Below are 56,791 nucleotides of genomic sequence, written 5' to 3'. Positions count from 1 at the left end.
AATACATACAAATCGACAAAATGATGAAAATACCCCCGATATACTTAGAGACTATGTTATGCTAAGTACACACAACTTTTTAATATAAAAATCATCAATCCAAGATAAAAATGAGTTTTTCACCAATATTCGCACAAGTCAACAAAATTACCATTGAAAATTCAAAACAAAATTAGAAATCATTCTTCGCTCAGGGGAACCTCGACTCTTAATCACACGAAATAACCAAATTGAAACCTTAACACAATAATTAATTTAATCCAAAAATAATAATAATCTAACCAATCAATGAATTCAACTTGTAAAATTATCCAATTAAACAAAATAAATTGAAGATTAAAAATCTTAACCAATTAAAAGTCTTAACAAAATAATTGAACTAAAAAATCAAAAATTAAAAACAAAAAGAGATATTTACCAGGCAAACCCATTGATTGCAATTTTATTACAAAAGTTCCCTTATCAAGTTTGTTTCAAAGCAAACGTTATGGATCGAGCTAACATGACTTAGTAAGATTTCCAATCTTACTAAAAATCATTGGGACCATTTTTTTTATGCCGCAAATTGGTGAGCTTAGCACCCACTCTAAGGTATGTTAAACAACTGAATAGCCTCAGCCCTTTGAGTTTTATGACGAGAATCCCCAGTACAAAGTTTCTTGGGAAACAAACTTGATAAAGTAAGGTTAGTGACTAACAAAATTATTGTTCCGTTGAAATAAAAATGTTGCAGTTTGAAACCCTCCGACCCACATTGAATAATACAAAGGAAAGAGAGGTAAAAATTAGAAACCCTCCAACCCACATTGAATAATACAAATAATAATAAATCAAAATTAGGAAACAAATAAATCTTGCACGACCCATCAAAGGGTAGAAGAAAATGAAATAAAAATGTCAAATTAAGGGCATTTTGAAAATTGGAGAATCAAAAGAATTGATAGAAAAAGAATAATAATGCTGGACTAAGAGCATTATCCGGCATTATTGGGATCTTAAGTCTTATATCATCTCTTTCATAATCTTGTCCTAAGCCTACTTACAAAAGTACTCTTATATACCATGTGAGATGGTCAAAGGAAGGTATCACTAAGAGGAGTTTGAGCTATCACCAAGAGAAGTCTTTTAGAAAAGAAAATGAAAGGTCCGTCAAGTTGAAAATTCGAAAGGGTGGCTTAGGCAAAATAGAGGATAGACAAAAGTTAAGGCATGTTGCAAAGTTGAAAACCTGAAAGGATAGTCTAGGAAAAAGTTAAGACATTTAAAAGTCAACAACAAAATCAGTGTTATCTCCAAAGCAATACACTCACTCCTAGAGGAAGAATATCCTTGTAATGGATGGTGTCAGAACCCAATCTAGTAGAAACTCAGAAGTTATACGAACTCGTTTGAGGATAATCAAGTCATGCTTATCAATGACCAAATGAACTTAAAAGGGAAAGGATTGAATCCATAACAAATTTCAAAAAGGGAAGTTTTTCAATTTTAATGTTTATCATAGTCAAGGCGAGCATGATTCAAGTTTTTCAAAATAAAAATGTTAACCCAATGAGCAAAGGGTGATCATAAGATGTTGATAATATGCTTTCATGTCGACTCTCAAAGTTTCTTCAAATTTGTTTTCTCCCATTATTTGCACTTAGCTTCGTGGTCAGTCCATTTTTAAGCACCACCGCTTTACACTAGGGGAATTTTGGTAAAAGACTTCTATCTTTCGTTCATCAGCTGACTCTTCGATTCTCATTAAAAATCAATTCAAGAAATTAAAAAGAACAAAGTTTCTGTCAAAAAACACATTTTTCGTAAAAAAAAAAAAAAAAAAAAAAAAGTTTATCTCAAACTCAATGTGGGGAGAATAAACCAAAAAGAAAAACACATTTTTTGTCAAAAAAAAATTTCTAATGGCTACACCGTCAACAACTCGTAGGTTGCGTGAAAATTTGATCCATTATCCGACTCATGATTTGATTGTTACAATATTATGGTCTTAGTGTGAATTTGAAACAAATGAAAAGAATTTTACATTTTAAATCAACATTACAATTTCGATCAAAGTCCTAGATGCAAATTTCAAAATCTACAATTACCAATAGGAATTGAGAGTCTCCTACCAAAGATCGAGATTGTAGGAGCTGATTAGCAAGTACAAAAGTCGAGATTTGATAGCATGAAACTCAAGGTTGGAATCACTTGGGTGCAAAACGAACGAATTGGTTGCGAATTCTCGATGACAGTGTTTCCTCCCTTTTACAATGAAGAACCGCCTTTCTTTAAGCTAGATGAAACTTCGAGTGGGATGTGTCAAAACCCATTTGCTGATTTTTTTATGAGCGACAGTGAGAAAAGAAGAGAAACGAAGATCAAAAGTGGGGAGGTTGTAAAGTTTGTCGTTGCCGACGATTTTTTCTTCTTCATTGATGATAAACTTGGACTCGTTCGCGAGGGATCCTGATGAGAAGGAGATGGGAAATCCTTGGGTTTCAATCAACTGTCTTTAGATCGTTTGGAGAGAAGAGAAATGAAATAAAAGAATAGGTTTATTCTTTTATAAAAAAACTTGAGGGGAATACTTGGTATTTTTAATTTGTTTCTATCATTGGTGGTATTTCGACTTTTTGAACTCGAAAATCGACGAATGAGTAGTCCATTCTATATAATTTTTCATTATAGATCTAATCGTGTAATCGGATTTTACTAATTCCCACTATGACAAAAATTCATCCTCTAAGGTCCCACTCGACACAAAATTCGAGGATTTTATAATTTTTTCGTCCGAACTCAAATTTGAGAGTGCTTACAGGCTAAAGTATGTTTTTCAGCCATTTTGAATCCAATGGCAAAGTCAATTTTTATAAAAAAAATGAATATAATCAAATTCGAGTGTTTTACCCTAAGTCTCTCTTTCAGAATTTTGTTCAAAATTTTACTATTTAATTTTCTCGTGATACGAGTTAAAAACTTGAGGTATTACAATATTGTTCTTTTTCTTACACATTGTTACTGTTCACTTATAGAGAGAATAGTACATGACACTATAGGAAACATTGGCTACCAAGGATCCAGTCGCATTCATGGAACATATCGTCTGTAATACTTTTTGTCTTAGCCTTATATAGTGCGATTGCATGGTTGTGAAGTAGCTACATCAATAAAATGGTAAAATCCCATCATTTGACTTTGGAAGAATAGTGACCAACAATTGTAAAAGCCTTGGATCTGGTTAAAAAAATATTAATTTTTATTTTTATTCTTTTAAAATCAAATCTAGGCCATTAACATTAGAGCTTTGAATTGTACTTTTTTTAAATATTGTCAACTTTTTCCTGTGGAGAAAGTGCCACATAAAGCTCCAGGAAGCATGAGCTACAGAGGCCCCGCTCCCATTTAGGGAATGGATCCTCTATAACATTTTTTTGTAACCCTATGTAACTCGATTTCATGGTAGTGAATCTTCCACATCAATAAGATGGTAAAAATCCATTATTTTTCTTTGGAAGGAAAGTGACCGTCAAATTTAAAACCATTGGATATGGTTAAAAATTAAAAAAAAATTATTTTTAATTTTTGAAAATCAAATCTAAACAATCAACATTAGAGTTATGTATTGTACTTTTTCTTAAACATTGTCCTCTCTTTCCTATGGAGAGAATGTTACACGAAGTTATAGGAAACATGAGCTAGAAATGATCCACTCTAATTCAAGGAAAGAATCCTCTATAATGCTTTTTTGTCTGTAGCCCTATGTAGCGTGATTGCACGGCCATGAAATTGTCACGTCAATAAGATGGTAAAATCCCATCGTTTGAATTTGGAAAATTAGTGACCATCCATTTTAAATATTTTGATATTCTTAAAAAAAAATTATTTTCATTATTATTATTTTTAAATTAAATCTAGTACATCAACATTAGAGGTATGTATATCTTTTCTTAAACATTGTCTTCTTTTTACTATGGAGGGAGTGTTACATGAAGTCACAGGAAATATAGGCTACAAAAGATCCACTCCCATTCAGGGAACAAATCCTATATAGCACCTTTTGTCTATAGCCTTATGTTGCGCGATTGCACAACCATGAAGTCGTAACGTCAATAAGATAATAAAATCCTACCGTTTGATTTTGGAAGAACTGTGATCATCCATTTAAAAAGTCTTGGATCTTGTTAAAAAATTATAAATTTTTATTTTTATTTTTTTAAAATAAAATCGAGGCTATCAACATTAGAGGTCTGTATTGTAGTTTTTCTTAAAAATTTTACACATTCTCCTTTGAAGAAAGTGCTATACGAAACTACAAGAAATATTGGATATAGAGGATCCACTCCCATTCAGGGAATGGATCCTCTATAACAATTTTTGTCTGTAGCTTTACGTAGGGCCATTGCATGTCCATGAAATTGTCTCGTCAATAAGATTGTAAAATCCTAATATTTTACTTCAGAAGAATACTGACCTTGCATTTTAAAAGTCTTGGATCTTGTTAAAAACTTATAAATTTTCATTTTATTTTTTTAAAATCAAATCGAGGCTACCAACATTAGAGGTTTGTATTGTACCCTTAAACATTGTACACTTTCTCCATTGGAGAAACTGTTACATGAAAATACAGGAAATATTGCATATAGAGGACCCATTCCTATTCAAGGAACAGATCCTAAATAGTGAGTTTTGCCTTTTTCCCTATATAGTGCGATTTCACGGCTGTGAAACCATCACGTCAATAAGATGGCAAAATCCTACCATTTGACTTCGGAAGAATAGTGACCATCTATTTTAAATGTCTTCGATCTTGTTAAAAATTATAAATTTTCATTTTTATTTTTTTTAAAATCAGATTGAGGATATCAACATTAGAGGTCTATATTGTATTTTTTTTTACACATTGTACACTTTCTCCTATGGAGAAAATGTTAAGTATTTTCAAAATAAAATAAGTATTTTGTGAATTTTTTGGTTTGTTTTTCCTTAAGTTAGATTTTGAGGTTTTTTGTGTATTTAAGGTTTAGTCTCACATCGCTCACAAGTAAGAAAGTGGTGTACCTTATAAGTAATAACCAACCTACTTAGTTGTATTTGTGTCACACCTTTAGGCTTTCATCCAGTACTTTGAGGTGGTGCAAAACACCACCCGCGCACGCGCATGTGCGACTTGCGAAAGGGCGATTGGGCGTTTAGGGCGCATTGGGCACTTTGAGGCACACTTTGCACTTCACACTTACGCATCGTCGCGAGGATCTAGGGAGCCTTAAAGTTTTTGGGATACGAAACCATCCAACGGTTGTGGTTGATCCGTCAAGTATGATGAATTGGGTGCGATCAGCACCGCACGATCAAGTTAGTATCCGATCGGATACGATGGATCGAAATAATACTGGATCGAGAACAATCCGATGCGTTGGATTAAAGTAGTACCTGATCAGAATGATCAGATGCGATGGATCGATATATTACCTGATTAGAAACGGCTGTGGTTGATCCGTCAAGTGTAATGAATCGGGTGCGATCAGCACCGCACGATCAAGTTAGTATCCGATCGGATACGATGGATCAAAATAATACCGGATTGAGAACGATCTGATGTGTTGGATTAAGGTAGTACCTGATCAGAATGATCAGGTGCGATGGATCGATATAGTACCTGATTAGAAACAATCAGATGAGTTGATTCATGATTGTACCTGATCAGAAACGATCAGATACGTTGATTCATGATTGTACTTAATCAGAATCGATCAGGTGTATTGGTTCATGGTTGGTATCTGATCAGGAACGATCAGATCCGTTAGATTAAATGGCAACTGATCGGACACAATCAGAGCCACTAGATCAAACAGATTCAACTAAAAGGTATTCGTTAAAGGACATGAGACATACCTTCGATAGGGTGCAATCTGGATCGTTAGATCTCAGATAAGGCACAATCTAACAACTATTAGACCAAAAGACATTAAATCAAGACTATTGGTCAACAGACACAGGAGTGGCTATAAAAAGCCAACCAGAATTCAGATTTCTTCACTGAAAAATTCTGTATTCTTCTCTCTCTAAGCTTAAGATCTAGGCATCATCAGTTTTTTATTTTTTCGAGTGTTCTAGGCTAAATCAAATCGTACATAATCTGATTTAGTATATTGAGTGTAAGACTTCTTTGTATCTTGAAGGCATTTGTTCGTTGATCCCTTGTGTACTTTAGCTCAACCAGTAGGGGAGAATATTTGTCTAAAAGAGATCGAATCTTTTCGAGCCTAGAAGTTAATTTTCTTTTTCCATCGTAAATTTCTAACAGTTTTAGACAAATATCCTTTTATTCGATGGAGGCTTCGACATTTCATTCTCATCTTGACCGATTTGATGGACAACACTTTACTAGATGGCAACATAAAGTGTTGTTCTTCCTAACTACACTAAACATAACCTCCGTTCTAGATGATAATCTAGAACTCATTCCTGAGGCTACTCCAGAAGACAGTACGAAATTGAAAGAAAGGCGTAAGAAACAAAAGACGGATGATTTTCTGTGCAAAATCTACATTCTTAATGCTCTCTCCAATTCGATTAACGATATCTACCGTACGATCAACTCGGCCAAAGATTTCTGGAAAGCCTTGGAGAACAAATACAAAATAGAAGAAGCAAGTAATCAAAAATTTCTTATTAGTAATTATTTTGAGTTTGACAAACCACTTCTGTCCCAAGTACATGAACTTCAATTAATCGTTGGGGATCTTAAGATTGTCGGAATCAATCTTCCAGAAGATTTTCAAATGGGAGCTATCATATCAAAGCTTCCTCAATCCTGGAAAAGTTACAAGAAGAAGATGAAGCATGAGGAGAAGAAGTATACTTTGGAATCTCTACAACGTCACCTTCGTATAGAAGAAGATGTTCGTAATAGAAAACATAAAATGAAGAAATAGAGAAAACCAAAGTTAACTTGATTGAGGGTGATAAGCCCAAGAAAGTTGATTTTAGGTTAAAATCTAAGAGAACTTCCTCCTTCAAGAAGAAATCTGATAAGAAAAGAAGAAAAACAGCAAGTACTTTTATTGTAATAAGCCTGGTCATTATGCATGAGAATGCCGACATCAAAAGAAGGAATTCAAGAAAGAAGCAAATACAGTAGTGATAAAGGAACCAATGATTGCAATAGTTTCCCATACTCGTTCACTTGCACATGTTGTGTCAAACAAAAGTGGTTGGTGGGTTGACACCAGAGCAACAGATCACTTCTGTAATGATAAAATTCTCTACACAAGATATGAACCTTGTGGTGAAGGTACAAAAGTGAAAATGGCAAACGGTTCACTTTCCAACATTCTCGGAGTTGGGACTGTGGCTCTTAGATTCATTTTTAGGAAAACTGTACTTCTTTTCAATATTTTTCATGTTCCAGAACTCTCTAAGAATCTCGTGTCAGGAGACCTGCTTAATAAATCAGGTTTCAAGCTTGTGTATGAATCAAATCGATTTACCTTGTCCAAGAACAATGAAGTTGTGGGACATGGTTATTCTTGTAATGACATGATACGCCTAAATCTAGATAATGAAATTTCTTCTGTTTTGTATATTGTTGATTCATTATGTTTGTGGCATGGTAAATTAGGACACGTTAATTATGGTTCAATTAAACGTATAATTAATCTAGGACTTATTCCTAAGTGTAACTTAGAGAATATTTCTAAATGCCAAACCTGTGTTCAATCTAAGATAACTAGAAAATCCTTTAAATCTGTTGAAAGAACATCTACTATTTTAGAGCTTATTCATAGTGATGTATGCGATCTTAATAGTAAAACACGTGGATGCAATAGATATTTTGTTACCTTCATTGATGATTACTCAAAGTATTCATATATTTATTTAATGAAAACTAAAAATGAAGTTTTTGAGAAATTTTGAATCTTTAAGGCAGAAGTTAAAAATTAACTTAACCATAAAATTAAGATTCTACGTTTTGATAGGGGTGGTGAATACTATCCAAATGAGTTCATTAAGTTTTGTGAAACTCATGACATTATCCATCAAGTTACGGCTCCTTACACGCCGCAACAAAATGGAGTTGCAGAAAGAAAGAATAGAACTTTAATTGAAATGGTAAATACTATGATAATTAGTTCAAGATTATATTACTCGTTAGTGGGAGAAACAATTCTTTCTACTTGTTATATTTTGAATAGAGTTCCAACAAAGAAAAATAATGTTACCCCTTATGAATTTTGGTTCAAAAGGAAGCCTAATCTTAATCGTCTCAAAGAATGGGGGTGTTTTGCCTATGTAATAAAACCCAATCCTAAGAGACCAAAGTTAGGAGTTAGAACCTACAAGTATGTATTTATTGATTATTCCCAGAATTGCCTAACTTATCGTTTTCTAGATCTGGAAACTGGTGATATCATTGAATCTGTAGATGTAGAATTTTTTGAGGATTTGACTAAGTCAAGTTCTTATGATCCAATTTCTGAAAATTCTATTCCTAAACAGATTCATCAACCTGTTCAAAATAACACTAGTGGTGACCCAGGTTCTGATCAACAAGATCTTGAACCTAGGAGAAGTAAGAGAGTTAGAGTTGAACGCACATTTGGACCTGACTTTCTAGTTTATCTCGTTGAAGGAGATAAATATGAAGTCAAGAATATTATTAAGTTCATATTAAATGTAGAGAGAGATGAACACATTTTCTGAGGCTATAAACTCTAGAGATTCATTATTTTGGAAATAAGCCATTAATGATGAGATGAATTCGATTATTTCTAATCAGACTTGGGTTCTCTCAAATTTACCCCCAGGTGCGAAACCTATAAGGTGTAAATGGATTTTTAAGAAGAAATTGAACGCAGATGGATCAATAAATAAGTTTAAAACTAGATTAGTTGCTAAAGGCTTTAAACAGAGACACGGGATAGACTATTTTGATACATATGCTCCAGTAGCTCGGATATCATCTATTCGACTACTAATTTCTCTTACTTCCATTCATAAAATGGTTATCCATCAAATGGATGTAAAAACAACTTTTCTAAATGGTGATTTAGAAGAAAAAATTTATATGGAGCAGCTGGAAGATTTTGTCAAACCTGGTCAAGAAAAGAAAGTTTACAAACTAATTAAATCACTTTATGGTTTAAAGCAAGCTCCTCTCCAATGGCATGAGAAATTTGATAAAATAGTCTTATCTTATGGTTTCAAAGTAAATGATGCTGACAAGTGAATTTACTGCAAATTTGAAAATAATGTTGGTGTCATTATTTGTCTTTATGTTGATGACATTTTAATATTTCGAACTAACATTGAATGTGTAGAAGAAATCAAAAAGTTTCTATCTACTAATTTTGATATAAAAGATTTAGGGGAGGCTGATGTAATGTTAGGAATTAAAATCCTAAGAAAAGACAATGCAATGGTTTTGTCACAATCTCATTATATTGAGACAATTTTGAAGAAATATGGTCATTTTGATCATAAACTAGCCCTTACTCCTATGGATCCTAGTATCAAATTAATCAAGAACACTGGTCGTGCTAAAGCTCAATTAGAATATGCAAGTGTTATTAGGAGTCTTATGTATGTTATGCATTGCACAAGACCTGACATTGCACACGTAGTAGGTGTGTTATGTCGTTTTACTAGTAATCCAAGTACCGAGCATTGGAATGCTGTATCTAGAGTTTTAAGGTACTTAAATGGGACTTTAGACTATGGACTACATTATCAAGGATATTCAAATGTACTTGAAGGGTACAGTAATACAAGTTGGAATAATGTCGAGTCAAATTCAAAGTCTATAATTGGCTGGATCTTTACGTTAGGTGGAGCTGCTATTTCTTGGGCATCTAAGAAGTAGACTTGTATTTCAGACTCTACCATGATATCAGAAATGATAGCATTGGTAGATTCATGTAAAGAGGCAGAGTGGCTAAGAAATCTATTAATGGATATACCATTATGGAAGAAGCCCACTCTAGCTATAATGATCAACTGTGATAGTCAGGTAACATTGTACAAAGTTAAAAGTAAAGCGTACAATGGAAAATCAAGGCACATAAGCCTTAGACACAATTTTGTGAGACAATTACTCAAAAGTGGAGTAATTACAGTCGACTATGTGGAATCTAATAGGAATTTAACGGATCCTTTAACTAAAGGACTTTTAAAAGATATGATATCTAAAACTTCTAAAGGAATGGGACTAAGGTCTATAAAATAAATCAATCACCTTTGATGGGAATCCAACCTTTGTCTTGAAATAGATAGACAAGGTTCAATGGGTACAAACAAGTCAAATAAATGGTTTAGCAGGACACTAGAACTAATTTATCCCACTTTCTAAATATAGTATTGGTTTCTACAAGATAAAGGATAGATGCAAATCCTTAATAAGTTCTAAAATTTTAACTAGTGACTTGCAGAATCACTTCAAGTGAACTTACCTATATGAGTGAGGAAATCAGGCCGTTTCCTATGAAAACTAGACTGTTTCTAAAAACACTCATGAAATTAGGATATAACGCATGGCCATTAATGTGCAAAGTAAATAGAACACTCAACCTCATGGAGAAAAGTATGTGTGAAAAATCCGACTCGTCTTTAAGGGTCCTTGGTTCAAGATACGTTCACCACAGCACCTTGACAAAGCTTTGGTTGTTTATACTAAGTGAATGTTCAAATCCAAAAGATACCTCTCATCTATGTATTAATCTCTACGATGATGCAAATTTTTTTTTAAACTGATATAATCATTTAATCGTTCTTTAGTTGTAAGAACTACGGAAGCTTGATCCCTATTTGGGTACGTAGGTAGCCATTTAGTGGTGCAGCTGTTTTAATATTATATATATATATATATATATATATATATATATATATATATATATTTCAACTATTTATATTTTGAAATAGTGGGGGATTTGTTAAGTATTTTCAAAATAAAATAAGTATTTTGTGAATTATTTGATTTATTTTTCCTTAAGTTAGATTTTGAGGTTTTTTGTGTATATAAGGTTTAGTCCCACATCGCTCACAAGTAAAAAAGTGGTGTACCTTATAAGTAATAGCCAACATAGTTAGTTATATTTATGTCACACCTTTAGGCTTTTATCCAGTGCTTCGAGGTGGTGCGAAGCACCACCCGCGCACGAGCATGTGCGACGAGCGAAAGGGCGATTGGGCGTTTAGGGCGCTTTAAGGCGCATTTTGCACTTTGCACGTACTCATCGTAGCGAGGAGCTGGGGAGCCTTAAAGTTTTCGGGCTACGAAACCATCCAACGACTGTGGTTGATCCGTCAAGTGTGATTAATTGGGTGCGATCAGCACCGCACGATCAAGTTAGTATCCGATCGGATACGATGGATCGAAATAATACCGGATCGAGAACGATCCGATGCGTTGGATTAAGGTAGTACCTGATCAGAATGATCAGGTGCGATGAATCGCTATAGTACCTGATCAGAAACGATTAGATGCGTCGATTCATGATTGTACCTAATTAGAATCGATCAGGTGTGTTGGTTCATGATTGGTATCCGATCAGGAACGATCGGATCCGTTAGATCAAATGGCAACTGATTGGACGCGATCAAAGCCACTAGATTAAACAGATTCAACTAAAAGGTATTAGTTACAGGACATGAGACACATACGTTCGATAGGGTGCAATCTGGATTGTTAGATCTCAAATAAGGCACAATCTAACGACTATTAGACCAAGAGACATTAAATCATAACTCTTGGTCAACAGACACAGGAATGGCTATAAAAAGCCAACCAGAATTCAAATTTCTTCACTGAAAATTTTTGCATTCTCCTCTCTCTAAGCTTAAGATCTAATCATCATCAGTTTGTTATTTTTTCGAGTGTTTTAAGCTAAATCAGATCGTACATAATCTGATTTAGTATATTGAGTGTAAGACTTCTTTGTATTCTGAAGGCATTTGTTCGTCGATCCCTTGTGTACTTTGGTTCAACCAGTAGGGGAGAATATTTGTCTAAAAGAGATCGAATCTTTTCGAGCCTAGAAGTTAATTTTCTTCCTCTATCGTAAATTTTTAACAGAAAGTGCTACATGAAGCTACAAGAAGTATTGGATAAAAAGAATCCACTCCCATCCAGGGAACGGATCCTCTATAACGATTTTTGTTTGTAGTCTTATGAGAGTGATTGCATGATTGTGAGACAGCCACGACAATAAGATGGTAATATCCTATCATTTGACTTTGGAAGAAGAGTGACCGTTCATTTTAAAAGCCTTGGATCTTGTGAAAAATCATAAATTATCATTTTTATCTTTTGAAGTTAAATTTAAGCCATCAACATTAGAGGTTTGTAATGTACTTTTTCTTAAACATTGTCTTATTTCTCCTATTGAGACAATGCTACACGAAGTTACAGGAAATATGGGCTATAGAGGATCCACACACAATCAGGAAATTGATCCTTTGTTGAGCATTTTATCTATATCCTTATGTCGCGCAAGTGTAAGTTTGTGAAATAGCCCAATCAATAAGATATTAAAATTCCATTGTTTTACTTTAGAACAATAGTAACTTTCCATTTTAAAGCTTCGGATCCGGTTAAAAATTTATAAATTTTTATTTTTATTTTTTTAGAATCAATTATTTGCCATCAACATTAGATGTCTATATTGTATTATTTTTAAGCATTGTCTTCTTTCTCCTATTGATAGAGTGTTACATGATGCTACAAGAAAAACGGGTTACAGACGATCCGCTCCCAAAGGGTGAATGAATCCTCTTTAGCAATTTTTGAGTGTAGCCTATATAGTGCGATTGCACGGTTGTGAAACCGCCACACAAATAAGATGGTAAAATCCCACCATTGATTTTTGGAAGAACAATAATTGTCTATTTTAAAAACCTTGGATCTAATTAAAAAATTATAAATCTTCATTTTTATATTTTTAAAATAAAAGCTAAGCCATCAACATTTGAGGTCTGTATTGTAATTTTTCAAATATTGTCACCTTTCTCCAATGACGAGAGTGTTATATATGAATCTATAAGAAAACTGGGCTGCAGAGGATCCACTCAATTAAAGGAACAGATCCTCTAAAGCGCTTTTTGTCTATGGCGCGATTGCACAATTGTGAAATCACCACATGAATAAGATGGTAAAATACCACCGTTTGACATTGGAGAACATTGACCATCCATTTTAAAAACCTTTGATCTAGTTAAAAATTATAAATTTTTATTTTTTTAAAATCAAATCTAAGCCATCAACATTAGAGGTATGTATTGAGATTTTTCTTAAACAACGTCTTTTTTTCTCTTATGGAGTGAGTGCTACATGAAGCTACAAGAAACCTGAGGTATAGAGGCTCCTTTCCCATCCAAGGAATGGATCCTTTGTAGTGCTATTTTTTTTGTATCCCTATGTAGCGTGATTGCGCGGTTGTGAAACCGTGACGTCAATAAGATGGTAAAATCCCACCGTTTCAATTTGGATGAACAGTGACCGTCCATTTTAAAAGTTTTGTATATTCTTAAAAAATTATATATTTTCATTATTAGTATTTTTATAAATAATATCTAAGCAATCAACATTAGAGGTTAATATTGTACTTTTTTTAAAATATTATCTTCTTTCTCCCGTGGAGAGAGTACTACGGGAAGTAACAGGAAACATAGGCCACAAAAGATCCGTTCTCATTCAGAGAACGGATTCTCTATAACAATTTTTGTCTGTAGCCCTATGTAGTGCGATTGCACGGCCTTGAAACTGTCATGTCAATAAGATGGTAAAATCCTTTTGTTTGACTTCAAAAGAACAGTGACAGTCCATTTTAAAAGTCTTCGACTTATTAAAAAATTATAAGTTTGCATTTTTATATTTTTTAAATCAAATTGAGTCTATCAACATTAAAGTGAAGTAATGAATTTCCTGTAATGTCTTCCTCTCTTACTTTCATTGAAGAGAGGAAAGCTTTATTTATAGAAGATACATTCCTCTTATGGGAGATTTACACAGTGTATACTTTCTATAAACATAATGTCAAAGAGAGAAAGTTTCCTTATTACATAGATTTCTAGATAAACATTCCTAACACAGAGATATCAAAGAGGGCTCTCATATGGCAGCAACATCTAGGAGATCCTATAGTGCAGGATTCTTGTGATTACCTTCTATACGCCCCCTCAAGTTAGGCGGGCTTTCTTGAACGGTTAACTTGGATCGAAGAGTAGAAAATTGCGGATAAGTGAGGCCCTTGGTAAATATATCGGCAATTTGATCTTTAGAGGATATGAACCGAACATCAAGAACTCGACTAGCAACTTTTTCGCGCACAAAGTGATAATCAATCTCAATATGTTTAGTGCGGGCATGAAAAACCGGATTCGCGGTAAGATAAGTAGCACCAATGTTATCACACCAAAGTATAGGGGGAGAGACATTAGAAATACCAAGTTCACGTAGAAGAGATTGAATCCATGTCAAATCAGCTGTAGCAATAGCCACTCCTCTATATTCGGATTCAGTACTAGACCTGGAGACGGTCTTTTGTTTGCGGGCACTCCAAGATATAAGGTTCGGACCTAGAAAAATGCAATATCCACTAGTAGAACGACGATCATCTGGACAACCAGCCCAATCGGCATCAGAGAAAGCACTCAAGGCAAAGGATTTGGATGGTCGTAGGTGAAGACCATAATGAGTTGTATTCTTGAGATAACGTAAAATATGTTTAACAGCATTCCAATGCTCTTCAGAAGGATTCTGCATGAATTGACACACCTTACTGACAGAGAATGCAATGTCTGGTCTAGTAAGAGTGAGATATTGTAAAGCACCAACAACACTCCGATATTGGGTTGGATCAGATAACGTAGAGCCAGAGTGCTTGCAATCCATGTTAGACCCAGTGATAATGATGTCATCAACGTAGACAAGCATATAAATCATAGACTGAGGCGTGGATTTGATAAATAAGGAGCTATCTACTTTAGAATCAAGGAAGCCAATGTTCTGAAGAAAAGAACTGAGCCGATGATACCATGCTCTCGGTGCCTGTAAAAGACCATAAAGAGACTTATGTAATCGACACACGTGATGAGGGAAGCGAGGATCAGTGAACCAAGGAGGTTGTTTCATATACACCTCCTCATCAAGGACGCCATGAAAAAAGGCATTTTGAACGTCCAGCTGATGCAGCGGCCATCCTTTAGACAATGCAATACTTAGAACAGTGCGAATAGTGCATGGTTTAACAACCGGACTGAATGTTTCACCGTAGTCAATGCCTTCTTGTTGATTAAAGCCCTTAGCAACAAGACGGGCTTTGTAACGCTCAATGGACCCATCAGGTTTCCTTTTTAATTTGAAGACCCATTTACTGCCCACAATATTCAACTTTGGAGTAGAGGGAACTAAACTCCAAGTACCATTTACGTATGAGTGCATTAATCTCTGTAACCATGGCAAACCGCCAATTAGGATCACCATTTGCTTGAGAAAAACATGTGGGCTCATCCAGAACGTCATTAGGGAGAGGGTGTTTGGTGGCAGTGAAAGCTTTGGGCTTAAAGACACCCATTTTTCCTCTTGTAATCATAACATGGTCATTTTGCATCATAGGGGGAACAGGAGATGATGGTAATGGCGACTCGATTGAATCATGTTGGTGATTTAGGGGAGGTTGGTTGGTTGGAGGGGAATGTGATTAGTCAAAAGGTAAAGATGTGAGTGGTCGAGAGACACGAAATGATGAGGGTAATATAGGGGAAATAGGTGGTGAGGAAATGGGTGGCAAAATGGGCGATTGTAGAGGGAAGCCATGTGGCATAGTGGTGTTCAAGGGTAGCAAGGGTTGTAGGAATGGTGCAGATATTGGAAAGGAAACATGATGTAAAATAGGCGAATAGCTATTCTTCAAAGCCACAAATGGGAAGGTCCCTTCATCAAATACAACGTGATGGGAAATGTACAAACGATTTGTGGGTAAGTGAAGGCATCGATAACCTTTATGAGAAGGATTATACCCAAGAAACACACAAGGGAGAGAACGAGACTAAAGCTTGTTAGCGTTGTAAGGGCGAAGGTATGGATAACAAGTGCACCCAAAGACACGAAGAGTAGTGTAATCAGGGTTTTTGTTGAATAAGACTTCAAGGGGAGACTTGTTATGAAGGACCGAAGAGGGGAGGCGATTCACCAAATAGCAAGCAGTTTGAAAAGCATCGGCCCAATAGTCATAAGGAGTAGAAGCAGTAGCCATAAGGGTAAGTCCTGTCTCGACAATGTGTCAATGACGACGTTCTGCTAAGCCGTTTTGTTGAGAAGTGTGTGGGCATGAGAACCGATGGGTAATGCCATGAGAATCAAAAAAGGACTTGAATTTACGAAATTCCCCAGCATTGTCAGATTAAAAGACTTTGATCTTTCGACTAAGTAAATTCTCAATTTTGGTTTTAAAGGAAATAAACACTGTCAAAGCATCAGATTTATGAGATAAGGGAAAAATCCAAACATATCGACTAAAAGCATCCATAAAAAGTAAGTAATATCTAAAACCATCACGAGATATAAAGGGTGAAGGACCCCAAATATCAGAAACAATTAACTCTAGTGGAGATTTATAAATGGTTGAACTAGAAACAAATGGAAGTTTGTGACTCTTGCTAACTTGACAAGAAGAACAAAAACTAGACTCTTTGGTCCTAATAGGAAGAGAATGAGATGTGACAATAGCTTTAACAGTTTTCATCATAGGGTGCCCGAGACGTTGATGCCAAATGTCCAAGGAGGTACGTTCACCAATGAAGGCGGATGGGAAGATAGGAGATGGTGGAGTGTCATGATAGCATCCTAGTGAGTAGAGACCTCCCTTATTCGGCCCTTGAAGAACTACCTTCCCCGTGCATCGGTCCTTAACAACAAAAAAGGTTGGGTGAAACTCAAAGATAACATTATTATCAGAAGTAAATTTAGAAACTGATAATAAGTTTGTGGAAATTTTAGGAACATGAAGAATGTTGTCAAGAATGAAGGTTTTATTATCATGGGTGAAGGTGGACTTACCAACATGAGATATGGAAAGGTTAGAGCCATTACCAACATGCAACTGATCCGGACCATCATACTCGGAACGGATGTGAAGATTGTTCAAATCAGAGGTAACATGATTAGTAGCACCATTGTTAGGATACCAGTTGATGTCAGATGGGAAGGAATGGGCAGCCACATAGGCAGCAACATTGGGTGTGGTAGATGAAGGATGATAACTCTGATCAAACCTGTACCAACATGTCCCTGCTGTGTGGTTCTTGCGGCCACATAATTGACAAGGGCCAGCCTGTGGGGATGGATGCTGAGGACGTTGTCCTTGGTGATTACGACCATTGTTACGGCCATGATTGCGTCTGCGTTGCTGATTTTGTTGGCTTCGTGTGTAGGGTGGAGGGCCATGTGGACCACGTTTGGTGGTAGCAACATTAGCCAGCGGGGATGTTGATAGTATAGCATGTTGTGAATTAAGACGCATCTCAAAAGCCATTAAATGGGCTTGAAAGTCATCCATGGGTAAATCCTCAAGGGTAGCAGTCAAGGAAGTCACAACAGCATCGTATGTAGAGTCAAGGCCATTGAGAATACACTGTTGTAAATCAGATTCTGGCATAGGATGACTGGACGCAGCAAGGCTATCGGCGAGCTGTTTCGCTCGGGAAAAATAATCTGACATAGATTGACTACCTTTTCGTATGGTCTGTAGCTCGCATCGGAGGTGCATGAGGTGAGCACGAGAGCGTGAGGCAAATTGTTTCTCAAGTGCGAGCCAGACTGCACGAGTGGTGGTGTGTCCAACAACTTGAGCAAGCACAGGTTTTGTGAGAGATGACAGAAGCCAGCCAAGAAGCACTTGATCTTTTTTTCGTCAAGTTAGATAGGCGGGATTGATGGAGCCATCGCCATTGGGGAGCATACGAGGGGGACAATGGAGAGACCCATCAACGTAGCCCTCTAAGTCGTAGCTGATTAGTAAAGGCATGAATTGAGAACGCCATAGCAAGTAATTATTCCGGTCAAGTTTAACAGAAATGAGGTGGTGAATGTGAGTGAGGGAAGGAGAGGGAAGAGGGAGGGCATGAGGAGATGGTGTTTGAAGGATGGGGCTAGAACAGGATGTCTGTGTGGGAGAACTCTCAACCACTTTGTTTGAGTTGGAAGAATTGGCAGCCATAGGTGATGAAGAAAGATTGATCGACTACTTTGATACCAAGTGAAGTAATGAATTTCCTGTAATGTCTTCTTCTCTTACTTTCATTGAAGAGAGGAGAGCTTTATTTATAGAAGATACATTCCTCTTATGGGAGATTTACACAGTGTATACTTTCTATAAACATAATGTCAAAGAGAGAAAGTTTCCTTATTACATAGATTTCTAGATAAACATTCCTAACACAGAGATATCAAAGAGGGCTCTCATATGGTAGCAACATCTAGGAGATCCTATAGTGCAGGATTCTTGTGATTACCTTCTATAAGGTCTGTATTGTATTTTTTCTTAAACATTGTACACTTTCTCCATTAGAGAAACTGGTACAAGAAATATTGGATACAAAGGATCCGCTCCCATTCATGGAACAGATCCTCTGTAGTGATTTTCATCTGTAGCCAAGATCTGATTAAAAATAAAAAATTAAAAAAAATTCAATTTTTTAAAATCAAATCAGGGCCATCAGCACTAGAAGTATGTATTATAATTTTTCTTAAACATTGTCCACTTTCTCATATGGAGAAAGTGTTACACGAGCTATAGGAAACATGGGCTATAGAGGATCTGCCATTAGGGAATGAATCCTTTGTAGCACTTTTTGTTTGTATCCCTATATAGCGCGATTGCATGGTTGTGAAATTGCCATGCCAATAAGATGGTAAAAACTCATCGTTTAACTTCGGAAAAACAATGACCGACCATTTTAGAAGTCTTGAATCCGGTTAAAAAATTATAAGTTTTCATTTTTATTTTTTTAATAAAATATAAGCCATAAACATTAGTGGTCTGTATTGTACTTTTTCTTAAAAATTATGCTCTTTCAGTTATGGAGAGGATGCTACATGAAGATACAAGAAATATGGGCTACAAAGGATCCACTCACATTCAAGGAATAGATCTTCTATAGTGCTTTTTGCCTGTAGTCCTATGTCCCACGATTGCACGGTTTTGAAGCCACCACATCAATAAGATTAGGGCTGTCAACAGATAGCTATCCGATCGGATAGTGCTATATCTGAATTCAAATTAGAAAAAATATATTGATATCCGAATTCAAATTCGAATCTGATCGGATATTATTAACCAAGATTCGAATTCGAATTCGAAAAACATATCGGATATCCAATATATTCGACTCGATAAAACCCTAACAAAAGTAGATTCAATCGGCAAAAATCAAATCAATTTTCCTAATTTCTTCAGAAATTATAATCTGCAATGTATTTCAGTCTATAAAATCAAATAAGCTTTGATTTTTGCAAAAAAAAAAAAAAAGATTTTAAAATCAAATAAACTTTGATTTTTGAACAAAAAATTATGAAAAATTCGAATAAAATATACGGTTTTACACAGAGAGAGAGAGAGAGAGAGATAAAGTATCTACCTGATGATCGCCGACCGGAGAATATGTGGTTATGGAGCTCGCACAATCGACAAAAAGAGGGTTTTAGTTTTACTGTGTGTGTGTGTGAGACAGAGAGAGAGAGGAGGAAACACCAACCTTCATGTTCGCTGGCCGGAGAAGAGGGTGGCTATGGGGAGCTGCATAGTCGAAATCCATCGTCGAAACCCACGCTGGTTCTGCGTTTTGGTTGAGAAGATAAACATTCAAGTTAAATTTCGTTGTAAAACTTGAATACACAAGGATATATATATATAGGGAGCGGTTCAGCAGCCCCTTATGGTGCCCCATATGGTGCCACGCACTTTTTGTAAATCACTTTTGATGGGATTACAAGTTTTGGAATAGGCTGATTTTTTGTGAGGATGATCTCTACAGCGAAGAGATCATCTTCACAAAAAATCAGCTCATTTTGAAATTTCTAAGCCTAGTTTACAAGTTGAAGAATCGTGGACCGTCCAATTTTTGTAAATCACTTTTGACGGAGTTAGAAGTTTTGGAATGAGCTGATTTTTGGTGAGGATGATCTCCTCATCATAGAGATCATCCTCACAAAAAATCAGCTCATTCCAAAGCTTGTAACCCATGTTTTGAAAAATGCGTGGCACCATATGGGGCACCATGATGGGGCTGCTGAACCGCTCCCATATATATATATATATATATATATATATATATATATATATATATATATATAAAAGTTTTATTATATAACATGAATACATAATACATGTATTTATAAACGGAGCGTATATTATCAAATCAGATTTTGTAATATCCGAATTCGTATCCGAAACTCATTCGAATGTTAAAATAACATCCGAATCCGATATCCGAAAACTTTGGATAATATCCGATTTTTCGAATTCGAATTCGAATTTCGGCTATCCATTGACACCCCTAAATAAGATGGTAAAATCCCATCGTTTGATTTTGGAAGAACAATGACCATCTATTTTAAAAGCCTTGGATCTAGTTAAAATATTATAAATCTCTTTTTTTAAATCAAATGCAGGCAATCAACATTAGATGCCTCTATAGTACTTTTTCTTATACATTGTTTTCTTTCTCCCATGGATAGAGTGGAACGCAGAGCTACAAGAAACATGGGCTTCAAAGGGTCTGCTTCAATTTGGGAATAGATCCTCTGTGGCGTTTTTTGTCTATAGCCCTATGTAACACGATTGCAAGGTTGTCGACTATCCTTTTTAAAAGCCTTAAATCTGGCTAAGAAATTACCAATTTTCATTTTTATTTATTTTTATAACAAATTTAAGCTATCAACGTTAAAGGTCTGCATTGTACTTTTTCTTAAACATTGTCCCATTTCTCTTATGGAGAGAGTGCTACACGAAGTTATAGGAAACCTGGGCTACAGAGGCTTTGCTCCAATAAAGGGAATAGATTCTTTATAGCCCTTTTTGTATATAGCCTTATGTCGTGCGATTGCACGGTTTTGAAATCACCATGTCAATAAGATGGTAAAATCCCACTATTTGATTTTTAAGAATAATAACTGTCCATTTTAGAAGCCTTGAATCTTGTTTAAATTTAAAATTTTCATTTTTATTTTTTTAAATTAAATATTGGCCATCAAAATTGGAGGTTTGTATTATAATTTTTCTTAATCATTATCATCTTTCTCCTATGGAGAGAGTACTTCATGAAGCTGTAGGAAACAAGGGCTACAGAAGATCCGCTCCCAAAGAGATAACAGATCCTTTGTGGTACCACTACAAAAAAAAATGTAAAATTAGAACACAAGGGTAAAACGGAATTAAGCCGTTTTTATTAAAAAACGGTATTAAACCGTTTTATTTTTAAAAACCGTTTTATCCGACCCGATATCCGTCTCTTTAGATGGAACGAAAGTCCTCTCTCTCACTCTGCTCTCTCTCTCTCTCTCTCTCTCTCAATGTCAGTCGTTCTCTCGTTTCTCTCACTCGATCTCAGTCGCTCTCTCGATTCTCGCTCTCTCTAGATCTCAGTCGCTCTCCCTCGATCTCATCTCTCTCTCGCTCAGTCACTCGCTCGATCGTCTCTCTCTCTCTCTCTCGATCTCAGTCACTCTCCCTTGATCTCATCTCTCTCTCGCTCAGTCACTCGCTCGGTCGTCTCTCTCGCTTAGTCGCTCGCTTGATCTCAGTTGCTCTCACTCGATCTTATCTCTCTCTTGCTCAATCGCTCACTCAATCGATCTCTCGGACTAGGTACTCTCTCTAATCCCTCTTTTCCTGAAATAGGGAGATCTTTGGATAGTTTACAGTCAGATCTTGCTTCAACGATTGAATCTGGTAGGATTCCTGGATCAATTGTGTATCGTTACTTCGAATTGGAGAAGTCTGCAGTGTTTCGATGGTAGCTTCAGTTTGGGGGATTTAAGGAGCGATTGTTGGCTGATGATCTGTTCTTGACTAAAGTTTCCATGGATTGTCATGTTGGAATCTTTACTAAGGTTTTATAATAATTATTTTTTCTTTTATATTTGTTGGTTTGATGTGATTTGATTTCATTTTACGTCGATGATGTTTCTCTTGTTTGTGAAATCTCGGATTTCTCGCCTTGCTATGTATATAATTTCATGAATTTTTTCAAGTAAATATGGTTAACTGGAAATACTATTACATTGATAATCTATATTGATTTGGAGGAACTGTCTTCATATCTCCAAATCAATATAGGTTATAAGCTATATAACGTTGATTTGAAGTTTAATTCTGGTTTTATAAATTTCAACCTTGTGGAATCTTGCCAAAATAATAATTATAAAGCATTTTCATCATCTGCACTATATTGTTTAGGAGAAACAAACTTCTTAGTCCTTAGAGACCCAACCAAATTATATTGTTTCACTGATGTTTTTCTACTTTTATGTCATTTGATGCTTTCTTTGATATAGTATGTAAATATTTTGGATTTTTTGAGACCCAGCCATCCAATTTTGGATTTTTTTGAAATAAATATATTATTATTATGTAAATATTTCAATTTATTGAACAAATTATGTGATTTTATTGGTATAGTATATGGTTTAATGTACTAGGAGTGAAGATCTAAAAGCTTTTTTTAATCAAAGTGTATGTTACATCATCTGTTGAGGACCTCTTCTAAAGTAGGAAGTAGAAAACTTGGATCATTTACCACAGGATGCATAGAATCATAATCTTTTTCTTGTGTATCCTGAGGCAAATGTTCCTGTATCTCATTCCCATCTTTAATTTTTATTTATTTGATCCAAATTTTGTTTTTGTCAAATGTTATTGTTTAGAGTCTGTTTGGATGTCTAATATGGTAGTATCGATTCAATTATTTAAGTTTCAAGTAACTTTTAGGTGGGAAGATTGAGGGTGACCTATCAATTGCCAATCACCATTACTTACTCCTGATCCTTTGGAATTTAATTTTATAGTAAACGTGACATCTTACCTGATCCTGTTTCATTTCAATATTATGTTGGTCACCATTTTTGTGGTAGTGATGTTGCTCTTGTCTTGTGGTATGGCTACTGCAAATCTGCAACTCAACCTTGGTAAGCACATCAAACCATATCCATGTTTTATGCAATTTGTGTCTCAACTCTTAAGGCTTTAATGGATCAGATCAGACCTGAAATCAGATCAGTTTTGATTCGATAATTTCGAATCTAGATCAATATTTGGGTTCCAATAAGGATCTAATTTGATAATATTTACCGAATCCGAACTATATTACTATGCTAACAAAATAAGATGTATTTTTATTCCCATTTTATAGGAAGACGGTTTCTTGGTGTATCAACTGAATCCGACTATGGGCAAACTTATAAAACAATAGGAGCTGGAGGCTATGGTGGCAATAGAAGGTAAGATGTCATTTAAGTTTCAAGTAATAACTGACTATGTTTTTATGTCAACTAACCCCTTTTTAATTCCGCCATTATAAAATTAATATTTTACACTGCCGGCCCCAAGCCCCGATAAAGGAGGAGGGAAAAGGATGATCCAAAGAGTATTAAAATGCTAACAGGTATTGCTTTTCTTCCTCTTTTTTCTCATTCTCACATACAGAAGTATTAATAGTGAGGTTAGTAATGAGAGTTTCTTATAATAAAATAATAAAAAATAAGGACAGTATGAGTGGTTTAACACTTTTTGATATCAATGAGAACATTTGGGCCCTGAATAGCCACAGCAAGAAAAGAAGGTAAGTTTCTTAGTCCATGTTCATTACTATTTTGTTGGGGAAAAAATGCTCTTGCCGCAAAATAATGCAGTCACACAGAATCAAGCTTTCCTTATATCAAATTCAATGCCTATTGCATGGAATTAACTTATGAATATGAGTTCGATTTTTTACCCTTAGAGGCAAAATATCTATCCTTGTTCTACATATTTGGCCTTTTGGGATCATAAACATTAGTCAATACTTGAACTCTTGAGTTCTTGATCCATCTTCACCCCTTAATAGGAAATCAATGCAACTTTAACATGCTTATTGAGAATAATGAGCATGTGGGATGTCAATAGTGAAACAGGAGGTGGTTACTATTGAAACTGACTTTTTATTCCGTCATTGATAGGTTTGGAGGCTGATCACACTGTTCATATGTATGTATGTATGTATATATGTATGTATGTAGAACTTTTAAGGGAATCGTTTGCTTGGGGTTGTGGAGCCATAGGTTATAATATCAAAGCCTCACGAGAGCATGTCCTTTAGACATTAGAGACCAAGAGCCAGGAATCAAGCTGAATGTTCGTCATTGAATGCCACATCTCTGTTTTCTAATCAAGATTCTTTTGGTAAAATAAAAAGATTCCTCTCCTATAAAATAGTGCTTCTCTGGCCAGCTTGACAGCTCTCTTTGTTACATTAAAATAAACCTAAGGTGTTGGTCTCAAATACCCATCTCTCGTGTTGGTCTACTACTCCATATTCTTTGGTCCATCTCCTTTGGACGTTTGCACCAAAATTCAGTCTGATTGATGAATTATAGCCGTAGGATATGGACCTTTTTCATAGTAAACAAAAAATGTGATTTATTTGTTTCTCATTTTACAGAAGACGAAATCTAAAACCACAGCTTTGGATAGAGTTGAATTGAGTCAGTATTCTTGTTGCTTATCCTGATATTTTGGTTTAGGCATAGATGATGATGATGATTCTGCTTTACTTGAAGCTTTTTAAAATTTCAATCGAATCTCAAAATCTTTGTCGAGAACAACTCCATCCTTGTGAATCCCAGCTGCACAGACAAGGGCACAAACAAACATCACAACAAGGCCAAATCCAGTGGTGGATGCTCCTGGTATCAGTAGTAGTGGCTTGGTAAGAGAGATGGAAAGGATGTTGGGTGGCTTGTAGGATTCCTCTCAATTGAATCAGATGATGCAAAGCTTGTTCTCTAACCCTCAGTACATGAACCAGGTATATTTGTTATTTTATATATATCATTGAGCATAAAACTGTTTCTTATTTTTCTTTCTTTAACACATTTGTCTTGCTTGTTTGATTCTCGGTCTCAATCAGCTTGATTCCAATTCCCAATTAAGAGAAATGATGCAAAACCCAGAATTTCTTCCACAAGAGACATCCCTTGAAAGAATGCAGGTACCGTCCCTTTATCTTTTGCCAAGTGAGCATGTTAAATAGTGAGGCTGACACATTTCCCGGTCCTGCTTTCTGTGATGTAAGATTGCCAGTGTTGAAGAGGGACATCGTATTCCTCGATTATTTTTCGTGATTTAGATTACTATAGCTAGTTGGTACATGCTTGTTCTCCGTTGTTTTTTATTTTTATTTTGACTTTTATTTTATAATTTTCTGCAGCAAGTTTTGGCCTTACAGCAATCACTTTTGTCTAATCTTGGTCAATCGCAATCAGCACAGTGAGTCAAGGCATCTACCAATTGCTATAAATCTTTGCTTAAATTTACTTCACAACCATAATGTTCATTTTCTGTTGGAAGGCGACTCTCAAGCACATATAGTAGGCTATGTAATGCCTTAATTTAGTGTGAAATCCTTGTCTTGGTTGTTCATGGACTGTTTCATTTGTTTATTCTTTGGGTGACTGTGCGGGACACTGAGTTAGACTTTATGCTCACGTGGAGGTGTGCATAGAGCCAAAGATTTTTCTCTCATATCATTAGGAAAAGCATCGATGTTTCTGTGCACACCTCCTCGTCAGCACAGTCACTACATGCAGATTGTTTATGATTATATATTTAGATATGGATTTATTTGTTTTCTTGCTGTTTATTTCTTCTCTTTTTTATGATGATGGTTATGCTTTATGAAAATTCTATTGGTAGGATGTATATGTATGATAAATGAATTAAGACTATGTATATAATCAGGTTATAACAAATTCTAAGTTGGTCTTATAGGGTAAGTTATTAGTGATGTATAACTGATCAATTACTTGCAATCATGTACATTAACTTGCCATTTTGACGATTTGGGTGTGGCCCAAATGTTAAGATACTGTGTATTTGAGTGAGATAAAAACAATTAGGTTTGAGTTTTCTTGGTCATATTGTTGGCTGAGATGATCTCATTATTCAAATTATATCTCCGAGTGATGAAGTACCATTGAATCGGTAGTGCATTTCAGCTTGGAATGTGTAGAACAACACTCCACTCAGAAGGATAGGTTGTTGAGTATGACTTGGTCATATTGTTGTCTATCAAGTTTCTTTCAGACTATGAACAATATTTCCCCTCTATTTTTTGCAGTTTTGTTTTTTTTTTTTTGGTGTTGTAATCTATATTGTTTTTTGTTTTGTTTTTAAATCAGTGCTTTGTTTGCGTCTCTAATCTATATAGTTGAGTTGTGTCTCTCATGTTTCTTAGCATTCTTGTGTTGTTTTTGTACTCATATGTAATTTTCTTAGATGGATTCTTTTTGTTCTTTATTTGCTGTATGCCTATATCAGTAATAGATTTCATCTTGGGGATATGTGTGAGTATTAGTTGAGTTGTGTCTCTCATGTTTCATAGGTGAATGAAGGAGAATCAGAGTAATCCCACACATTTTTCTCAGTGTCTAAGGGATCCCAAAGCTTCAAACCCAAAGTTGAATCTGGTTCGTTAACTTGAATACATAGATGAAGTGAAGATGGCTTCAAGATCCTGTTTTTATTAGTAGATGTAGATTTCCCATCTTGAAACCTTTTTTCTTTATTATTGTCTCGAAGAGGAAGAGTAAGAGGGACCCTTTTTTCTGAACTACTACTTTGTTGCTTCTTGTTGTTGGGAACTGCATTTTTCTTGTTGTCGAATGGGATGATGATTTAAGTGTAATTGGTTTGGATTTGTAAATTATGACTCATTGCAACTCTTTTTGTATAAATTAATGTGATAGAGAACCTTGATGTTCTCTATTTGGATCTATTCTAACCGTGGGTAATAGGCAAGTAGCAAAAAAAAAAAAAAATAAAATAAAATAAAATAATTTTAAATATCAATTTATAACACTTTTAGATATTGGTTTATAACCGATTTCTAAAGTCTCAGACGTAGGACATCAGTTCTATAAAATCCGATGTCTCAAATCTTTTTGAGTTAATGTGTGCTGTTATATAAAGACGCAGATTAGGAAGGGTTTTAAGCCGTTCCAAATTCCGAGATCTGGAACGGTTTTGAACCGTTCCAAATCATGAAACATAGAACGGCTTTCAGCCGTTTAACCTCATTAACGACGCCTCGATTATAGACGGTCTGCAAGCCGTTTCATAATGGCTTAGGAACGGTAATAAACCGTTCCTAATTTCCATATTTGTTGTAGTGTACTTTTTATCTGCAGCCCTATATAGCGCTATTGCATGGTTGTGAAATCTCCACGCCAATAAGATGATAAAATTTCACATTTGACTTTTGAAAGATAAATTGTCCATTTTAAAAGCCTTGGATCTAGTTAAAAAATTAATAAATTTTTATTATTTAAAAATCACATCTAGGCCATCAACACTAGAGGTTTGTATTATATTTTTTTCTTAAACATTGTCCACTTTCTCTTAATGAGAGAGTACTCTACACAAAGCTACAGGAAACATGGACTATAGAGGATCCACTCTCATTAAAGTAACGAATCCTCTATAGCACTTGTTAGCGGGATTGCATGGTTGTGAAACCACCATGTTAATAAGATGGTAAAATCCCACTATTTGACTTTTGAAGAATAATATCCATGCATTTTAAAAATCCTGGATTTGGTTAAAAAATTATAAATTTTCGTATTTATTTTTTTAAAATCAAAACTAAACTATCAACATTAGAGGTCTATGTTGTATTGTTTCTTAAACATTGTCACATTTTTCCTATGGAGAGAGTGCTACATGAAGCTACAAAAAACATGGGAAAAAGAGGACGCTTTCTCATTCAAGGGACATATCCTTTGTATCATTTTTCATCTATAACCCTATGTAGTGCGATTGCTCAGTTGTGAAGCCACCACGTCAATAAGATGGTATAATCTCAGTACTTGACTTTGGAAAAACATTAACCATCAATTTTAAAATCTTTTGATATGGTTAAATAATTATTAATTTTTATTTTTTAAAATCAAGTACAAGCAATCAATATCAGAGGTCTGAATGGTACTTTTTCTTAAACTTTGTCCTCTTTGTGCATTGGAGAGAGTGCCACACGTGCTCACATAGTACTAGAAACATGGGCTACAAAAGCTCCGTTCCCATTCAGCAAACAAATCCTCTGTGATTGAATGATTGTGAAATCGCCATGTCATTAAGATGCTAAAATCCCATCGTTTAAGTTTGGAAGAATAGTGACCGCCCATTTTAAAAGTCTTGGATCTTGTTAAAACATTGAAATTTTTCATTTTTATTTTTTTGAAATCTAATTTTAGGCTTAGAGGTTTGTATTGTAATTTTGGTTAAACATCGTTCTCTTTCTCTTATGGAGAGAATGCTACATGAAACTACAGCCCTATATACTGCAATTACACAGCTGTGAAACCACTACGTCCATAAGATGGTAAAATCCCACCATTTGGCTTTGTAAGAATGGTGACTATCCATTTTAAAAGCTTAGGATCAGGTTGAAAATTATAAATTTTCATTTTTTGAAATCAAATCAGGGTCATCAACACTAAAGGTCTTTATCGTACTTTTTCTTAAACTTTGTCATCTTTCTTCTACGGAGAGAGTGTTACACAAAACTATAGAAAACATAGGTTACAGAGGATCCATTTCCATTCAGAGAATTATTTTTGTTTGTTGCTCTATATAGCGTGATTTCACGGTCGTTAAACTGCCATATCAATAAGATGTTAAAATCCCACCATTTGACTTTGGAAGAATAATGACCATCCATTTTAAAAGCCTTGGATCTTGTTAAAAAATTATAAATTTTTATTTTTATTTTTTTAAAATCAAATCTAGGCCATTAACATTAGAGGTATGTATTGCACTTTTTCTTAAACATTGTCATCTTTCTCCTATGGAAAGAGTGTTATACGAAGTTATAGAAAATATGGGTGTAGGCATCAAAATTTCAAGGAGGCATTTACAAATTATTATAAACAAATATCCCTAATTTTATAATGGGCCTCAAATCCAAATTGAGTCCATTAAATGAGAACGTGCCTTTTACAAGCCTGGGTTTTCGGCTTTCGCAGATAAAGTCCGTGACGTAAGCAAATTCAAGTGATCCACACATTAAGCATTGGGCCTTACACCCAAACAAATGAGTTCGGCCCAATAATAATCCATTAAATCCTTAAATGGGATTTGGACAAATTTAGTCTCTTAAACAAATCAATTAAACTTCTTTAAATTGGGGGTATAATTGGAAAGCTAAATTACTTTTAAGTCTATAAATACAAGAACCTCTCTCATTAAGAGGGGATCTGGATCACTTTCTCTCAGAAGACAGAAGCTCTCCCTCTAGAGAAGAAGAAGCTCCCAAGCCCTCTTCCAGAGATAAAACAAAAGTTCTTCAGAGATCCGGACTCCGACTAAAGAGAAAATCAAGCATAAAGCCTTTCTCTGGAAGTCAAGAAAACCTTCTCAGCCGATAAAGCACGAAGCCCGAAGAGAAAAAAATCTACAGAAACTCTACAGAAGATCAAGCACAAAGCAAAGCCACCGACCAAGCAACCTTCTCAGTGGATAAAACGCGAAGTACGGAGAGAAGAAAAGCTACATACATCGTCACTATTTTTTTTTGTACTTGACTGTTAATCAGAGGAAAACACTGAGATTTGTATCTACTTTTCATAAAAAAAATCAATAAAATCATTTGTGATCATATTTCACGAATCTCGAGGTAGATCCATAGAAATTTATTGTCGACAAATTTCTGGCACGTCCGGTGGGACTATCTCAACCTCTCATCTTTCAGTCAATTGCAAAAACATCACCTAAAGCATCGATGGCATCTCGCAACATCAACGCTATCGCATCTGCCGCTACTGAGAAATGTAAGAAAATCCTTTCTTCCAATCTTGAGTCTGATCAGGTTACTAGTCGCGATCATCATGTGACATGAACAATGACAAAGACTGGTGGAATCAAGCTAATGGAGCCTCTCCAACATCACTCTAAGAAACGTGCCACAAAAACGGCACTTACCACGAAAGAATCGTGGGCGGACGTGGTAGAAGACGACTCGTAAGATTCTAGATCTGATTCGAAGTCAAGCGAGGGATCGTCTAGATCTTCATCGATTACTTCTTTGTCACAAACTCACACATCCATCAGAGCAGTGATGACAGCTGAAGCGCTAACGATGAAGGAACAAGTTGCTCAGATGGCAGACACCATCAACAAGTTAACAAAAGTAATGGAAGAAAAAGATATTCAAATTGCAACTCTCGCCAGTCGTTTGGAGTAGAAAGACAAAGAGAATGAGTCGAATGCTGGACCCTCACATCCTCCAGGATTCACCCCTGAAGTATACATGGCTCCGCACGAAGAGGAACAACGAGCAGACTATTCTGGTTCACGAAAAGCTACTCGAGATCCACCGCAAGGGTTTGTTGCCTCGCTTTCTGTTCAACAACTGCAAGCAATGATTACTGACAACATTCGTGCTCAGTATGAGGGTATGTCACAATCCTCATTGGTCTACTCCAAACCCTACACTCAACGCATCGAACAAATGCATCTTCCGGCAGCATATCAACCACTAAAATTCTAACAGTTTGAAGGAAAAGGCAATCCAAAGCAACATATTGCCCATTTCATCGAAACTTGTAACAACGCCGGTATATTCGATGATTTCATGGTGAAACAATTCGTTCACTCCCTCCGAGGCAATGCATTCGATTGGTACGCTGACTTGAAACCCAACTCAATAGACAGTTGGGATCAACTTGAAAGAGTATTCCTTGGCCGTTTCTACAGCATCAGAAGAACAGTGAGTATGGTGGAGCTCGCTGCCGTCAAACAAAGGAAAGATGAACCAGTCATTGAATACATAGAGCGATGGAGAAATCTTTCCCTCAACTGCATGGATCGACTCTCCCAATCTTCTGCTATCGAGATGTGTGTTCAAGGGATGCATTGGCAACTCCTTTACATCTTGAAAGGAATCAAGCCACACACTTTCGAAGAGCTGGCTACTCGAGCCCATGACATGGAGTAGAGTATAGCTATGTATCAGACTCCACGACCAAGCGAGTCTCGAAGACAGGAAAAGAAGGACGGCAAGTCCTTCAAAACTAAAGAAGTCTTGTCCACCACCACCAGCAAACCTGTCAAAATCACAGGTAAGAAAAGAGAAGATCAACTGCGAGCTGATTCAACACAAGAAGAAGGAAAAGCTTGGAAAACTCTCAAAGAACTTGAGGTGAAGGAATACCCTTTTCTTGATGCTGATGTCTTGGGCATGTTCGAAGAGCTGTTGAAATTAAAGCTCATTGAACTTCAAGTGCCCAAACTACCCGAGGAAGCAGGTCGCGACAGTGATCCAAAATATTATTGTTATCATAGGGTGATTAGTCATCTGATTGAAAAATATTTCGTCTTCAAAGAGAAGATTATGGATTTGGCACGTCAAGGGAAAATTGAACTTGACTGTGTCGAAAATGTGGCTACTTCCAACATGACCTTTGTCACTTTTGGATCTTTTGATCCAATACTTTTGACAAGTCAGTATGCTACGCAGATTCCATCTCCTCAGATCACCAAAATTTTACCTAAACCATCACAACTCATATCCGTAGATTCTGATGTTGAAAAGGCCCATCCCGCACTTGGGGCAAGGTCGCATCAAAGAAAAATCATCACCTTTCCCACTTCACTTCAACAAGGACCACAATCTCATTCGGCTTCAAAATCAAAGTCAGACATCTCAGAGTCTGTTTCAGTTGATGACGAAGGGTGGACAGTTGTCACTCGTCGAAAAAGACATCCTACATATGTGCCAACTCCTTCTATTTCGAAGTCAAATAAAAAGAGAAAAAAGTCAAAACCAAGTACAGGGTCAAAGAAACGAAAGAGAGCAACAAAGAAGAAGGTTTTCCGAGTTCCACCCGCAGACCCTGAATACATCTTTCAACAACCTCCCCGTGTGCCGGTTACTCTTTTAGAATTCTTACCAAGGAAGCCTGCACGGTTTCATGTCACCAAGTGGAAGCGGAGGTGCTCGAAAATGATACTGATAGTAGATCAGAAGAACATCCTATTACTTCCAGTGATGGAAATCAGAAACTTGAGAAAGACAATATCACCTCGAAAATGAAAGATTTGCAGGTTGATTTGGATTTCTCCAATGAACTCCAAAAGGTTCAGTATGCTTCAAAGTAAAGCTCAACTGAATTAAAGCAGGAAGATCAACCCAATATAGATCCACGAGAAGACGGTCTGTGTATGACCACAATCACCTTCACTGACGAGGATCTCCAATTAGGGTCTCGACCTCACAATAGGCCTCTTTATGTTACAGGTTATGTGAGAGAAACTAAAATTCAAAGAATCCTCCTGGATTGTGGCTCTGCGGTCAACATCATGCCAATTCGTATTATGAAACAAGTTGGCATCTCATCGGATCAACTTACTCGTAGTAAGTTGATGATTCAAGGTTTCAACTTAAGAGGTCAAAGAGCGATCAGCATGATAAAAGTCAAACTCTCTATTGCAGATTTGGAGTCAATAGCGCTCTTTCATGTGATTGATTGTAAAACTTCATATCACTTGCTTCTTGACCGACCGTGGCTGCATGAAACTGGAGTAGTACCATCCACGTTACACCAGTGTTTCAAATATTACCAAGATGGTATGCAAAAATGTGTAATAGCTGAAGATCAACCATTTGACAAGGTAGAAACATATTTTGTTGATGCAAAATTCTATTTTGGAGGCGACGTTATTCAAGATACACTTCCAGTTTCGATACCCCCTTCTAGTAAGCAAAAACTTGACGAAGAAAAGCATACTATAAATGATGCCGAGAAGATTTCTGGTCCTCAGTTTCAGAAAGAACATGTAAAGAAGCAAGAATCAGAAACTCAACGAATCAAGGTGAATCAATCAATGGTGGACACGTCATCCACAATTGTGTTGCCAACCCCAATGCTTCGTTACATGCCGCAATCGAGACGGAAGCCGGGACAATCACCTTTAAAGAGATTTCTTCAAAGACCAAATATTCTGTCTCTAAAATTACACTGGAGACGTTGAAAGAAGAGTTAACCTTTTCGATTACACCTCTCCAAAAATCTTACATAGTAAGGACACCCGTGGAAAACGTTGTCCCAACTACGTCAACTACGAAGAACCATGAAGACAACCTTGCAAAAGTAGAGTTCAAAAGTTGGTTCGGTCCTAAAACTTCAAAACTATTCAAGATTGCCGATTATGAAAAAGGTGAACCTGTGCAGTTGGGTGAATTACCACAAACTGATCAAATTCATGGTTTAACTGCAACACAAGTCAAACTCATTCGAGTTGGAGAAAGAATTTCATTCACACGAGCAGGGCTAGGATATACGCCAGAGGCTCCAATCAAAATTTCTAAGATGAAGACGGCTTCTTCACAACATATTATGGTAGAGGTCATCGATGAGTCTGTAAAAGAAATACCAATTCCACGAACATCGGTCTTTGATCGAATTGGTGGTTACATCTCGACCACGTCGGTATTTGATCGATTGGGTGCTTTAGATGATCATCATGATGTACAAATTCATAAACCACGTGCGTCTACTATATCTAGACTTGATTAGAATGTTGGAGTAAAAATATGAAAAGAATCGCGACATCGACCTAAGCAAATAAATAAACATGTGGAGCATAAAGATAGTAGTGGTTTGCATAACACTATTCCATCTAGCATGAAACGACAAACGGCTTTAGAGGTCTCGATATCAGATGCATTGGTGGTGAAGCGATGCACCATCATCCTCACAAACCAAACGAGCAACAACAGAGCTTCAACTATTGAAATAGACAATTCTGAAGATGTCGTTTCGGTAAATCATATTACCATTGAGGAATTCCCTGAAGAAGATTCCACGTCGTCAGATGAAGAACTCGAAGATGCTCCATCGATCTTTGAAGAAGGCGGACAAGCCACTGTAGACGACTTGAAAGAAATAAATCTTGGGACAATTGAAGAGCCGTGACCCACGTTCGTCAGCACTCTTCTAAACCAGCATGAAGAATCCGAGTACCTCAAGTTCCTACAAGAGTATAAAGATGTATTTGCTTGGACTTACAAAGAAATGCCAGGACTTGACCCGAAGATCGTTGTTCATCAACTCGTAGTTAAACACGGAGTTCGTCCAATAAAACAGGCACAACGTCGTTTCGACCAGAGTTGATACCACAGATTGAGACAGAGGTCAACAAGCTGATAGAAGTTAGCTTCATCCAAAAAGTAAAATATCCAACCTGGATTTCCAATATAGTTCCGGTAAGAAAGAAGAATGGACAAATTCGAGTATGTGTTGATTTTCGCGACTTGAATAATGTATGTCCAAAAGATGATTTTCCACTCCCAATCATAGAACTTATGGTTGATGTGATTACAGGACATGAAGCCTTGTCCTTCATGGATGGATCTTCTAGTTACAATCAAATTCGAATGTCACCAAAAGATGAAGAGCTTACAACCTTTCGTACCCCAAAAGGTATATACTGTTACAAAGTTATGCCTTTTGGACTAAAAAATGCTGGTGCTACTTACCAGCGAGCTATGCAAAAGATCTTTAATGACATGCTACATGATAAAGTCGAATGTTACGTTGACGACCTAGTAGTAAAGTCCAAGAAAAGGGAAGATCACTTACAACATCTACGTGATACTTTCGACAGATTACGGCGGTATCAGCTCAAGATGAATCCATTAAAATGTGCTTTTGGAGTTACCTCAGGCAAATTTTTAGGATTCATGGTTCGGCATCGCGGTATTGAAATCGACCGAAATAAAATTGAAGCCATTCAAAAAATGTCGGCACCAAAGAACATTCATGAACTCAAAAGTTTACAAGGTCGACTTGCCTACATTCGTAGATTCATCTCAAACTTAGCTGGGCATTGTCATCCCTTCAATCGATTGATGAAGAAAGATACATCATTTGAATGGGATGAAGCTTGTGAGAATGCTCTGAAAAGCATCAAGGAGTATCTTCTCAAGCCTCCTGTTTTTTCTACACCAATTCTTGAAAGGCTATTGATTCTCTATATTAGTGCACAAGAAGTGTCACTAGGAGCATTGTTGGTTCAAGAAAATGTCGAAGGAAAAGAAGGTGCACATTACTACTTGAGTCGAACTCTTGTTGGAGTAGAAGTAAACTATTCACCCATCGAGAAGACATGTTTAGTGCTCATCTTTACCACAAAGAAACTCTGGCATTACATGTTATCACACACAATTCGATTCACTGCGTGAGCTGATCCACTCAAGTACATCATGGCAAGGCCAGTCTTGTTGGGAAGACTAGCTAAATGGGCCCTTCTCTTATCAGAATTCAAGATTATTTACATCCCTCAAAAGGCTGTAAAAGGACAAGCATTAGCCGACTTTCTTACTGATCATCATATTCCAGCTGAATGAGAATTATCTCATGACTTGCCTGATGAAGAAGTATTCTCTATTGATGTGCTTCCAGAATGTTCTTTGATGGCGCAGCTAGAAGAGATGGAGCAAGGGCAGGTGTAATTTTTATCACCCCACAAAATGAAGTATTGCCATTCTCGTTTGCCTTGATGAAGCTATGTTCAAACAATGTTGCAGAATACCAATCTCTGATCATTGGTTTAGAACTCGGGCTAGAGATGAAGTTACACCAACTCTACGTGTATGGGGACTCACAACTTGTCATTAACCAACTCTCGATAGAGTATGACGTTCGAAAACATGAATTGGTACCTTATCACCAGTATGCTACACAACTTCTGAGTCAGTTTGAAGACGTCATCATCAAATACATACCAAGAGCCGAAAACAAGCAGGCTGATGCTTTAGCTAGTCTTGCTGCAAGTTTGGCTATGCTAGAAGAAGAGACAATGAGTATCCCTATCTACCATATGTGGGTACTACCTCATTTGATAGAGAAAAATTGTGAATCGCACGAAGCAAACACCGCCGAAATAACGGAAGTCAAAGATTGGAGACAGCCACTTACCGACTATCTACAGCATGGGAAGCTGCCAGATGACTTAAAACACAGAATTGAAATACGTCGTAGGGCACCTCAATTTTTATATTTCAATGATAAGTTATATCGTCGCTCTTTCGACGATATCTTAATGAGATGTCTCGAAGATGATGAAATCCGAGATGCTTTAGAAGAAGCATACTCTGGAGTGTGCGGTTGAAAGCGCCCTCGATCCGTGGGGTGCGCGGATCCGCTTTTGATCCTTGAGGTTTGGAAGTCGCCACCTAGTTATTGTGGTCTAGGAACCAAACTGACTCTAACATGGATAAAAAGAACTAATCTACCACAAAAAATCTGAATTCGGGGATCATGTTACGGGGTTGGAAGGTGTTAGGCACCAACACCGCCCGCCCAAAGCTGGTCTCTACTAACTTTCCAAATATATCACATTGCTAAAAACCTAGACAAAAATAAAAAAATTACATACCTTTCCGATAGCAAGGATTTTGTTCCCTCAGATCTGAAAAAAAGAACTCCTTGTACTGTACTCCCTTGCTTCGTTCTGTCTCCGGATTTGACTTCGAATCTCCTAGATCAAGGTATCTCCTTGTTTTTGGATCTAAACTCTTCAAGTTTGTTGCGGATTTGGGGGTGTTTTTGGAGGGATTTTAGGTATTTTCTAGACTAAAATTGAAGGAGGGATGTTAGGTAAGGAGTTGGGGCTCCAAAACTAGGATTTATGGGGGGCTAGGGGAGCTTCTAGACCTACTTCTCTTAGGGTTCATGATTTGATACGAAAATAGGGTGTGAGCACCTCTATTTATAGATTTTTTTGGGGGTTGATTTGGATAGAGTTAGTATTTAATTAGAGTTCTTTTAATTAGAGTTGTGTTTTAGTTAAACTTGTTTTAGGTATAATTGTGTTTTAATTAGAATTATTTTAGGTAGAATTGTTTTTAAGTTAGAACTCTATTAGATAGAGTTATTATTTAATTAGAACTCTATTATGACTTTTGGTCTTATTTGATTGACTTTTAATGTTTTGACTTTAGTCTTAATTGATTGACTTTTAATATCTTGACTTTAGTCTTGCTTAATTGACTTTAATTTTGACTTTAGTCTCACTTGATTGACTTTAATACCTTGACCTCAGTCTTGCTTGATTTACTTTTAATCTTTGGAGAACCCCCCTCTAAAATATCTTTAATTCTTTGGACCCCCAAATGGAGGGGTCCTTAAAGAAATATCTCACGAACCCTGAACAATTTTACTTGAGAGCCCGATTGATCGATTTTTTTAATTCAAAATTTTAAATTAATTTCATCAATGTGTCACTTTAATTATTTAATATTTTATTTATTAATTTCAAAAATTTTGATTATGAAAATTGTGAAATTACCGTTTTGCCCCCAGAGAGGACTTTTCACGTTTTAAGTCGATTTTTAATGTTCTAGGATGTTTTAGAATCGATTTTTCATAAGGAATTCAATGAAAATATTATTTTGTGTTATTTATGAAATTTTTTGTGTGAAATAATCATGAACTTTATGAGGGGCATTTTCGTAATTTTGTCAAATTCTGTGAAAATTGGTGAAATGATTTATTTGGTTTCGATTTGTTGTTTTATGTGTTTGAATGAATTTTCCTAATCGTAACATAGGCTCTAGGGTTGTTTTGAGGTTAGGGGTATTTTGGTAATTTGGTCAATTTTTAGTGATTTTTATCGTGAAGCTTCTTTTTGGTCTGCAAGATAATGATTTCTATGTTTCTGGGGTCGTATTTTCCTAGCGTAGCGTGGTTTCTAAGGTATTATCAATTCGAGATACCTCATCCGGATTTCTGAAACACATCTGGTAACGAAATAAAGCAATGGAATACACATCCATCATTGGGAATCATTGCGATCGGGTTGACGAGTTGATTAATCAGGCGGATGCAAAAATGGGGTGTTTACAGATGCCCCTCTTTGGCAGAGGGTTGAAGCAAACTAGATAGCAAATCTATTTTGATAGATAGTGCGATATCTGAATGCCAAAGCTAGTGACAGTTCATTTTGCAGCCTGATTTTAGCAATTCGTCGGGGTGTTCGGATCCTTGAGGGTAAAACTCTCCCCGAATTAAAAGGTTGTCAGGTCTTTGAGCGCAAACTCTCACTGACAGTGTCAGATCCTTGAATTTTAGAGAATTCTCCTTGACTAAAAGAACAAATGTGCAAGTGTGTGCACTGTGTGAAATTGAGTAAAATCTGAGTAAAACAAAACTCGGGAAAATTTGAATGATATTTGAGACAAATCTGAGCAAAATTTGGGAGAAAGTGAAATGTCCTACTCTACCTACTCTAGGTGAAAGAGTAATGAATTTATATTTTTTTGAAAGTCTTATTCTACCTACTTAGAGTGAAAGAGTAATGCACTAAATTTTTTTGGGAAGTTCTACTCTACCTACCCAGAGTGAAAGAGTAATGAACAATTTTTATTTTTATTTTTTTTGGAAGTTTTACTCTACCTACTCGGAGTGAAAGAGTAATGAACTAAGCTTTTTAGAAGTCCTACTCTACCTGCCCAGGGTGAAAGAGTAATGAACTAATTTTTTTGGGAAGTTCTACTCTACCTACTCGGAGTGAAAGAGTAATGAACTAATTTTTTAGGAGTCCTACTCTACCTGCCCAGGGTGAAAGAGTAATGAACTAATTTTTTTTAGAAAGTTCTACTCTACCTACTCGGAGTGAAAGAATAATGAACTAAATTTTTTTTTTGGAAGTTCTACTCTACCTACCCGGAGTGAAAGAGTAATGAACTATTTTTTTTTTTGGAAGTTCTACTCTACGTACTCGGAGTGAAAGAGTAATGAACTAAGCTTTTTAGAAGTCCTACTCTACCTGCCCAGGGTGAAAGAGTAATGAACTAATTTTTTTGGGAAGTTCTACTCTACCTACTCGGAGTGAAAGAGTAATGAACTAATTTTTTAGGAGTCCTACTCTACCTGCCCAGGGTGAAAGAGTAATGAACTAATTTTTTTTTAGAAAGTTCTACTCTACCTACTCGGAGTGAAAGAATAATGAACTAAATTTTTTTTTTGGGAAGTTCTACTCTACCTACCCGGAGTGAAAGAGTAATGAACTATTTTTTTTTTTTGGAAGTTCTACTCTACGTACTCGGAGTGAAAGAGTAATGAACTAAGCTTTTTAGAAGTCCTACTCTACCTGCCCAGGGTGAAAGAGTAATGAACTAATTTTTTTGGGAAGTTCTACTCTATCTACTTAGAGTGAAAGAGTAATGAACTAATTTTTTAGGAGTCCTACTCTACCTGCCCAGGGTGAAAGAGTAATGAACTAAATTTTTTTTGGGAAGTTCTACTCTACCTACTCGGAGTGAAAGAGTAATGAACTAATTTTTTTGGGAGCCCTACTCTACTTGCCCAGGGTGAAAGAGTAATGAACTAATTTTTTTTTTGCAAGTTCTACTCTACCTACTCGGAGTAAAAGAGTAATGAACTAATTTTTTTGGGAGTCCTACTCTACCTGCCCAGGGTGAAAGAGTAATGAACTAATTTTTTTTTTTTTGGAGTCTTACTCTACCTGCCTAAGGTGAAAGAGTAATGAACTAAATTTTTTTTTGAAAGTTCTACTCTACCTACTCGGAGTGAAAGAGTAATGAACTAAGCTTTGAGGGAACAAACGGGGGATTAACCTCGCATTTGATTTTTTTTATTATAAAAAGTTGGATTTTACGAAGGTCCGGTAAACATTTTAATTCTCTTTGAATCTGAGGAGTTTTCAAAATTACTATCAAGAGGGTAACCTTTAATTCAAAGTTAACCTTATCCTTTGGGGTAGAAATTGACCAGGCATCAGAACAAAAATGCCCCTAGTTTGACAAGGAACATTGCACTGGGGATAATTGAATATAATTTGAAAATAAATGCCCCTGGTGTAAGGGGGAAAACTGTACTCTTTAGAAAAAAGAAGTGCCCTTGTTATGAAAGTTTGAAATCCTTGATTACCGCAAGCGCAATAAAGATTTAACTTTTAATTTTGACTTTTTATATTGAAGATTTTGAGTCAGGTTCAAAGAAATTGGAACAAAATATTTCTTTCTGAAATTCATCATAGAATTTGTTCTTTCTCCCCGTCGGTTCGCTTAGGGACATGAAACTCTTCAGATCAATCATAGATGAGATACTTGTATCCACTGAGTCTATATTTTGTTCAAACTGGATATTGAAACTTGAACATTCGGACTTCTGATATTTTCGGTACGGGCTACCTTTTCAGCTTCTCAACTCAACGGAGATTTTCTTTTATTTTTTGATAGCTCTAAGTTTTGCCTAGATTGCCTATTCAGGTTTTCAATCTAACGAGCATGCTCTAGCTTTTGCCTAGATCGTCTTTTTAGGTTTTCGATCTAGCGAGCTTACAATTTTTTCTTTTTTCCTTGCTTTGATTGTTGCCAAGGCCATCCTTTCAGATTTTCAACCTTGCGAGCTTGCCTTAATTTTTACCTAAGCCGCCCTTTTTGGGTTTTCAACTTAGCAGATTTTTTTCTTCTTCCCTTCTGAACTTCTGGAGTTGCTGTCTGATCATGCTTTGCTATCTTCCTTGACTTTTCGCACGGTATTTAGGAGGACTTTCATGGGTAAGCTTAGGACTGGGTATAAAAAGAAAGGGATTTTGAGGCTCAAAAATCCGAATGCCCCTTGTGTGGCATTTCTTTTATTTTGCATTGAATTTTCTTTCCCATTTTGAAGATTTTTTTTTTTTTGAATTTTTTTCTTTTAGATTTTTTCTTTGTCGAGGAATCTATTTTTTTATTTTGATGTGGTCGGGCCTGAAGTAACTTCTCAGGTTGCCTACGTACCCCAAATTTTTGGGATCAGACCAAAACGTAGTTCGGAATATTTTTCCCTCCCTTAGGTTAGGTGATCGGGCTAAGAAAGAAGAAGGCATAATTTTTTTCTTTTTGAAAAGGCTGCGAAAGGGTTGAGAAAGGATATATTGAACTGGGTAATAAGAGAATTGATTCGGCCAAAGATGGCCTCCTTAAATGTAGTACCGTTTGATTTGGTTAAGGTTGGTTGGTTCTGGTAATTAGATTCTATCATGATCTTGAAGTCTGACAGCTTTTCCTGGTAATATTTCCTTGACGATGAACGGACCTCCCCAATTTGGTTTGAACTTCCCTCTAGGGTCAAAGATAGGTGCCCGATTCTCTTTGAATACTAAGTCCCCGACTTGTAAGTGACGGGCCTTGATCTTTTTGTTAAACGCACGGACGACTCTTCTTTGATAAGCTTGCACGTGATACAACGCTCTTAGTCTTTTTTCCTCGATCAAATTCAACTCTTCATACCGTGGCGAACCCAGTCTGCTTCTGACAACTGATTTTCTAACAAAACCCTGAGAGATGGAATCTCCATCTCAACTGGCAAGACTGCTTCCATGCCATACACTAATGAGTAAGGAGTAGCTTTGGTGGAGGATCGAATTGAGGTTCGATATGTCCATAGCGTGAATGATAATTTTTCTGACCAATCTCGATGTGATTAACACATTTTCCTGATGATAGTCTTGAGACTCTTACTAACTGTTTCAACCGTTCCATTGATCTGAGGACGGTAGAGAGATAATGTGATGTCGAATCTCGAACTTTGAACAGAGTGATAACCTAAGCTTTGATGTACGACCCATTATCAGAGATCAATACCGTTTCAACTGTTTCATTAATCTGATAATGGTAATCTATTCTGGGAGCTCTACCATGTTGAGAAGTCTAGCACTGATATATTTTGTAAGTTCGTCTTTGATTGTATTTTATCAATTCAATATCTAATCCGTGTCAGACAACATACAACCTTGTACCTAACATATCCTCATGGGCCTAAGCGAACAAGTCTTTTGAAATTTCTGAGAAAATTCATTATCCTCTTGTGTTCCTCTAGGGATAAGATGATTTCTATTTGAATCTCTTTAGGATTTAATTTATGTTCCAAGGTCAATGACCTTTGCCTTCTTGAGGCCGACTTTCATCTTCTTGTTTAGGAGAAAAATATACCCTTGAAGCTAGATTATTAGTTAATTCGTTAATGCGCTCGGGGTATTCAAAAATTATCTTTATCCAATCAAATTCAGAAGGGGTGATAGACACTTTTATAAACTCGACGAACTAACTTGACTTAATAGGAAAGAGTAGACTCAATCTAAGGAAGACATGACCTTATTGGAAAAAAGAACTCGAGCTAACCCAAATGACTCATGAAAACTCAAGATAAGTTCCCACACGAGTTTGATTAGGACTGAGGACTGAGATATTACTTACAATCGGTAGGATTGAAGCACTATGATCTTCAAAGAACAACTGGATGATGTTGAGAAATTTTGAGGTCATTTCTGACTGTTGACTTGATATTGACGTTTACTCTAACTGACCGGATTTACAACCCTAGCTAGACGATGGACGATTGAGCTTAGATACAATGATAACCCTTAAACCTCTTTGAAGGTGAATTTAACCAATTTCAGTGTCACCCCATTGATAACATTTCAAATGAACCTTGAGATTTTATTGAATTTTATGCACCAATCCATTAAACAATCCATTAATGTAATGATTATTCAGAAAAATAATTTTATTATACTCTTGAAAAATATTGACAAATAATGTTTTCATTGAATAACAACTTCCACAAACATATTTCAATAATTTTTCATGCAAAAATCGATTTTTTGTAAACCTTTTTTTCTGAAAAATATTTTTCTTCCTTTTCTTTTTTTTAGAAAACTTTTTGAGAAAGCATTTCCTTTTGGAAAATCTTATTCTTCCGAAAAATATTTTACTTTTGAAAAGCATTTCTCTTCTGGAAAAATGGGTTGAAACCCGAATTTAGAAAATAATTTGATTTCCATTTTGATCTAAATGGCCCGACCCATCATGATTATTGGATCGAGATGGACTGGGTTATTATAAATTATTACAAAAAATGGATTCTTTATTGGGTCGGTGCACCCATTTTAATTTTCAAAAAGAGAATTTTTTATCCTTGAGGACAACCATACATTCTTGATCTCATCATTCACATCATTCACATACATTCATCAATCACATGCATTCATTCAATAAACAACCCGGGAACACCCACGATAAGTTCGAGTCGTGACCTACTGGGAAGGTTTGTAGACTCTAAGCTTACTACGTGCAATGCATTTTTATCTGGCCACCCTTACCCAAGCACACCTATATACCTTTCGATACGTGGTGACTTGGTTTGATATACCGTATATGTGATAATCTAAAACCTCAATTCACTTCTCTGAAGTCAAAAACAGTCAGTTTGATCTCCAGTTGAGAGGTGGCGCACAATGCTGAGCAAGGGCCCACTTAAATACCTCTCGTCTAGAATAGACGTAGTTTATCCCCCTCGTACAGTAGAGTACAGCGGGAAAAGATCTTGCTTAGGCACCGATTTTGACCAAGAAGTGCAATTGATATACTTAGACTATCTTTTATACCTACGGGTACGAGTCAAGAGTTGTAGCTTTCATAAATGGTTTGGCATCCCACGAGGGGACCGACCACGTACTAGTACTACGTTGACAATCGGGACATGTGACTGTGTGACTTACAATAGGTCAAAGGCTCAGGTCGCTCCAGCCTGGGTGCATCAACATACTTCTCAGAATCACCTGATCAGATGGTATTGATGCCCCCAGTTTGATATACCCTAAGGTACATGACTGGAGTTGTGGATTTCATGAATGACGTCGCATCTCCGAAGAGACCGGGCCACGCACTAGTGCCACGTTGGCTAAATGGGACGTGTAAGTGAGTAAAACAGTAAACGTGCATGTGGTGTGTGCAAAACAGGGTGGGGTGTGCCCGGGACCTTTTTCAAACAAATGGGCCCATGGATCCAATCAAACCAATCATACATTTAATCAAAACCAAAATCATTCAAATCATATGAATATTCAATTAAGATCACATTATTCCCATCACATAAGCACATTAACATTACGATCAACATCAATCATGTATTTCAAGCAAGATCATGGTAAATTAATCAATAAATATGGCATATGATAATGATCAAACAAACATTGCAATAGACATAATTTTTATGATTTTTAAGGTCCAATCAATGATCACTTTTGGGTGATCCAAAATAAATCGAGATTCCAATAGGTGTTACATTGATGATAGAATGATAATGGTTGAGATGAGCTCACTCTCAAGAACATTAATTGTGCCAACATTAGATAAATTCAGATTTTCTGTGAATTAGGAAAATACAATCTGAACTTGCATCGATGATATCTAAGGCTCCTGATAACGAAATCGAGTGAACTCAAGTTCTAAATTAATCTACTCGATGAGATCTACATTTTATTAATAGGTATCCAGACTTAGTTCTCACCAGAATGTTCTGTAAAAACGTTTTAACGTTGCTGTCCCAACTTTCATTCAGAAATAATTCTAGATTTACAAATTGAACTTGCATCGATGATATCTAAGGCTTTCGATAACGAAATTGAGTGAACTCAGATTCTAAATTAATCTACTCGACGAGATCTATGTTTTATTAATAGGCTCCCAGACTTAATTCTCACTAAAAAATTCTCTAAAAAAGTTTTAACATTGCTGTCCCAATTTTCATTCAGAAATAATTTCAGATTTACAGATTGAACTTGCATCGATGATATCTAAGGCTTTCGATAACGAAATTGAGTGAACTCAGATTCTAAATTAATCTACTCGACGAGATCTATGTTTTATTAATAGGCTCCCAGACTTAATTCTCACTAAAAAATTCTCTAAAAAAGTTTTAACATTGCTGTCCCAATTTTCATTCAGAAATAATTTCAGATTTACAGATTGAACTTGCATCGATGATATCTAAGGCTTTCGATAACGAAATTGAGTGAACTCAGATTCTAAATTAATCTACTCGACGAGATCTATGTTTTATTAAGAGACTCCCAGACTTAATTCTCACTAAAATATTCTCTAAAACAGTTTTAACATTGCTGTCCCAACTTTCATTCAGAAATAATTCCAGATTTACAGATTGAACTTGCATCGATGATATCTAAGGCTTCCGATAACGAAATTGAGTGAACTCAAGTTCTAAATTAATATATTCGATGAGATCTACGTTTTATTAAGAGGTTCCCAGACTTAATTCTTACTAGAATATTCTATAAAAAAGTTTTAATATTGCTGTCCCAACTTTCATCATTCCATCATTTTCATAGGTCAATTTGAATCTTTCATTATTTAGGGGTCATCAAAAAGTGATCCTTAATTGAGAAAAAAATGCAATACCCAAAATCATCTACAATCAAGATAAAAAATAAATAAACAAAAAAAATAAATAAAATAAATCCAACTAAATAATAAAAAAAACTAGGTCATCTTGGCAATGCTCCAAACTTGGGGTTTTTCAAGTTTGATCCTCAATAGTCCCCAGTGGAGTCGCCACTGAAAGCGCCCTCGATCCGCGGGGTGCACGGATCCGCTTTTGACCCTTGAGGTTTGGGAGTCGCCACCTAGTTATTGTGGTCTAGGAACCAAACTGACTCTAACATGGATAAAAAGAACTAATCTACCACAAAAAATCTGAATTCAGGGATCATGTTACGGGGTTGGAAGGTGTTAGGCACCAACCCCGCCCGGTCAAAGCTGGTCTCTACTAACTTCCCAAATATATCACATTGCTAAAAACCTAGACAAAAATAAAAAAATTACATACATTTCCGATAGCAAGGATTTTGTTCCCTCAGATCTGACAAAAAGAACTCCTTGTACTGTACTCCCTTGCTTCGTTCTGTCTTCGGATTTGACTTCGAATCTCCTAGATCAAGGTATATCTTTATTTTTGGATCTAAACTCTTCAAGTTTGTTGCGGATTTTGGGGTGTTTTTGGAGGGATTTTAGGTGTTTTCTAGACTAAAATTGAAGGAGGGATGTTAGGTAAGGAGTTGGGGCTCAAAAACTAGGATTTATGGGGGGCTAGGGGAGCTTCTAGACCTACTTCTCTTAGGGTTCATGATTTGATACGAAAATAGGGTGTGAGCACCTCTATTTATAGATTTTTTTTGGGGTTGATTTGGATAGAGTTAGTATTTAATTAGAGTTCTTTTAATTAGAGTTGTGTTTTAGTTAGACTTGTTTTAGGTATAATTGTGTTTTAATTAGAATTATTTTAGGTAGAATTGTTTTTAAGTTAGAACTCTATTAGATAGAGTTATTATTTAATTAGAACTCTATTATGACTTTTGGTCTTATTTGATTGACTTTTAATGTTTTGACTTTAGTCTTAATTGATTGACTTTTAATATCTTGACTTTAGTCTTGCTTAATTGACTTTAATTTTGACTTTAGTCTCACTTGATTGACTTTAATACCTTGACCTCAGTCTTGCTTGATTTACTTTTAATCTTTGGAGAACCCCCCTCTAAAATATCTTTAATTCTTTGGACCCCCAAATGGAGGGGTCCTTAAAGAAATATCTCACGAACCCTGAACAATTTTACTTGAGAGCCCGATTGATCGATTTTTTTAATTCAAAATTTTAAATTAATTTCATCAATCTTTCACTTTAATTATTTAATATTTTATTTATTAATTTCGAAAATTTTAATTATGAAAATTGTGAAATTACCGTTTTGCCCCCAGAGAGGACTTTTCACGTTTTAAGTCGATTTTTAATGTTCTAGGATGTTTTAGAATCGATTTTTCATAAGGAATTCAATGAAAATATTATTTTGTGTTATTTATGAAATTTTTTGTGTGAAATAATCATGAACTTTATGAGGGGCATTTTCGTAATTTTGTTAAATTCTGTGAAAATTGGTGAAATGATTTATTTGGTTTCGATTTGTTGTTTTATGTGTTTAAATGGATTTTCCTAATCGTAACGTAGGCTCTAGGGTTGTTTTGAGGTTAGGGGTATTTTGGTAATTTGGTCAATTTTTAGTGATTTTTATCGTGAAGCTTCTTTTTGGTCTGCAAGATAATGATTTCTATGTTTCTGGGGTCTTATTTTCCTAGCGTAGCGTGATTTCTAAGGTATTGTCAATTCGAGATATCTCATCCGGATTTCTGAAACACATCTGGTAACGAAATAAAGCAATGGAATACACATCCATCATTGGGAATCATTGCGATTGGGTTGACGAGTTGATTAATCAGGCGGATGCAAAAATGGGGTGTCTACAGCGGTTCACATCAGTCAAGGCCGAAACTCCATCACAATCTGAAGAGGATGGGATTTTATTGGCTTACTATGGTGAAAGATTCTTTAAACCATGCAAAGAGGTGTAAAGCTTACCAATTTCATAGAGATTACATTCGTCAACCACCAGAGCCATTGCATCCTACAATCGCATCTTGGTCCTTTGACGGGTGGGGACTTGATGTCGTTGGACGACTCCCAAAATCCTCAAGACAACATCTTTATATCTTTGCTGCAACTGATTACTTTTCTAAGTGGGCTGAAGCAACTCTCCTTCGAGAGGTCAAGAAAGAAACGGTAGTCGACTTCATCAAAAGTAATATTGTCTTCCGTTACGACATTCCACGATATATCATGACAGATAATGGGAAATATTTTAGTAATACGCTAATGGATCAATTCTGCATGAAGTTTAACATTAAGCAGAGATGTTCTACAATGTACAACGCTGCAACAAATGGACTCGCCGAAGCCTTCAACAAAATTCTCTGCAAGCTTCTTGAGAAAGTTGTCTCAAAATCTAAAAAAGATTGGCATGAACGAATTGGAGAAGCACTATGGGCATACAGAACCTCATACCGTACCTCTACACAAGCCACACCTTACTAATTGGTTTATGGAGTTGAAGCTGTTCTCCCACTGGAACGACAAATACCTTCACTAAGGATTGCGATTCAAGAAGGTTTGACCTGTGATGAGAATGCTAAGTTACGTCTGGCTGAACTTGAAGCATTGGACGAAAAAAGATTGGATGCACAACAACGGCTAGAATGTTATCAAGCCCGTATGTCACGTGCATTCAATAAGAAAGTTCGACCACGTTCTTTTCAAGTTGGCGATTTAGTTCTCGCTGTACAACGACCAATCATCCTCTCACACTGTTTTGGAAAGAAGTTTGATCCAAAATGGGATGGGCATCATGTAGTGAAAGAAGTATACATTAATGATGCATATCTTCTTGTAACACCAGAAAGATTACGTCTTGGTCCAATCAACGGTAAATTCCTCAAACGATACTATGCTTGAAAGAATGTTGCTCCTCAGCACGAGCCTAAATTGTTTGACACTGCTCCCTAGCACGAGCCTAAACTGTTTGACAATGATCCCCAGCACGAGCCTAAACTGTTTGACAATGCTCCACAGCATAAACTGTTTGACAATGCTCCACAGCACGAGCCTAAACTGTTTGATAATGCTTCCTAGCACGAGCCTAAACTGTTTAACATTGCTCCCCAGCATGAGCCTAAACTGTTTGACAATGCTCCTCGGCACGAGCCTAAACTGTTTAAGAATGCTCATTATCGTACGAGTTTAAACTACATGATACTCTGACCCGCATGAGTTAAAATTGTGTACGGTCCAAAAAAAAAAAAGTCCCACTAAGTACTAGTGTCACATTGACTAAAAGCATATAAGAGTATGAATAAAAAATCCATCATGTTCAATAATGCTATGGCACTAGAGATTAACCAATTGACGTTTGTCAGTCAGTTGACGTTATCCACTCCTTAAGCATTACTGATAAACAGTTGCTTTAGAGATTGGTCAATCGACTAGACAAATGGCTCGTCGTATGATTATTTTGTGTGAACAAATCTCACGTAAAGTGATTATTCTAGCCAATTGACATTTGTCAGCCAATTGACGTTGTCCATTCTTAAGCACTACTGATGAACAGCTGCTTTAGAGATTGGCCAACTAGCTGGACAAATAGGTCGTCGCATGGATCTTCTACGTATACAAATCTTGAGTCTCGTGATTCTGCAAGCCAATTGATGTTTGTCAGTCAGTTGACGTTGTCCACTCCTTAAGCATTACTGATAAACAGTTGCTTTAGAGATTGGTCAATCGACTAGACAAATGGCTCGTCGCATGGTTATTTTGTGTGAACAAATCTCACGTAAAGTGATTATTCTAGTCAATTGACGTTTGTCAGCCAGTTGACGTTGTCCATTCTTAAGCACTACTGATGAACAGCTGCTTTAGAGATTGGCCAACTAGCTGGACAAATAGGTCGTCGCATGGATCTTCTACGTATACAAATCTTGAATCTCGTGATTCTGCAAGCCAATTGACGTTTGTCAATCAGTTGACGTTGTCCACTCCTTAAGCATTATTGATAAATAGTTGCTTTAGAGATTGGTCAACCGACTGGACAAATGGCTCGTCGCATGGTTATTTTGTGTGAACAAATCTCACGTAAAGTGATTATTCTAGCCAATTGACGTTTGTCAGTCAGTTGACGTTGTCCATTCTTAAGCATTACTGATGAACAGTTACTTTAGAGATTGGCTAACTAGCTTGACAAATAGGTCGTTGCATAGATCTTCTACATATACAAATCTTGAGTCTCGTGATTTAGCAAGTCAATTGACGTTTGTCAGTCAGTTGACGTTGTCCACTCCTTAAGCATTACTGATAAACAGTTGCTTTAGAGATTGGTCAACCGACTGGACAAATGGCTCGTCGCATGGTTATTTTGTGTGAACAAATCTCACATAAAGTGATTATTCTAGCTAATTGACGTTTGTCAGTCAGTTGACGTTGTCCATTCTTAAGCACTACTGATGAACAGTTGCTTTAAAGATTGGCTAACCGACTGGACAAATGACTCGTCGCATGGTTATTTTGTGTGAACAATCTTACATCAAGTCATTCTACAAGCCAATTGACGTTTGTCAGCCAGTTGATGTTGTCCACTCCTAAGCATTACTGATGAACAGTTGATTTAAAGATTGGCCAACCGACTGGACAAATGACTCGTCGCATGGTTATTTTATGTGAGCAAATCTTATGTCAAGTCATTCTTTTAGCCAATTAACGTTTGTCAACTAGTTGACGTTGTCCACTCTTAAGCACTACTGATGATCAGTTACTTTAGAGATTGGCCAACTAGTTGGACAAATAGCTCGTCGCATGGATCTTTTGTTTAAACAAATTCGACGTCAAGTGATTTTTCTAATCAATTGACGTTTGTCAGCTAGTTGACATTGTCACATCCTAAGCACTACTGATGAACAGTTGCTTTAGAGATTGGCCAACTAGCTGGACAAATTTCTCGTCGCATGGTTCTTCTACGGGTACATCTCTTATCACATAACATTTCTGACAAGTTCTCAATTTGTAATCCTGGTTACAATTCATAAGAAAGGAAATGCGAGAATGACAAAGTTCAAAGAAAATATATGGGAAGAATGACTAAGATCCATACCTTCCTGTGGTTTCGAAGCTGTAATCGAGCTGCAATCGACCCAAGAGAATCAGATCTTTATATCAATATTATTGGTAATCCTGGATCTGTAAGAGAAAGAGAAGTTCCAATGAAATTCATTCACAAGTTTTGAAAGAAAAAAAAAAGGGAAGGCCCAATAAGGTGAAGACATAAAGTATAACAAAGTAATAAAAAAAAGAGTTCGGATTACAATCAATTCAAGAAGATTATTTTATATGCTCAAAGAACTCTATTCATATCCTCGAACAAGTTGTTCTAAAAAAAGTAGGAAAAGGATTTTTATTATACTTTGGTGGAAATCACTGTGTCATAGAGGTCGAATATTATTTTCATTGAATTTTTTTTTTTCGGGAGAAAAAGAAAGGTCAATGTACTTAGCCGGGATAGAGGTAGTACTGGTTGTAATACCAACAACTCATCTAAAACACCAACTTCATATGGCGTTGGTGAGGATAGATTTTCAAGCCATTCTATGATGTTTTGGGGAGATTGTCTATTCATCGGCTAGTGAATGAAGTTAGATCTTTGAACCATGTGAGCTAGTAGTTTGGATTAACAAACTAAGTGTAGAATTCTATTTTGAAGTTGGATCTTCTAACTATTGATTTTTGGAACAAGTAAAAGTTGTTCTGTATTAGCCTAATTATCAAAGGGTATTAACTGTGGTAGAGATTGTAATAGAAGAAACAATGTATGTGAACAGCATTGTGAATGTCATTATAAATCTATCCAAAAATGGGAAATTTCATAATAAAGAGATTACCTTGTACACAACTTAGAAGATCAACGGTAATTATGTTGCTTTGATATTAATAACGATATCGACCACCTCTTTAAGGAGTGCTAGTGTAAAAAATCACATCCAAAATATGTTGATGAAAGGGTCTATGGGCAGCCTCCACTACGTGATTCTCTAAGAAAGGATAAATGTGTGTGCCAAAAAAAAAAAATCTGAATCAGTCCCAAAATCTTGGGAGCTTCTCAAGATCAACCCCAAAATCTGAATCAATCAAGTTCAAATAAGAATGAAAAAAAAATAATAAAATTAAAAAAATTAAAAAAAAAAAAACATTCCATCAAACGTTTCTTCAATTCCGGATTTGAACCAAATCTTGAATCAAGGAAAGAAAAAATAAAAGGTTTGAATAATGAACGGCCGTGGAGATGATAAGAGAGCTCATAGAAATGCTTCAAGGTTCGTCGAAAAGCAAAAGAGAGAGAGAGAGAGAAGAATACCTGTAAGTGGCTGCAATTAGAACATGAGTAGATGCGCCGTGATGAAGATTGCTCCAACGAAAAATAGCATAAAAGGAAGAAGGGATCAAAATCGAGTTCGTGTTTCAAAAACCTACGAAACTCTCCCTTCCATGGCTGAAATCATGGCTGAGATCTGAGAGAGAGAGAAGCTTCTATCAAGCTCTCAAGAGTGTTTTGTGTCAAAGAAGAGGTTTTGGGTTTTAGTTTTGTTAAAACTTATATCGGCACTCCAACGTTTTACTTTTTAAACTCCAACTCTATATTGATACCCCAAATATTAATTCATGAAGCCCAACCAATATTCATCATTATTTGCTACAGCAAAAGCCCAAGACTAATGCAACTGTTTTAAGGCTCGATCCATGGCTATTGGGCTAATAACAATAAAGCATAAGAGCATCAAGTTAAAAAAAAGGGGGCCCAATGAGCTAGTTTACTGCGTTTCTGTACTGCAGTAAGACCAAGAGAATTTGGCTTGACAAAATATTCAAATCTTACTAACTTAGTAGGATTCAAATCTTACTTAAGGCGTTGAGCTCACCTTATGGCCCATTACCTTAAGGTGAAATCACGTGGCTAATATCTCTCAATTCAAGCATTCATCCGCTCACAAGCAAGATCAAGGATGCATCGCCTTCAACTATGTTGTCGTCGACTCATCCTTGAGGGGGCATTTGTAGGCATCAAAATTTCAAGGAGGCATTTAAAAATTGTTATAAACAAATATCCCTAATTTTATAATGTGCCTCAAATCCAAATTGAGTCCATTAAATGAGAACGTGCCTTTTACAAGCCTGGGTTCTGGGCTTTCGCAGATAAAGTCCGTGACGTAAGCAAATTCAAGTGATCCACACATTAAGCATTGGACCTTATACCCAAACAAATGAGTTCAGCCCAATAATAATCCATTAAATCCTTAAATGGGATTTGGACAAATTTAGCATCTTAAACAAATCAATTGAATTTCTTTAAGTTGGGGGTATAATTGGAAAGCTAAATTACTTTTAAGTCTATAAATACAAAAGCCTCTCTCATTAAGAGGGGATCTGGATCACTTTCTCTCAGAAGACAGAAGCTCTCCCTCTAGAGAAGAAGAAGCTCTCAAGCCCTCCTCCAGAGACAAAGTAAAAGTTCTTCAGAGATCCGGACTCCGACTAAAGAGAAAATCAAGCATAAAGTCCTTCTTCGGAAGTCAAGAAAACCTTCTCAGTCGATAAAGCGCGAAGTCCGGAGAGAAGAAAATCTATAGAAGTCTCTACAGAAGATCAAGCACAAAGCAAAGTCACCAACCAAGTAACCTTCTCAGTCGATAAAGCGCGATGCACGGAGAGAAGAAAAGCTACATACATCGTCACTATTTTTTTTGTACTTGACTGTTAATCAGAGGAAAACACTGAGATCTGTATCTACTTTTCATAAAAAAAATCAATAAAATCATTTGCGATCATATTTCACGAATCTCGAGGTAGATCCGTAGAAATTTATTGTCGACAATGGGCTACAAATGATCAACTCCCATTTAGAGAATGGATCCTTTGTTGTGTTTTTTGTCTGTAACCTTAAGTAGCATGATTGCACAGTTGTGAAACCTTTACATCAATAAGATAGTAAAATCTCACTATTTGACTTTAAAAGAATAGTGCCCACCACATCAATAAGATGGTATGTCTAAATTATTATTTTTCCTACCAAGGGATGGATCGAAAGTCTAGGGACAATGGGCCAAGTGAGGGAATGGAGCATCAAAAAATAGCAAGGATGGTAAATTGATCTCGAAAACAACCAAAGACAACAATTGCTTAGTCAGGTTGACCCTTGACTCCACAATCACTTGTAGTGAGACCCTACTTGATTACTTCTCAATATATATTAGTAGAAGGTGCCATGTGTTAACCAATATTTATGAAAAGGGATTATTTATAATTTAAAATATTGATTAAATGATTTCTTTTAATATTAGAAAGTAGAAAAGATAGTTTTGTAATTTTGAAAACTAAACAACGTAAAATTGCGATTTTATTGATTTTTTTATATTATCAAAATGACCCTAATTATATTAAGTTTAAACATAAAAGTAGAGGCATTTTTTATCACTTAAATTTTGGTGTCAAACCCTTCAACTCTGCCTCCTCTCATTATAATAGTAAGGAAAAATTACTTAAAGGTCCTTGGCATTAAGTTTTCTTTTTAATTAGTCCCTTACTTTTCAGCGTGAGCTAAATAGTCCATTTACTAAATCCCTCTTTTCTAATCAGTTCCTAAATCCCATTTACCTCCATTTTCATTTGTGAACTACCAAAAATACCCCTTTTTCTATATACAAACCCTTGTTGGTAACTTTTGGCTTTCTTCTACTACAACAATCTCACTAAAGCATTAATTTGCTCGAAATCCACTATTTTCGACGATTTCTCTTCTTTTTTGGACTCTTTTAGCACTTTTTTTTACCAATACACATTCAAGTACATTATTCTTTGATGTTTTACCCTTTTTTTTTTATTGGATATAAGTAATCTAGATAGTTCTTATTATTTTCTAGTGTTTTACAAACTTATTACGGTCCATATTTTTCATTAGAAGAAAAAAAGAAATCAAGTTATTTTGCATTTTTAGAAAAAACAAAGATCACGTTTCACAAGTTTCAGTGTCGAGGTCGGCAATTATTTTTTTTATAAAACTTTTCATTGCCCTCAACGATAATTTAATTCTAGCCCAAGGTTCCACATCAAGATATGTGGCTAATTTTGTAAGTAAAAGTGATAGAGATAAATCAATCGATGTAATTAGTCAACAACCATCATCAAAAAATATTTGGCTGTACCTTTATTAACTAGATTTTTTGGAAGATAATATTCTTGGAGCAGGACAATAATTTAGTGATAAAGAAGCCCTCTATCAAACGTTGAGGCAATATGGGATTACTCACAACTTTGTTATGGTGCTTGTATAGACATGAGAAATTCATCTTTGAACTTCAATGCTACGTTGTTTGGAGTCACCACCAAGGGTGTGAATGGACACCCGAATCAATTTTATTTTAGAAAATTATTTTACATGACATTGTAGTAACTCTCATTAATGTAAAAGGTGTGATCTACTTAAGATCTAAGTAAGGGGATTCGGTTAGAGAATGGGAAAGGTATTACGCACCCCATTCGCTCCATCTAAGGTGGTTATCTTTATATTTTAGCAATTTTTTAAAAGATTAACATAACAATGAAAATACATGAGATGCATGAAGTGGGTGTGTGCACATGGTAAATATGTCCCTCTTTGAAAGATAATTTAATGTTAGTGTTGACATGTGGAATATCCTATGGAAGAGATCTTATGAAACCAACACATTTTTGCATGAGTTAAAATATTGATTTAGGATTTTAGAAAAATTTTGTTGATAGAGTTCCCTTAGATCTACAACATTAATGCATGCATGCTTAAGTAGAAATTTATTATTTTAACCCCATCAAGAGACTTACACAATTCTTCATCAGAGCCAAGCATGTGGTGTGTGTGTGTGTGTGTGTGCATAATGTACATCATTTCGACCAAATCGCCTTAAGCATTTCATGACCAAAGTTGTAGTTCAATCTACTTGGGATGAATGAGGGTTCTTTATTACATCCTAAAGGTTATGAAAAGAAAGAAAAAAAGATAGAATAAGAAGATGCAAGTTATAAAAGACTTAAAAGAAAATAAACTACAACACCTACCTTGTCCTCTTGAAAGTCTTGAATGAACTTGAATTTGAGAGATGAACTTGAAAGTTGAACTTGAGAGTTGAAGATTGTAGTTGAGGGTTGAGGGAGTTGAAGGTTGAGAGATGAGAGCATGAGTAAGGATTTTAGTAGAATTTTAGGTTGAAAGATGGGAGTTTGAGATCATTAATTGTTCATAGAAAATAAGGGTATTTATAGAGTTTTTGAGAGCTTTTGTGGATAAAGTGGTCTAATCTTAAAAATAAAAATAAAGATAGATATAAGGTTTACGTTATTTCTTTATGAATTTTTCATTTGTATGAGAGTAAAGATGACATTTGTGAAGAAATCCTAAAAATATTCTTTAATCTTTGATTTTTTGGTAAATAGAGGTGAAAGAACAAAAAATACTTTTGAGATGGTGAATAGGAGGATGACATGTGTAAAGGTGGAGTGGTAGGTGAAAAGTAGACCTTAGTTCATTTGTAAATAACTCATAAAGTAAGAGTGGAAGTATATTTTTGAAATGACTTAATAGGAGAACAAAAATACTTTTGGGAGAATGAGTAGTGGAGTAACATGTGTAAAGGTAGAGTGGTAGGTGTAAAGTAAATTTTGGTTCATTTGTAAATAACTCATAAAGAAAGGGTGGATGTATATATTTGAAATAGACTAACGAGAGAGCTCTATGTATGTACTTGAAGATTCCCACCTTTTAAGGGTATGATTGGAAGTTTTCTCAACATTATGGATTATTACCAAAGATCAAATTTTTTTTTTAATTTGACTACACTTTTTGAAAATGGTATTCTTGGGTTTTCAAAAGGGGGAGTTGACTTTTCAATTAGATTAAAGTATTAGGTATTGAAGGCTTGTGGGAGATCAACATATGTTACCTTTTAGGAGGGTGTAAGGGAATGAACTTAGAATGGGCTTGATTTTGGGCTTAGGGAATGGACTTGGTATTGGGCTTAGGGAATGAACTTGATTTATGGATAATGGTTAATGGGTTTGAAGATGGACTTGATTATGGATAATTGATAATGGGTTTGGAAATGAACTTGGTTATGGATAATGGTAGTATGAACCTTAGATTAAGGTCTTAGGGTAACTTGGCTTGATATGGAGCTTGTTTATGGACTTGGGTTAGGGTATGGGTGATGGATCAATTAATGGAGAATGAATATAGATTCGGATTGG

General features: G+C 36.0%; 2 protein-coding genes and 1 long non-coding RNA gene across 4 annotated transcripts; 2 read left to right on the top strand and 1 right to left on the bottom strand.

The window, feature by feature from the left end:
• Positions 1-14,113: 14,113 nt before the first annotated feature.
• LOC147394443 (uncharacterized) lies at positions 14,114-18,194 on the bottom strand. The gene is made up of 3 exons (XM_086453302.1): positions 17,939-18,194; positions 16,641-17,821; positions 14,114-15,424 (listed from the first exon to the last, which is right to left on the bottom strand). Exons 1-3 carry the CDS (start codon positions 18,192-18,194, stop codon positions 14,114-14,116), a joined length of 2,748 nt encoding a protein of 915 aa, XP_086309428.1.
• Positions 18,195-24,215: 6,021 nt separating this feature from the next.
• Positions 24,216-26,905, top strand: LOC147394442 (uncharacterized). Of its 2 annotated transcripts, XR_015181288.1 has the most exons (4): positions 24,216-25,038; positions 25,141-25,221; positions 25,441-25,499; positions 26,614-26,905. It is a non-coding gene; the product is annotated as an uncharacterized LOC147394442 (long non-coding RNA). The 2 variants fall into 2 exon arrangements; XR_015181287.1 differs by lacking the exon at positions 24,216-25,038 and having other exon boundaries at positions 25,053-25,221.
• Positions 26,906-35,855: 8,950 nt separating this feature from the next.
• On the top strand, positions 35,856-36,398 carry LOC147394441 (uncharacterized). The gene has a single exon (XM_086453301.1). The coding sequence runs from the start codon at positions 35,856-35,858 to the stop codon at positions 36,396-36,398; it is 543 nt and encodes a 180-aa protein (XP_086309427.1).
• The last annotated feature ends 20,393 nt before the right edge of the window (positions 36,399-56,791 follow it).

The sequence above is a fragment of the Akebia trifoliata genome, chromosome 9 (genome assembly GCF_017979445.1).
Source record: "Akebia trifoliata isolate Shusen 1 chromosome 9, ASM1797944v1, whole genome shotgun sequence".
In the NCBI taxonomy this organism is placed as follows: Eukaryota; Viridiplantae; Streptophyta; class Magnoliopsida; order Ranunculales; family Lardizabalaceae; genus Akebia; species Akebia trifoliata.
This window is presented reverse-complemented; position numbering and strand designations above follow the sequence as displayed.

What these genes read in the sequence shown, in the direction of transcription:
- LOC147394441 (XM_086453301.1), top strand. Translation starts at nt 35,856, where the DNA reads ATGAAGTTACACCAACTCTACGTGTATGGGGACTCACAACTTGTCATT.
- LOC147394443 (XM_086453302.1), bottom strand. Translation starts at nt 18,194, where the DNA reads ATGGCTGCCAATTCTTCCAACTCAAACAAAGTGGTTGAGAGTTCTCCC. An exon ending in GTCTCTCCATTGTCCCCCTC is followed by an intron (nt 17,822 to 17,938) that starts GTATGCTCCCCA and finishes TGCTTGCTCAAG; the next exon opens with TTGTTGGACACACCACCACT. An exon ending in GTTTTTGTTCTTCTTGTCAA is followed by an intron (nt 15,425 to 16,640) that starts GTTAGCAAGAGT and finishes CCATGGTTACAG; the next exon opens with AGATTAATGCACTCATACGT.